Here is a 72089-nt window from a genome sequence, read left to right on the forward strand (position 1 = left end):
GCGAGCAAGAACGGGCCAGTTTCCAGAATGTGTCTCTACTTGTCACCCTCCACCTGGTGTTGCACTGGCAGCAATTTCTTCAGAGACTCCCCAGTTACCTCCCGAATACCTAGAATACCAAGATGTTTTCCGGAAGGATCAGGCTAACTCTCTACCTCCTCATAGGTCTTATGACTGCCAGATAGACCTGATACCTGGATCTACTCCTCCTTGTAGTAGAATTTATGCCCTCACCGAGCCTGAGAACCTTCACCTTCGACAATACCTGGATCAATACCTGGCAAATGGGTTTATTCGTCCTTCCAAGTCCCCTGCTTCTTCAGCTTTGTTCTTCGTTCCAAAAAAGGAAGGAGACCTTAGAACTTGTATAGATTATCGCTCCCTGAACCAGATCACCGTTAAGAATAGATATCCGTTACCTTTGATCCCTGAACTCCTGGACCAAGTCAGAAAAGCATGCACATATACAAAGCTGGATCTTAGAGGAGCTTACCACTTGGTACGAGTAAAAGAGGGCGATGAATGGAAGACGGCCTTCTGCACCAAGTATGGGCTATTTGAATATCAGGTCATGCCCTTCGGACTTTGCAATGCCCCGGCCGCCTTTCAATATTTTATGAACGATGTCCTCAGAGAGCTCATAGATGTGTGTGTTGTTGTTTACATTGACGACATCCTCGTTTATTCTTCATCGGAATCTGAACATCGGAAACACGTGAAAATGGTCCTCGAAAGATTGCGTCAACACAAACCTTTCGCTAAGTTGGAAAAATGTGTTTTCAACGTGACTGAAGTTGAATTCTTGGGATTCATATTATCACCTGGCGGAGTGCGTATGGATTCAAAGAAGGTCGATGCAGTTCTCAAATGGCCATCACCATCCTCCGTAAAAGGTGTGCAAAGCATGTTAGGCTTCATTAACTTTTACCGCAGGTTAATCCCCGAATTCTCTCGAATAGTCCAGCCCATCACTGCCTTGTTAAAGAAAAACAAACGTTTTGAATGGTCTACCGAGGCGGAACAAGCTTTCCAGGATTTGAAGACTAAATTTATCTCTGCACCAATCTTAAAACACCCTCGCCCCGAACTCCCCTACATCGTGGAAACTGATGCTTCAAGCCTTGCCATGGGGGCAGTTCTATCACAAAAGGACCCGGTAACCAATCAGTTGCATCCCGTGGCATTTTGGTCCCGCAAATTCTCGCCTCCTGAAATCAATTACACGATTACTGACAAGGAACTTCTGGCTATCAAGTCTGCCTTTAAGGCTTGGCGGCATTATCTGCTGGGGGCCCGACATACCGTTACTGTGATTACGGATCATCGAAACCTGCAATATTTGAAAACCGCAAAAGCCCAATCCTCTAGACAACTCCGTTGGGCATTATTCTTTGCCGAGTTTGACTTCATAATTACCTATCGACCTGGTACAAAAAACGGTAAAGCTGATGCCCTTTCTCGGATGGGAGTGGAAGAACACTTGATCAACCCTAAACCTGTACCAATCATTCCCGAACAAAGAATTCTGGGTGTAATCGCCACACAATCCATAGAGGAAGTTAAGGATAAAGCCAGGCAACTTGTAACTCCAGCAGACATACAGAATTGGCATCTGCAAGGAAAGGACTTTGCAGTAAAGGACAACTTATTGTATTTCCAAGAACGATTATACCTACCCAGCACAGATTTACAGAAAGAAGTAATCTCTTGTTATCACGATTCTTTAATGGAAGGACATCCCGGTATAGCCAAGACCTCGGAAAAGATCAAGCGCTACTTCTGGTGGCCGTCTTGGAAAAAAGATATCAGAGACTTTATAATGTCCTGAGGAGTATGCGCCCAAAACAAGAGTCAAAGGGAAAGACCAGCAGGCCTCTTACGCCCTATTGACATCCCACCTCGCCCTTGGCATACGCTTTCTATGGACTTCATCACCGATCTACCTCCATGCTCCGGATACAATACGATTCTAGTAATCGTGGACTTATTCTCCAAGATGGCGCATTTCATTCCGCTCAAAGGCTTGCCAACAGCAGCAACTCTGGCCCGAGAATTTCTCGAAAACTTCGTCCGACTGCACGGTTTTCCTTCGGTTCTAATTTCGGATCGAGGTAGTCAATTTATTTCTCATTTTTGGCGAAGTTGCTGTCGGTCGGCTCAAATTGATGTGAGACTATCGACCAGTCACCACCCTCAGACCAACGGACAAACCGAGAGGACCAATCAAACTCTGGAACAGTATTTACGCTGCATGCTGCAACAAACTGAAAAAACTTGGAAAGACATCCTTTGGATAGCCGAATATGCCTACAATAACTCTGTCCATTCGGGAACTGGGAAAACCCCGTTTTTTCTTTTGTACGGCAGTCACCCTCGAACCTCGGAGTTGGATCCCCTCCAAGATCTTGAAACACCAGCAGTAGACTACCTGCATTCTACAATCACCCAAGCCTTTAAGGAAGCTGTTTCTCACCTTCAAAGGGCTAAAGAACAATACAAGAAAGGAGCAGATCAACATCGGAAGGAAGCCCCTCAATATCAAGTAGGGGATCAAGTCTGGTTATCCACCAAATATCTACCTCTAAAAGGGCCACGCACATTCAACCCAAGATACCTTGGTCCCTATTCCATCACTACCATAGTAAACCCAGTAGCGGTCAAGTTGGACTTGCCCCCGCACATGAAGATACATCCGGTCTTCCACGTCTCTCTATTAAAACCCGTGGAACCTCAAACCCGACTAACTAAATCTCCAAAACCTATCCTAGTTGATGGGGAACTCGAGTTTGAAGTCAAAAGCATTCTGGACTCCAAGATCTCCAAATCTAAACTATTTTACCTAATTGACTGGAAAGGCTATGGCCCCCAAGAGAGATCCTGGGAACCTGCTGAATATGTCCACGCTCCTCGCCTAATCAAAAGATTTCACCGAACATTTCCTGACAAGCCAAAACCCCCGGAGAAGCCCGGTTTGGGAGGGGCCTTGAGGGGGGGTACTGTCATGATCTCTGCTTCCAAAAGGTCAGGGTTTTCCCAACTCCCTTGGAAGCAGATTCATAACCCAGGTTCCGAGTGCCAACCAGTCCCAATTGGGACCTTTTGGACCCAGTCCTGGCGCCAGTGGCACCAGGCTCATAAATATGCCCAGTCCCAGCGCTGGAAGCGCCGGGCTCATAATGCTTGGGTGGACTTACCTGCAGCAGACCATGCTGCTTACTTGCCTGTCAGTTGAGCCTCTGATCCTCTTCTGTTTGGAACTACTTTTCCTGTTGGGTGGGGCAGGAGCCACTCCCTAGGTTCAGAACACTGGAACTCTTCTGGAAAGCAGGAACTCTTTTCTTACCTAGGCGTGGCTGTGGAAGGAGACACCTAAGCACTACAGGAGGCTATTTAAACCACACCCGATGGATGAATCTTGCTTTGCGTTATTCTGCATCCTCTGCAGCGGAACGCTCATCGTGTCTTCTGCATCTGATCCTGGGCCTAAGGAAAAAGGCTTACCATCCTGAATCCAGTCTTCAGCAACATCTATAAAGACAAGAAAGAACAGGTCAGCATTACGGTCTTCAGTGACAGCTCTTCACTTACCTGGGCCATCAGCTGTCACCAACGCCTCGCGCTGCATTCTGAAAGACAAAGGCTTACCTACTCTTCGTGCGCTCCGGAGGTCTTCACACTGCATTCCGGCATCTGAAAGACAAAAGCTTACCAACTCTTTGCACGCTCCGGAGGCCTTCGGCGCTGCATCCCGCATCTGAAAGACAAAACAAGGTGCGTTTAAAGACATTGGGGAACTTTAATACTCACGTGCCATTACTCCTTTCCACATCTAACCCAGTGGGTATTCCGGCACCCTGCAGCCGCTCCGAACTTGTACCTGCAAAATAAAAAGACAGTTAGAGCGCATCGTGAAGCAGGCAACAAGCGCTTACTTACGTGCTTCCAGGCACTTCTATTCATCACACGGGCTCCATCTTCAACTCACTTCAGCCCGTCATCCACCATCGCCGGAACCCTGCAAAACAAGAGACATCATTACTAAAGACTTTAAAGACATTAGAATTACTCGAAACTTACCGTTCGTGCAGTAAACGACGGACAGCAGTCCTCTGAAGTCAAGAGGCCTGCTCCCCTTATCCAGTGAAGAAACTGGTTACAGCACCCTGCCCCGAGGCAGATGGAGAGCACGGCGTTCACTTACCTAAGGTGAGAGCGTTAACCTTCGGGGTTCTACAGGAGAAGAGAAAGGGAAGAAGAGAGAGACATTCAATAACCCAGTTCATTAATCCCATATTTTCTATCTGCAGACATCTTACCCTTCGAGTCAAACATACAGTGCACAGAGGTCCAGCCCAAAGAGCCAGCCGTGTGTTACACATCACCTTTGAAGATACGGTATACGCCCAGTCAAGACCTGCGCCTCTACGGGAATCAGGTGAGCGTTACATTCACCTCCTTATTATATTATCTTTAAAATACCTGAAATGGATCAGGTGCTTTCCCAGCAATTAAGTATTCTAAGTATCTAGTAATGCATAAAATTCCAAACATTTTTATAACATTACATGTAAAATTCAAACCATTTGTGTACTGTTACTTATTTTTTGAAAAGTACTACACATTAATTCTCCACACGTAATCATAAAATACGTGTGCATGACTGTTTTGTTTAATGTCATGTTGTGATTACTGTTAAGTGCAATACATTAAAACATGTATGAAAAGTAAGCAACAAAACAGTTCTAATTTATATAATCAGAAATAGCATATACGATGTAATTATTGATCTCATCAATGATGTGCATGATGTCATTATTGACACCATCAGTGATATCATTAGGGATGTCATCAGGGATGTTGTCAGTGATGCAATCTCTGATGTCAACATTGTGGTCATAACCTACTCGACAGGGGGAACAAAGTTAAAGTGGACTTGCTTCAAATGCGAGTACTGAAGTTCAAGCATTTTGTAGAATTAAACCTGACCACATTAACTCCATAAAAAGGGGTTTTTCATAACTACATGTTCTATTTTACCCTTGCACCTATAAAACACTCCAATTTACTTCACATCCAACCCATGTTTTTGTATTTTGTCCACTGAAAAGGTATATTATCCAGAGACATTCCTTCTGAGCATCAATTTACATTTACTAACTATATATTTTCAAATGATGAACACGATACTTGTTTCTAATGTATTGGGCATCTAAGTGGCTAATAATGTCAATACACGTTTTTTTTCATTACCACAGAAAATGGAGTTTGCAGGTGCAAGAGATTCAATATTTAATTGCACCGCAACATTGTGAACACAAAACATAGAAATTACACTTTTGTAGCCCTCAGAACATGTTTGTGATGTGAACGTTCACCATTTCCGTGGAAACAGAAGTGTACTCAAATACTCGTTATCTGGTTGGCAACGAGACCTGTTACACAATACTGCAAGATTTACTATGGCGAGAAATGTGTGGGCAATAGACAATTTCAATATAATATTTTTGACTGCATGCAAAATAACAATTCAGTCCTGGGGCAACAGAAGTGAATGTAATTAAGGTACAATAAATGAAAGGACACTATCTAGCCCAATAGCATTGTTCTGCTTCATAACTCTCCCCATTTCTGTGGGGACAGAAGCCAAACTACTCAGCGTATGATTGGCTATGAGTCCCATCACGCGATGCCTTGAGATTTCATATTCCCATTAAATTCCTGTGGCAATACACAATTCCACAACCACATGTAACATTACAATTTAGTGCTTGGACAACAGAAGCTAATGCAATGAAAGGCAACAGAACATTGTTCTGCTGTACAACTGTCCTAATTTCCACAGGAACAGAAGTGCTCACAAACACTTGACATGTGGTTGGCAACGAGTCCCATGAATTGGTACCGCACGATTGGTATGTGAGAGATATTCCCACAGCAATAGAAACATCTACAATCATGTTTTAACCCACATGTAAAATTACATTTCAACAGCAACAGAAGTGAATGTAATGACATCTGATTGGCTACAAGTCCCATCACGTGATCTCACAAGATTTTATATGCATGAGAAATGCAAAATTACACTTCACTCCTCGGCCTACCAAATCGAATGTAATGAAGACCAAATTAACAAAAAAACGTTTTTAAGGACTTGTGAACTTTTTTGGCTGTATAGGTGTCGCAGTTTCTGCAGGAAAATATTTTTTCCCAAATACTTCACATCTAAGTGGCCATGACTCCTGTCACGTGATACAATACAATTTGATATGTGTGAGAGATTCTCTTAGCAAAAGACAATTTCACAACAACATTTACGACCACATCAAAAATGACCAGTCAGTCCCGGAGGAACAGAAGCAACTGTAATCATGGTCAAATAACACAAAGGAAACTTTCTATAGGCTGCAGAACAATTTTCTACAGTATAACTCTCACAGTTTTCACAAGAACAATTGCAACCTGGTTACTTGATAACTTCCAGAAACATTCAACATCCCAATGGCTTGGACCCGTAGAAGCAAAAAATATTTCAGTCACATGAGGCAACCAAATCAAATATAAAAAAGGCAAATCAAATTATTTGTCACTTTTTCGGGGCCTCAGAGAAAATGTCTAGGTATTGCGAGATCAAACGCTGGAGCCTAATTTGCTTGCTCGTGTCATTGTGAGAATCCGGGGCTTTGAACATGCCTTTATCATTACTCCTCAAATTTCAGGAGATTGAGTAGCTTTTAGGTATTCATAGACCCAAAGTCCTTGAAAGCAGCGTTCATACCCTCATTACCCTTTGTCATTCCCCTACTATCCATTGTGTGGCGTATTGCTTGTGTAGTCTATTTTTATAATTTTGGTATGTTTTTTTTGCTAGCATTGTCTTTCTCTTTGTTCTTTTTGATTTACATTGTTCTCCCTACTTCCCTCATTGAACAACATGGTGGTACAGCAGAATAGGGTGTCATCCTCTGACAGCTCCAGAGATGACGAAGTGCAGCAGGCTACCATGAGATAGGAGCACTGGGTTATTTGGGTCCCCTCTGCCAGTCCTTTCAGAAAAATGCCAACATGTCAATGCAGCCTTTCGATAGCTGATTATAGTCTTTGGTGCCAGAGCACCAGTGCCTAAGGGAAAAGGAGGCAGTGAGATGCACCTTCTTCTGCAAGGTACTGTGGCTGGGCCCTTCACCTGCAGAATCCCAAAGCTTGGGTACCTCATCCCTAATCCAGCCCTCCATCTGGGAGCATTGGGATGTGGTTTATGAGCCTCATCTCCAGGCTCATCATGCCCAGAAGAAAAAGGCATATGGATATACTGTTCGGTCCACTTCATATTCAGCACCACATGCTGCCTCATCTTCTGCTTGCCATCCACATCGATACCAGCAGCGACTCCTGTATTGTCCCAACCAGGGCTAGCCAGTCCTGCAAGAGCAGTTTCTCGTTCATCAGTGTGGCCTTTTTAACCTACTGCACAGAGTCTTCCTATGGCTGTATGTAAATGAATGGGGCTCCGTCTCTTGTGCTACAGTCGTATCACCTTGAGTTGTGCCACCTTTGACAACTGGGCCATTGCAATGCACAACCATCAGCGAAAGTTCCATTGTTAATTTTTTAAGTGCCGATTTTCACCACCCTTTTATGTTTTTCGATGCTGTTCTTTATGTAAAAAAATGTAAACACAAACCACCATGTTATGCTACCTTTAAATGTTGCTTACTAAATGTTCTCTCCTCCAAGGTTTTCCTACCCTTACTTCATAATCCCATAAACGTTCCTTTAAGAACCACCCTAAACAGTTAAAAAATATAATAATCAACCAAACCTTAATTTACCCCCACAAATTGCACAAAATAAAACTATATTTGCTCTTATTTTCAAACAAAACTTCTGAGCAATTTGTGTCCTTTGCACTGCAAAGTGCAAAAGCCGGGTTACACAGACATCAAAAATATTGTTAATATTTCCCTTTTGTACTCAATGTGTAAAACAAGTAAAGACAACCTTTGTCAATGTTTCTCTTTCCCCACCCGCATCTCTGTGATAATTAACCTTGGAATTGTCCTGTTTTATTGGTTGACACTCTACATAGCGGGAAAAGTACCGGTTTTAAAATGTATCAACATTCTTACAAAATGTACATCAGTGGTGCATCCCCTCACTATGTACCTACACATCAGCTTCCACCTAATTGTCCTTTGCTGCCTTTCTTCCTACTGTCCCTCTCCTCTAATCCTATTCCACAATCCATTCTCCCGAAACAATTATTTTTCGAATTCCCACACACATCCCTCGATTTGTTCTTGATATTCCTGTGACAAGATGAAAATGCTCTGAGTTTAAGTTTTCTTTCAATCTACCCAAAATATCAAACTCACCTTTTTCTTCCCCCCCTTTAAATCCTCGCACCAAGACTAAAGAAAATGTTGGCTTTTCATTTTCGAAAACCCTCTATACTGTTATTCACCACGGGAGATATACGTTTTTTTGGACTTGACATCCCTTCTCACTTGAATTATAAAAACAAAAAACTACTAGCCGGATGTACACTAAACCACAAAAAGGAATATCTGATCGGCTTTTTTTCTGTTCAACAAGTTTTTTATTGTTTAGTGCAAATTCGTCATGTGGTTTTCATGCTAGAGGTGTTCAATAGGTAAATCTCATTCTATATGAGGAAATGAATAGGAGAAGGCCCTGATAAGCCTTTTTATTTTTTAACCTGTGCACACATTTTACCCCGTGAATGAGGGACAGGCAGCCAGGAGTGGAACTTAAGTAAAACCTTTATTCAGGATACAAGAATTCAAAAAAGGAACAAAAAGTTCAAGAATGCTTCTTCTTTTTCTTGGAATATAGATGTGGCTTCTCGACCTTGTAGCTAGTCCTCGTAAGCCCACAGCGTCTCAGGTACAGCTCTCTCTCTCTCGAAGTCCTAGAAGAGAATGGCAAAAAGACACCCCGTCCATCATTTGTTTTTACCTTATATAGGGGTTGAGGTCTAGGTAGCCAATCAGCACGGACATGGCTTGGTTCTCTATAAATATCCCCGTAAGCCCCGCCCCCTTTCTCTTGGTTTGAAGGAGGGTTGCCTGCCCAGCCCGCCAAGTCCGGGTCCCCGCGAGGAACCCCCGTCTTGAAGAGGTCTGGCACCCTCGAGGTCTCTGTGATGCTTTCTGAAGGTGAGTGTTGGCGGTGAACTCGGAAGCGGGTCTCTACCTTCCATGTCACTGGGTACGGCCTCGACCGTGTTGTGAAAGGAACCGCGTGGGAAGCCGGCTTCTGCCTGTGAAGGCGTTCGGCTTGCCACGGTCCATGCTGCACTCGGAGCGGAACCCTGCCCCGGTAAGCCAGCGGTTGTCCGGGAAGGACGGCCCAATCGCCTCCGTTCTGTTTTTTCTGTTCGCTGGAACAAACTCTTTCCACGTATCCTATACTCATGTAAGCAGTGTCAGCCGTAGTCCTTTCGTCCACGTCTCTCTTAATGCTGTCTTCCGGGGTTCCAAGACTGTTAATTATCTGGACTGTGCTCTCCCGACCTCGTAGCTTGGCTGGTTGGCACCTCCTCTCAGGTGGTCTTCCTTCGACCGGGAGCTCTCTCTCATGTGGTCCCTCCTCTCGCCTCTTCCCTTTCATGCCGTCCACATCCCTCCGATCACATACTCCCCCCTAGGAATCGAGCCACTCGGGCCGATCAAGGCTCCTGGAGAGGTAGTCCGGAACCACCTGGAAGGATGCGGGCTTGTGTAACGTTTTAAAGCAATATTCTTGTAGAGTGAGGAACCATTTTAGCACACGCTGATTCAAATCTTTCCGTAAGGCCAACCACTGTAAAGGCGCATGGTCAGTAAATACAGTAAATGTTCGACCCAGGAGATGGTATCTCAGAGATTCGATTGCCCACTTGATCGCTAAACACTCTTTTTCTACCGTTGAGTATGGCTCTTCGTGGGGAAGCAGTTTACGGCTGATAAAGGCGATGGGATACAGATCCTCCTCTGTTCCTTGTGAGAGCACCGCGCCTAAACCAGAACCAGACGCATCAGTCTGTAGGAAGAATTCTTTATTGAAGTCTGGACAACATAGGACACGTAAGGCTGAGATTGAATTCTTCAGATGGTTAAATGCCCTGACTGCGTCAGGATCGGAACAAACGTCCTTCTTATAGGTGCTTTTCAAGGACTCTATCAGGGGGGCTGCCACTGAGGAAACCATGGGTATAAATATTCTGTAGTAACCCACAAACCCCAAATAAGCCTGTATTTGTTTGTGATTGCTAGGCATGGGTAATTTCTGAATGGCTTCGACTTTGTCAAGTTGGGGCCGGATCTTTCCCATGCCTACTAAATGACCTAGGTAACGTGTCTGTTGGGCCCCGATGGTTGTTTTCCTTGGGTTGATTTTCAGTCCGGCCCTCTCCAGTTCTTTTATAACTCTTCCAAGATGTTCAAGGTGTTCTTCCCAGCTCTTGCGGAACACTATAATGTCGTCTAAGTAGGCTGAGGTGTATTCATTGTGTGACATCAGTACTTGATTCATCAATGCTTGGAACGTAGCAGGAGCCCCAGGGAGACCAAATGGTAAAACTGTGAACTGGTACAACCCTGACGGGGTAGAGAAAGCAGTTTTAATCTTATCTTCTTCCCGTAAGGGTATCTGCCAGTATCCCTTCATAAGGTCTATGGTGGTTAGGTACTGGGCGGCTCCAAGTCGTTCCAGTAACTCGTCTATCGGAGGCATGGGGTAAGCCTGATAGGTTGAGATCTCATTAAGTTTCCGATAGTCCATACAAAATCGAGTCGTGCCATCAGGTTTGGGCACCAGGACTATCGGGGAAGACCAATGACTTGTCGATCTTTTGATTATTCCCAGTTTCAGCATTTCTTCGACTTCAGCTTGCACCAGTGCTCTTTTAGCCTCAGGAAGTCGGTAGGGTCTTAACCGGACGAACTGGTTCGGTAGGGTCTCAATTCGGCGTTCTACTAGTGAAGTTCTGCCTGGAAAGAATGAGAAGACCTCTCTTAGAGGGTTAAGGACTTCTAGGAGTTCCGTTTTTTCTTTTTCCGACAGGTTCGGTCCCCATTGCACTGCCTGCAGGGCGGAGACCTCGGAACTACTGTCTGGTGTATCGGGACACATTACATTCATTCCGCTTGCAGCTGTGCTTGGTTCTTTCCAAGCTTTCAGTAGGTTGATGTGATAGTTCTTGGTTTTCTCTTTTCGGTCTGGTTGTTCTATCAAGTAGTTGACCGGCCCGAGTACATCCAGTACGGTATAGGGACCCCTCCATTGGGCCACCATCTTATTGTAAGACGTGGGCAATAGTACCAGTACTTTGTCGCCTTTCTGAAAGGACCTTACTCGGGTGTTGCAGTTGTAATATTTTTCTTGTGTCCGTTGTGACCGGCTCAGGTTCTCCCTAGCCAGCTCTCTCATGTGTGTTAGAGTATCCTGAAGATTAATCACATAATCTGTGAGTTGGGTTTTTTCCTCTTGGTTTTCCCATTCGCTGCGTGCTAGATCAAGTACTGTTCGTGGTTTGTGACCAAACAACAACTCAAAATGGGAGAACCCGGTGGACGATTGTGGGGTATCACGTAACACTATGAGTACACAGGGTAATACCGGGTCCCAGTTAGTGCCCATGGGCTCAGTTGCCTTTTTTAACATTTGTTTGATAGTCTTGTTATAACGTTCTACCAACCCATCCGTCTGTGGATGATAGACGGTGGTACGGATCTGTTTTATGTTCAGCTGTTGGCAGACTCTCCGCATTACCCCGGATATGAAATTCCGCCCCTGGTCGGTCAGTATCTCGTCTGGGAGTCCCACTCGACAAAAGAAAGGGACTAACAAATTACAGACCTGTGTGGCGCTTGTTCCCTTCATGGGGAAAGCCTCGGGGTATCGTGTTGCGTAGTCTACGATGACTAGGATGTACTGATATCCGTGGCTGTTGGGTGCTAATGGTCCCACTATGTCCATTCCTATCCGGCAAAATGGCTCTTTTATCAAAGGTAATGGTTGTAGCGGGGCCTTCGGTGGTAACCTGGGATTGGTTTTCTGGCAAACCTCACATTCCTCACAATACTTGGTCACGTCCCGGAACACCTCGGGCCAATAAAACCTTTTCAGCACCTTATACTGCGTTTTTTCCCTCGCCAAATGTCCTCCTGTGGTAGCGTCATGTGCTAGCTTCAGGACGGTGGGTCTGAAACTTTGGGGTACCAACAGTTGTTCCAGTTCCCGATCAGCCTTGTCCTTGGTTATCCGATATATCAATCCCTTCGATGATTGGAACCAAGGATATGCTGTTCCCTTCTCTGGGTATTCAATGGCATGGTTCCAAGCGGTTTTTAGGGTAGGATCTAAGGCCAGTTCAACTCGAAATGTAGGTTGTTTGTCATCGGGTAACCATTCTATGACCCCCGCAAACTTCTTTTCTTTTTCCCACTTTATCTTTTCCCTTCTTACTTCGCTTCGGCTTTTCTTGGGGGGTTTTGGGATGGGAGGCCTTATGTCCATCCAGGAAAAAGGGGCTGTTTGCAACCACTCTGTGTCCCTTACACATTCGGGAAAAGAGGGGAGATCAGTTCCTAGGAGAACCGGGGTTGGCAGGTGGGGCATGATGGCAACCTTCATTCTGGACTCCACCCCTTTTACTTCTATGTTAACTACCTTAGAAGGATAGGAAACAGTGTCGTCATGCACGCATTTTATAGGTATCGGAATATCCAGCCCGACCTTCTCCCCACTTACTTCTGGTCTGACTGCGGTCTGTTCGCTTCCGCTGTCCACCAGAGCCTTCTGGGTAGTTCTGTCCACCCGGATATCTAGCAAGTACGGTTCACGACTCCTCCGGTATTCCTTTCCTTGAACGAACCCGATTTCCATGGGCTTCGCTGGTTTAGGTTTCTTTGGACAAAACCTTGCTATATGGCCCCATCCACCACAATCAAAGCATTGGGGCTGTCTGGTTACGGTGGGCCATGTTATGTTTTTGGCTTCCCCTCGTGCCGGCCTTTGTTCAACCGTTCCTTGTGGTTTCATCGCTGCGGTTCTGGAAAAGGGGTCAACCATGGATGCTCGGACTGAACCTGCTTTCTGAAAGGCAGAAGCGATGTCGATGGCTTCGGTAAGTGTGGGCCGGTGGTGTTGCCTCACCCATCTCTGCATCGCTGAGGGAAGTGCCTCTGTGAACTGTTCCAGCTTAATCTTGTCCACCATCTCCTGAATGCTGCTGCTGGAAGGCTTCAGCCACTTTTCCGTCAAGTCGTGGATCCGATAATACAGCTGACGAGGTATCTCCCCCGTCTTTAGTTTAGCATCCCTCAGGCGGATCCGGTATGACTCATCATCCATTCCCATACATTCAAGTATGGCTCTCTTGATGTCTGAGTATGCAGTGTCCCCCGCTGGGTTGGCCGCTTGGTATGCTCCTTGCATGCTGCCGGTCAGCAAGGGTGCAATGAAGTGACCCCACTTCTCCATGGGCCATTGTGCATTGCGTGCCACTCTTTCGAAATTGGTGAAGAAGTAACTGGGGTCTTCACCGGTTTGGTATTTTTGTAACACAACTGTACGAGCCATCAGATTGCCTCTACTGGTTACCACAGCCTCCGTCATTTTCTTTAGTGCATCTTGGTTTGCTGCATGCAACTGAAGGGTTTGTTGGATGGTTTGGCGGTCAGTCTGCACCTGATGTGACTGGACCTGTATGATCTGCTGAAGTTGCTGCTGTCCTTCTGCCAGGGTTTTAATGATTCCTTCCATGGCGTACTGTGACATCCCACCACTGCCACCAGTTTTGTGAATGAGGGACAGGCAGCCAGGAGTGGAACTTAAGTAAAACCTTTATTCAGGATACAGGAATTCAAAAAAGGAACAAAAAGTTCAAGAATGCTTCTTCTTTTTCTTGGAATATGGATGTGGCTTCTTGACCTTGCAGCTAGTCCTCGTAAGCCCACAGCGTCTCAGGCACTGCTCTCTCACTCTCAAAGTCCTAGAAGAGAATGGCAAAAAGTCACCCCATCCATCATTTGTTTTTACCTTATATAGGGGTTGCGGTCTAGGTAGCAAATCAGCACGGACCTCGGCTTGGTTCTCTATAAATATCCCCGTAAGCCCCGCCCCCTTTCTCTTGGTTTGAAGGAGGGTTGCCTGCCTGGCCCGCCAAGTCCGGGTCCCCGCGAGGAACCCCCGTCTTGAAGAGGTCTGGCACCCTCGAGGTCTCTGTGATGCTTTCTGAAGGTGAGTGTTGGTGGTGAACTCGGAAGCGGGTCTCTGCCTTCCATGTCACTGGGTACAGCCTCGACCGTGTTGTGAAAGGAACCACGTGGGAAGCCGGCTTCTGCCTGTGAAGGCGTTCGGCTTGCCACGGTCCATGCTGCACTCGGAGCGGAACCCCGTCCCGGTAAGCCAGCGGTTGTCCGGGAAGGACGGCCCAATCGCCTCTGTTCTGGTTTTTCTGTTCGCTGGAACAAACTCTTTCCACGTATCCTATACTCATGTAAGCGGTGTTAGCCGTAGTCCTTTCGTCCACGTCTCTCTTAATGCTGTCTCCCGGGGTCCCAAGACTGTTAATTATCTGGACTGTGCTCTCCCGACCTCGTAGCTTGTCTGGTTGGTACCCCGTCTCAGGTGGTCTTCCTTCGACCGGGTGCTCTCTCTCATGTGGTCCCTCCTCCCGCCTCTTCCCTTTCATGCCGTCCACATCCCTCCGATCACATACACCAAATTTCAACTTGGGCATTGGCAAACTTTCAACCCATTCCGTCCAGTCAGTTTAATTTTTTTAACATTAGAAATTGGTTTTATCTTAACTATGATATATGTGTAAACCAAAAGATGCAAAAAAAAAGATAGGAGTGGGATCATATGGACATTTCTCTAACAAAGGTATATTTTATTGATAATACATAGTTTTAAAAAATCACAATGTTTCACCATTGCTTGTAGATTCCTTATTCTGATAGGCATCAAGGAAAGACTCATAATTAGAAATAGTATCTACTCAAATCTGAATCATGCACTACATATCCCATGATTCCCTATGTCAGTTTGCAGTTTTCTTCCATAATGAAAGACAGATTTACCTCTGTGGATTGGCAAGTTCGCTCTAATACATACAATGCGAATCTAATCAACATCCAAACGTGAACATCTAGACCATTTACATTAATTTAGTCAAATGGCAAAATAAAAATACCTTTTCCAAGAACTGATTTTAACTATGTAAAATATTAATTAATTCCAAACTGTTATTTCATCTGGGATAAAAAAAAATATAAATTTTTCAACATGAAATACTGTAATCTCAATTCATCTGCATGCTTATTTTAGATGGATCTTTTTTTAGTATACATACTAGAACCTCATATAAATAAGAGTCTGTAGAAAAATATTCTAAAAATATATATGAATATATTTCTCTACAGATATGTACACCCACACACTCATGAATGTGTGTGTGTGTATACCAATAACGTTAGAATTTCAGATCTATGTAGCTTGGGCACTCCATCTTGTATGTGCAGCTACATTTGATCGCTAAAGAATAAGAAAAAATGCACTAGTGCTATAGAAATAGGCAACCATAGGTGCTATACATTTTGTGACTTCATCAGGCAATGGATCATACAACAATCAACATAGAAAATCTGCTCCAATTTATAAAATAACAACCATTTTGTTTTCAGAAACTTCCCACAATTTCTCATAGACTGAAAAGTAGTAATTATACCATTAGCTATTATCTACACTATTGATAATTGTATACAATTGTGTTGAAAGTCAAGTGATGCTCCTTTACAAAAATGTGCCTGGGGCAGTCTCTCTTGCAAGTCAAGAAGAGCACACGGTGACATGGTGACTAACACCCTGATTCATGGAATTATTTGCCTGAAAAACGCAGATTTGCACGCCTTTCTGCCCGAAAATCCCCATACTTCAAACAGGGATTTTTGGGCAGATAGGTGTGCAAATCTACGTTTTTCACGCAAATAATTCCATGTATCAGGATGTAAATGGTTACCGATGTTCTGATTCCTAAAAAAAAAATAAAAAAAATAACGAAATCAATTTCATATGCTGTGGGGACAGTATTCATGTCACAAGTTCCAGTCCCAACAGCCAAAACTAAGCCCATCATCACTCAAATGTAGATATACTGACACCAGTAAATTAGGAAAAAATCACAACTATTATTATAGAGTTGAGAAGTGAGAGGGATCTGTCAATTTATGTTCTTAATCCTATCACATGCTTTCATCAAAAATAACATTTCCTTGGCAAATTTGAAGAAGGGGTTCCATGGGATTCATTAAAGATTGGCAGTACTTCCAGAAGAATTGCATTAAAAAACAAATAATCTTATCTCCACTTGTAATCGGGCATAATCTGGAATGGACCTGCTCGGACCAGATTAATTGCTGTAATCTGTAATTCCCTCTTCCTTCTCAGACGTTGAAAGGGAAGGGTGTCTTTTGCAAAACGTTAAATGAAATGACCCCAAAGCAGTTACCAACAAAGCAATCAGGGAAGAGCGCCTCACCATTTCCATTCCTGCAGTGTGAGACTCATTTGCAGCAGGTCAGGTGTGGGGAATTGCTAAAATGGTGCTAATATGTTCCAGATAACCAATCCCAAACTCTGAGGGCCCAATTCACTGAATACTTGCCTGGTTCAAAGTGAATTTGTACTGCTGAATGGTGGCTTTGCACTGCAGACACAAACCCTGATTCATGGAACCGGGTGAAGTGTATTTTGCCATGCAAAGTCTGGCCAAAGTTATTATGCTCTGCACAAATGACTACGTGCTGACTTTGCACGGACTTTGCATGGTTCCATGAATCAGGGTTTGTGTCGGTAGTGAAATGTAACTTTTCAGCAATTCACTTTGAACCAGGCAAATATTCCATGAATTTGAGCCATAGTCTCTACCTGGAATATGGGAGACCTATCGAGAGAGTGGATTTCATCAAAATATTAAGTAAAATATGCCCAAAGGTGCAGAGTTCCTCTCCCCATTTCTATCCATGCCAGGACGTCTGTCTCAAAAGAACAGAATTGTGTGAAAAATTGGAGAAATGGTGGATTATTACTGGGAGATTTTTCAACTTCCTCACATTTCTTTACTCAAAGATGTTTGATGTGGGGAGATAAAGTGAGGTAGTTTAACTTTCTTTTTACCGGGCACGATGTTAAAGCAAGGATGAAAGTTAGCTCTGCTGCCATGTAAATTATGTGCTACATTTACATAGCTTTTGAGAGCATTGGAGAAAGTGAGAATGTTCATCATTTTTCTTTAGCAATGCCAACTGCCGCCTGCGGATGACAAAGTGTCTCTGAATAAGATCGTCTCAGCTCGTTAGGTGTGCTCCAGGGTTAGTTTGTGGCAAACGTTCCAACAAATTATGGAAAGACCAAAATAATGTGTATGGGGCATTTGAAGGGAAGCGTTCATTAGCAAATTGAAAATCATAAGTCAGTAAAGATATAGTATTACATGTATTTAGGAACTGCATTTGATAGTAGAATAACCTGCTCGCTACACTATGTTGCAAACAATAGAAATCGAGTCAACTAGCATGTGGGAAGGCCTTCAAAGGAAAGAGCATTATATTGGACGTACCAGTTGGTTTTATTTAATTGTACATGCATTTTTAATTTTAGTCCTGTTTGTATGTATTTTTTATATAGTCTGCACTGTTAGGCATGAGAGTTAACTATATGATAAGTAGTCTATATAGTTTGTAAATGAATGATGCATTGTAGCTTAAAAACTGTTCCTAAGTGATAAATGACTTGCTTTCTTATCCTGAGAGGACTGGGAGGATAGCTCCGGGGCAATTTGTTTGTCATGGAAGCAAGACAACGCAGAGCAGCACAAGTCTGTACCCAAGTCCCAGTCCCATGCTTAGAGACTGGTCTCCGGTATGAAGCACGTTATCAAATATTAATTAATTTTTTAATCGTGCGATGATGAAGCAGAACCCAAGATTCCAGTTTTATACATGTTGGAAACAAATGCAGTTGGCATTTGCAAAATTCTTTAATCATGCAGTTGTTCAAATCCACTGTTTCTTGGTACTAAGCAAATTCTTCTCATGATATCGAATTACTCAAGACTTCTCAGTCACTGTACTTATAACAACACTTATATGGAGTCTATCCATGTGGTACTAATTTGGATTTCCGTGAGTGTTCTATGCACGTCTAAAGTCCATGGCTCCAGGTAATTATTCTGCTGGCCTACTTTAAAGACCCCATACATGGTCATTTCCAAATACTCCTAGAAGTATTATAATTTTGATTAAAATTGGAACAATCTCTGCATCTGCTCACTTTGCTTCCATGTGTGTTGGGCTCAAACAATAAGGGTGCATTGTTTCCCTGATCGCTAGTCTTAGATGCAGCATCAGAGAGGATGTGCTACTCCAGAATTGGAAGTAATCTTCAGTCTATCAGTGGCACAGTGAAGTGAGACAGTTGTTCTTGCCAGAAATGGAGAGGGTCCTAAAAAGATCCTATTGTTAAACGGGATATTATATTGTGCCTCTTTTATTGTATATTTTGGCCTAAGCCCAATAGCTCTGCCATGCAATCCGCATTGCAAAGTTCTGATCTTAGATCGATTTAGCCGCCATTTTAGGTTCATCTGCCATTTTGATTTTCACTCCAAAGTCACCCTGTGTTCTAAAATGGTGGACAATGTTCTTCTGTTTGTAACTTGGCCATCCTGACCTCTTCATGTAAGTTAATGTTTAAACTGCCCGCAGGCCAAATGTTAGGGTCATGTAATGAGACCTTGTCCTTCGTTGACCTGTAGATCGAGGATTACCTGTGGCAACGAAACTGACCCACGGGCATATATTAAGCATAATGTTGTTTAAATACTGAATGTGAACACTTGTTGAACTGCATTGTAAAAAACATGTACAAAGGCTTAATGTTAGATCCAACGGTACACCGTTGCCATTGTGACTTATTTGTCTATAAACTAGGAATAAGCCATATGCATATAATAAATTAGAAGTGAACGCGCTACGAACCCCTAGCCCGAGGAATGATTAACCTGTAGATGGGCTGGACATCATGTTAGACATTGTATAAAAAGAGTGTGCGTTCTGATGTACAGTCCCACTCACTTCTCACACTGAAAGGGCTGGTATTCGCTGTGATGTACTGAGGGCCAGATAGCTATCTGATACTTTGTTACTTTGAAAACTGTTCAGTTATAGAATAAAGATCTGTGTATCTTTGTAAGCCTGTGTTTGGTGTATTTCCTTTTGGGGTACTCAGCCTCGATATTCTATTTTTGCTTTTACACAATGAATGGATCCTCCCGAAGGAATTTGCCAAAGTGGTGGTAATTCAGCTTGCCACTACATTGAGAAATCCTGATATGTGAGTGGGACATTTCTTGACAACAATGGCTGTTCCTAATCATAGGGACATCCCACCTTTTCAACAGGGTGATGGCACTGATTGCAGTGCAGCTCTTCCACACAGGAAAGAAAAAAGGTCCACATCATATTACCACTTGTAGTCTTACGCCTGTAGAAATGGCATGCAATTAATATCCTTATAACACAGGTTGGCCAACTGTCTTTCCTGTCTTTGGGGGAATCATTGTCACTCTCTTTTACATGTACAGCACAAATACACATTTCATAGAGGGAGCTGCTGTACATTTGTATAATTGTACTTGGTTCACAACTTGGTTTTAATTGAGTGAAACAGAGCTAATTCAAAGCACAGTTGTCTGGGGTTAAGTCACCCCACAATATTCCTAATGTAGCAGGATTAATGGCCATGTTTGGTTAATGGCGTGTGAAGGTGTCACCCGCTGACCCCATGCTGCAAGCACACAGCATCAGATATATATTTGAATATAAAATATCACTCTTCCCGATTCTGTGGGGTGTCTTAACCCATTGGTCCAAGCCCTGCAACATCACTGTGCATTACTGGCAGCAGAAACCACAGAAATGGCCGCTGGAAAGCATGCTGCTCGCTAGAAATCACCAGAAAGTGTGCAGTGAAAATCAGAAAAATAGGCCACCATCCACTTTTGCCTATGTCTGTGGTAACACAAGAGACCACTGCCAAAACCCACCATTTGGCTTCCCACAGAGCAAAATCATTGCAAAAGAAACAGAGTTGTTTCAAAAATCTGTTTTTATTTGGTGTCAAATTTGCTAAAATCATGCCTCACAAACCACCCAAAAAGATCCAACCTCCTTGTTGGGTGGTCAACATCATCCCACCTCAAAAATCTACATAAATATAAGGTCCACAGAAGTATGTGTTATCTGAACAAAGTCCACTTTTGAGGATTGCTTGCTGGAAGAAAGCTGTCAAAAATGGGTGTAATACCATTACTCACCTCTATCAGAAGCCGCGATTTAAAACCATTTTGTGTAAAGTTGTACATTGAACACAAAATATGCCAAAGAAAGACTTGCCATCAGAAGCCTAAGAGGTGGAGACAATTCAAAACTATATTCTGAAAAGGCTTGAAGTAAGAAATTGTTTGATGTATGTGTTCAAAATGTGAATTATATTATAAGATAAGACAATTTTTAGACATTGGGTTTAGGAGTTAAACTTTCCCACACTGTGCTTCAAACAAATTCCACACCTCTCCCTGAACAAAGGAACCTTCCCCCTGCCCTTGGCTAAGAGATTGACAGGCAGTTGTTAAAAGGAACTAGGAGAGGCACCCTGGCCTGTTGCTCTGAGTAAAGACAAAGGGGTCCTTGGACTGAATAGAAATGCTAATTCGGGTGTGACTGACAACAAACTGCTGGCAGGAAGAAGGACATGTGACCTCTGAGTCAGCCCAGCTCTGGGGGCGGACCAGACTGAAATGTGTATTTCACATTGGAGTAAATATATGTTTTTGAAAAATGCTTATAACAAATTGCACTGAACTAACAAAAATGTGAAACTTTGAGATTGTTAAAATGAAAAATTTGCTCACAGTTGAAGACTAAGCTGGAATCTGTGCAATGTTCTGAGACTAAACCCCGGAATGTATTCATATTGTAGCCACTGTGTTTATGCTAGGAATATGAAAAATTACAGAAATATGCCCAGGTGGGGTGTACATGCATGTCTAAAAATTGGTGCAGAACAAATATTGAGAAACCCACCAAAAGAGCGAAAAAATTGTCATTTCTGAACCAAAGCGCTTAGGTAGATGAGTGTTGAACAGAAATGTACCCTGCGCAATCTGTCATGTAATTTATATAGTATTAACACGTTGTGCATATTGTAAAGATGTTTTTTATGAAAAATAAGATATACTGTACAGAAGCAAAGGGGAGGGGTTTTCCCCTAAGCCATAAACATGACACATGATGACACAGGACGACACGCTGCTCCTTTCTCCAGTCAGGGGACAGGGAATCCTCTCTCCTATCAGATCCATAGAGGGTTGGGCATAGAGAATCAGCCGCCCCACCCACTTTGCAAATACATAAATAGAGACTGCTGAGGACAGACAAGGGACACACATTTCCACTTCTCAACTGATTTCTTGGCGAAGCAACCTGCAGGAAGATCCAGACATAAATCCAGAAACCAGACTCCAGAACCAAGTTCTAGAACCAAACTCTAGAACCTTGAAGCAGAGAGGCCTAACCCACAAGCTGAACCTTTTTCAGCTGGCCTTCAGAACGTTTTGCAACCTGATCCTAACCCCTAAAATTTCAAGGGGCATCTCAAAATCCAACAGCCATGCTGAGCTGTTTTGCTGTTCTAGCTAAGAACCCTGTGCTAGAACCCAGATCCAGACCCAGAGAGCAGAGCTGTATCCAGAACCCGTCAGATCCAGTCCAAGAGGCCGCGCAGACCGCAGTGCCTTGCTGAGAGCAGAACCCAGTGCTGAGACCTGTCCGGTGGTGAGAGAACCCCAGCCAAACCCTTGACCAGATCTTTGACGGGGCCCACTCCATTCCAAAGCCATAGGAGTGAGTATCTAGTCTAGAGCTGTCCATAGTCATGCCTTAATTTAAAGTAACCTAATCCAACCACTCTAACCTATCCATAACTGCATTATTGAATCTCTTTTGTCTATCCTAAATTCTTCTCTCCTCCACATAATCCTTGATAATTGTAGCATTAATCATCTATGCGCTAATATTTTTCTGAAGAGGGACAAGCGTTTTGACGGACAGCGGTCCGAGCGGAGGTGCCGCTGTTCTGGTGGCTGCCCGTTGAGTGTCTTGCTTCTTCATAGCCCCTTAGTATAAGTCCATATTGATTATGAATCTTTAAAGCGCAATCTGTCATTTTGAAATCTTGATTCTGTTTCTGAAAAATCTACCTTCACAAAAACCTCTGTAACTTTTGAACCGCACGTCCTAGAACCGAAATGTAACTGTCATTTTGAAGGTAAGATCCTAAAACGACATTCCAGTTATAGTGTTTCTGTAATTGCATTTCACGCACGCGGAAAAGTTGCAGTGAATTGCAATTTAGCTCAATTTCACCACATGTCATAATAGCTGTTTCTTGTTTTCAACTGCTGAATTTCGTTTTCAATCTGATAATCATTCCTAATGATTGCTAGTGTTGACCTGAACCAATCCAAAGTAACTCTCACTAGTGCTGAATCCCATTTAGTGAATTATAGTCATTTTTAGCATTTTTCACATTCATTGCAATCACATTCATAAGCATATTGACATGTTTTAAAATGATACCTGTTCTCTCTAAGCTTGCCGGGAGGAACTGGGATTTAACTGTATTGTTGATTAATATTCCTGAAACCTGTGTGCCCTCATTTCCACCTCTTCATACTGCAAAATAGTGGGGGAGTGAGTAGTCACAGGGGAAAGAGTGATCATACTGCCTTTTGATTGAAATCATATCAAGTTTTATTTCTGTGTTGCATTCTTTCCTATCTTGCATTTCCTTGAACCCATATAAAGTATTCTCTTCTACATTATTCTCCTATTCCTACTCCTAACTGATTAAAGAGATTGTTGATATTGTAATAGAACCCTCAGATGAGCATACCGGTGCAGAATGCCCCAAACTCTGGACCTGGTGCTCCAGAACAATGACGGGGCAGCACCCTCGACAACTCACCGGTTCCCAAGGAGGAAGCTTCTTTCCCCAATTGTAAACAGCCCCTGGAAATCCAGGAACCGGAAACAAAATCTCCTGCCCCTGAAAGTCTGCCTCCCAAGGAGCAGAGGGGGGTAGGAGAAACAAAGGACCCAAACAGACCCATTTTGTGGAGGAGGTACAGATCTTCCAATTTGAAGAAGAGGGATCCTCAGAGGATCCTGGGAAAAGGATCTTCTCCTTCAGAGATGGGGGAACTCCTCCCAAAGAAAAATGGGTCCCAAGGGATTCAAATTCAGACTGGGTAGATGTGGGGACTGAGCTAGCGCCGCCCATCATCCAACCCCAAGAACCAACAGCATCAAAATCCCCTGGTTCAAACCCATCCTGGTGACTGCCTCCAAAAAGGGGATGGACGGCCCAAAACCAGAACCAGGGGAACTCAAAACATCTCCCATCTATAGTTGCCACCTTTTTCTTGCAGATTCCCAAGATTCTCCACAGAATTCTGCCCAAATCTCTTCTCTCTCAATGTCCAAAACCAGAAAACTAACCCACCAGTTGTCCAGAAATGTGCATTATCTGTGCCCCCTTGCGGAGAAGGAGGGAAGATACTATGCCCCGGTTCAAGTACAGGGGCTCGGTACAATTTTGGCACTGGTGGACACGGGATCCCAAGCTACCCTTCTGTCCTAAAAAGCCTTTGATTAACTAAATTCAGGAAGGGGGGAGAATTACCAAATTCACCTCACCTCTCTTCCTGGACAACTTCAGAACTTTGACAGGAAGGAAATTCCTGTCGAGGGGACTGCGGATTTGGACATTAAAATTGGGTGACACAAGATGAAACACCCGGTCATAGTAGTGACTCCAGAGGACACCCCTTGTTTACTAGGGAATGACCTCCTGAGAAGGCTGTAACCCCTAATAGATTGCGTAAACAAGGTCCTCTGGACCCAGACTAGCCGACCAATAAAATTGAAACAGAGAGTCAACCATTTTAGTTTAAACGGCACATGCCACATGGTTGAACAAAAACGTGACCAAGTAGAATTTCACTTCCAAAACAACCAAATTCCAGACGTGACAGTAATAGCAGTAGGACAACAGACTGGTGATGGGGGGTCCTCTCTATTTCTGAAAATCAACCTTCCTTCCAGTTTAAGGTGGTATTCCACACTCAAAGGAAACATTCTGAAATTCTTTACCAATCCACAATCAGACATTCCCACTCCTATAGTCCAGAAAGATGTGAAATCAGCTCAGAGCCTTGCTGATATTCAGCAAATTGGAGAGCAGTTGTTCATCCCTGTTCAGTTAAATGAAGGGAAGGTCTCTGTTCTCACCCGAGTGTGTGTGAACAACGGTAAGAGCTTCATCAGGGAAGCCATGTTCCGCCAACTCCCAAAAGATCCAGCCATTCCCACATTCTAACTGATAGACAAATGGGAAATGGATCTTGAGCACCAAATTCCAAACATCTCCTGCCAAGCAGGTGTATGCTCAAAATCTCCATAGGCAACAAGAGCATAGTTCATAATTGTTGGGTCGTGCGGGACGTCACTGCCACCTTTTACTTAGGCAGTGACATTCTCAATCGCTTTGCCATTAGTTTGGACCTAATAAACTTCAAAGCTTGGTCCCGATTAGCAGATAATCCCATGGGCTTTGAGGATCCAGAGAAAGCATTTAGGTCAGCTCAACTGCTGCCTTATGCAGTTGAAATTCAGATTGGAGAGGAAGTCACCATCCCAGAAAGGACCCGACAATTCTCCCTGGAAGTGAAAGTTAAAAGAGAACAGAAATTGAAAAACCCTGATGCCTATATTAATCCAACAGCAGGGGTTGGGGGTAAACCCCAAAACATTAGTCAACATAGAACATGACACCATTCCAATAGAGGTGGATAACAGCGATTTAAAGAGTATCACTCTAGCCGCAGGCACCATTATTTGAATGGCGGTTGATGACCGACATTTTTCCATTGATTTAGGCAATGAACTGTTAGGACCAATCCCCAAGGACTGTTTTGACAGTGACAGTGATGACAACACAACACCAGACAGGATCTTTACCTGGCATGGGGGGAACTTTCTGGTGTACACTTCCTGCCCTTATGGTAAGGAAGATGTGACTTGTGACTTCAGGAGGGATGAGGTGATTTTTCAGGTCCGTAAGGGCTGCCTTTCCCACCTGAAGCCACCGGTCCAAATCAGCACTCTGACCAGGGACTTCTCCACCCAGCTGGAGGAGGCTGCTGAGATAGCGAAACCAGAAGTATTTCCAGGCTTCAGGCAGATGGTTGAAGAGAGAGTCAACCTAGCTGATGCCTGTGAGACTCTGGAGCAGAAGTAAAAGTTGAAACAAGTTTTCTTGGATTTTCAAGATCTCTTTGCGGTGGACTCATATGACTGTGGTTGCACCGACATCCACACAACAACAATTCCCACAGGCCCTGGTATGACTCAAGTGTTTGTGAAGCAATATTGCTTGCCCCTCGCATCAAAAGAGTCCCTTACTGAAATAATTAAGAACCTTGAGTCCCGTGGGATAATCCGTCCAGTCCACAGCACCTTCAATAATCCTGTGCTGGGAATATTGAAGCCAAACAGCCAGTGGAGACTCTGCGCCGACCTTAGGGAGCTCAACAAATGGGTCCATACTTCCCGATGGCCTCTTCCCTACATTGACCAATGGCTGGTCCAGATCCAGGGGTCACAGGTATTCACTGCAATAGACCTGACCAATAGATACTGGACTGTACCTGTCAGTATGGAGGACCAATACAAGCTGGCTTTTTCCTTTGGGTGCCAGCAGTACACATGGACCCGGACTCCCTTCGGATACATCAACTCCGGCAATGAATTCAACATTTTCCTACATAAGGCCATGCCCGACCTGGGTGAGAGGGGTAACCTGGCTTATGTAGATGATGTACTCATTAAGAGCTCAACTGTTGAGGAACACATAGCGGAGATCTGTTATGTTCTGACACAGTTGAGAGCAGCCGGAGCAAAACTTTCCTTCCAAAAGGCACAGTGGTGTAGAACACGTGTCAATTTCTTGGGGCATGAGATTACTCCTCAGGGTCTCGGTCCCCAGGAAAAGAAAGTGGAAGCCCTCCAGAAACTGAAAGACCCACAACTCTGTGGGAACTAAGGAGCCTCCTTGGACTGACTAATTACAGCAGAAAGTTCATTGAGGGCTACGCAGATATCACCAGACCCCTGATTCATCTTTTGAAGGGTGGGTCAAGTGGGAATGGGGTCCAGAACAATCTGAGGCAGTGAGTCAACTCAAAATAAGCCTCTCACAAGCACCTTGCTTAGCTTACCCTGTCGGAAACAAGGAGTTCTTCTTGGAGACAGGGTTCTCTAATATATGCTTGACTTCAGTGTTATACCAAAAGCATGACAAGGTCAATAAAGTAATCTCCTATGCAAGCAAAACATTATCCTCTGTGGAGGAAAAATTCAACGATCGTGCAAAGGCACTCCAGGCAACGGTGTGGGCATTGAAGAATTACCGCCCGTTTATCCAGGGGGAGCACATCATAGTGGAGACTCCACACCAGCCTCTGCAATATATCCAACGTGACAGAATCCGGGCCAGAAATGTAAATAATTCCCAAATTACTTCCTGGATTCTGTCAATGCAAGGCTTTCCTGTGGAGGTCAACTATGGCCAAAACAAGAAGAGTCCCCTCGCGCAAGGTCTGGCTGAATTGCATGATTGTGCAAGAGAAAACTGTCTCGAGGACGAAAGTCTAAAAATCAAGGACAACATGGAGGCATACCTTAATTCCCCACATAAAGTCTTTGAAGAAGACAAGTGTGAGGGAATGCCCACTGTCAATGTGGATGGATGCTCTTACCATATTGACAACAACGGGGAAAAAGAACTTGTCACCGGCGTAGGGAATGCATGGGTGAAAGAGTCCCCAGAACCCTCCGCTGGGTACAAGTTTGGTCCCCGAAGTAGTCAAGTGGCAGAGTTGATGGCTGTGCATCAAGCCATCCTCGCTGCTGTCCAACATCAACTCCACAAACTGGTCATAATCACAGATTCAGATTATGTACGGAACGGGTTCGTGGAGCACCTGGTTCACTGGAAAACCAGAGGCATGCTATGTGCTAATAACAAACCCTTGAAACATGGGAAGTTAATTCAAAATATTGATGATCTGGTCACCTCGAATGGGATGACCATCTACTGGAAAAAGATCAAGGGTCATTCCAAAGTAGAGGGACCAGACAAAACTGGAAATGACTTAGCTGATCAGCTGGCCAAAACCGGGGCCATCCATAGGGATCTAATAGAGATCGAGTCCCTGTTGAGGGAAATCCAGGTCACTGCTATCACTAGGTTCCAGACAATTGCTCACAATGATCTGTCAACTGCGCAATGGATTAAGGAGACCCCAGATGCTGATTTGATTACGGCTCAAAAAGGGGCTCCAATAATTGGTACGTTTTATCAACACATTGAGGACCATGAGAACTTTCCCCTGACGGATACCGATTACATTGGGAAAGAGGACCTCAGAGTGTTGATGAAATGTCCAAAAATGTTCCGAATCCAAGACTGTTTGTTGGTGAGGAAATCCCTAGCTGGCCATGATCAGTGGGTGGTTCCTACCTCATTCCGAAGCCTGATGTTAAGTCAAACCCATGATACGGCCACAGCTAGTCATAGGGGGTTTCGTACAACAACTGGAAATCTTAAGAGAGGTTGCATACTGGCCACACATGGGGCAGGACCTCGACCAATACTTGAAGGGGTGTCTTGTGTGTGCACAATTTCAGCCAACATCCCTCACACACCGTGCGCCTCTCCAAAAGAGGGGGATGACACTGCCATGGTCAGATTTGCAAGTAGATTTCATTGGGCCCGTGATTCGCTCCTCTAGGGGGAACAAGTACATTTTGACCGTGGCATGCTTGTTTACTAAATGGGCAGAATGTCTCCTGGCCCCAAACTGCAAGGCAGAAACAGCAGCTGCCCTGATGATCAACCACATCTTTTCGCGTTTTGGACTACCCCAAAGGATAGAGTGAGACAGAGGTAGCCATTTCACCAGCGAAATAATTACAATGATGTGGGAGATACTTGGGGTTAAAAGGAAGCTACATATTGCTTACCGGCTAGCCTCTAGTGGTTCAGTAGGACGATACAACAAAACCATTGTGAGCATATTAAAAAAAATTGTGGCAGATTCTGGGCCAAGTTGGGATATTCGATTACCTCTTGTCCTGATGGCCATCAGATCTACCCCTTCATCTGCAACTAAAATGTCACTGTTTGAGCTGATGACTGGACGTAGGATGGTGTTTCCCCAGCATCTGCTTTACAGGACCCAAGAGCAGACATTAATCAATGCCTCCACAACTCATGAGTATGTTGAAAATTTAAGAAAACACCTTCAACATGCTTTTGCCTATGCTCAGCGAAATCTAGAAAGATCAGCTGATAGCATGAAGAGCCACTATGACTTAAAGACTACCAGGAAAGAATACAATGTAGGAGACCGGGTCTATCTATACAATTTCCAAAGGAACCAGGCCAATCAGCGAACATTTCTGCCTACCTGGAAGGGACCTTTTGAAATTATGGACAAAATCTCACCAGTCGCCTACAAGATCCGCTTCCCCAAAGGCAGTTTGGCAGAAGGGGAAGACAAGTGGGTCCATATTAATCAACTAAAGTGTTGCCATCCTAGGCACACTCTGCAGCAACTGGAGGAGTCTTCTGGAACCCCAGAGGGGGCCACTCCAGATCCATAAAATTCCAACCCTAAAATATTCTACATATAGTCTATCAAATACAATAATGCAAATGTCTCCTGATTTATAAAATGTATATGTCCACCTCACTACATTAATAGAGGTGGGGAAATTTCTACAAATATGTTTTTGCTTTGTCACCCTAGGAGAGAGAGAGATAAACCATGGAGTCTAACCAAGGAGGATTACCCGTGGACCTGGAGCAAAGATCCGAGGGGCCCGGAGTATCGCTCAATACTTCCATCAGGACTCGCGAGGAGAACCAATCGATCCACCCCTGATGGAGGAAAAGATGCTGAACTTTGCCATTTGTGGAATCCGGAGAGATGAGGCTGACATCCCAGTCTTGTGAATTTCCATTGATGGAAGATCAATGCCCATCTCAAGAGGGGGTCTTTTGGGATGTCTTAACCCACTGGTCCAAGCCTGCAACATCACTGTGCATTGCTGGCAGCAGAAACCTCAGAAATGGCCGCTGGAAAGCATGCTGCTCGCTAGAAATCACCAGAAAGTGCGCAGTGAAAATCGGAAAAATAGGCCGCCATCCACTTTTGCCTATGTCAGTGGTAACACAGGAGACCACTGCCAAAACCCATCATTTGGAGCAAAATCATTGCAAAAGAAACAGAGTTGTTTCAAAAATCCATTTTTATTTGGTGTCAAATTTGCTAAAATCATGGCTCACAAACCACCCAAAAAGATCCAACCTCCTTGGGTGGTCAACATCATCCCACTTCAAGAATCTACATAAAAATAAGGTCCACAGAAGTATGTGTTATCTGAACAAAGTCCACTTTTAAGGATTGTTTGCTGGAAGAAAGCTGTCAAAAATGGGTGTAATACCGTTACTCACCTCTATCAGAAGCCAGCGATTTAAAACCATTTTGTGTAAAGTTGTACATTGAACCCAAACTATGCCAAAGAAAGACTTGCTATCAGAAGCCTAAGAGGTGGAGACAATTCAAAACTATATTCTGAAAAGGCTTGAAGTAAGAAATTGTTTGATGTATGTGTTCAAAATGTGAGTTATATTATAAGATAAGACAATTTTTAGACATTGGGTTTAGGAGTTAAAGTTTCCCACACTGTGCTTCAAACAAATTCCACACCTCTCCCTGAACAAAGGAAACTTCCCCCTGCCCTTGGCTAAGAGATTGACAGGTTGTTGTTAAAAGGAACTAGGAGAGGCACCCTGGCCTGTTGCTCTGAGTAAACACAAAGGAGTCCTTGGGCTGAATGGAAATGCTGATTCGGGTGTGACTGACAACAAACTGCTGGCAGGAAGAAGGACATGTGACCCTCTGAGTCAGCCCAGCTCTGGAGGCGGACCAGACTGAAATGTGGATTTAACATTGGAGTAAATATATGTTTTAGAAAAATGCGCATAACAAATTGCACTGAACTGACAAAAATGTGAAACTTTGAGATTGTTAAATGAAAAATGTGCTCACAGTTGAAGACTAAGCTGAGACTAAACCCCAGAATTTATTCATATTGTAGCCACTGAGTTTATGCTAGGAACATGAGAAATTATAGAAATATGCCCAGGTGGGGTGTGCATGCATGTCTAAAAATTGGTGCAGAACTTATATTGAGAAACCCACCAAAAGCGCGAAAAAGTTGTCATTTCTGAACCAAAGCTCTTAGGAAGATGAGAGTTGAACAGAAATGTACTTAGGCAATCTGTCATGTAATTTATGTAGTATTAACAAGTTGTGCATATTGTAAAGATGTTTTTTTATGAAAAATATGATATACTGTACAGAGGCAAAGGGGAGGGGTTTTCCCCTAAGCCATAAACATGACACATGATGACACTGGATGACATGATGCTCCTTTCTCCAGTCAGGGGACAGGGAATCCTCTGTCCTATCAGATCCATAGAGGGTTGGGCATAAAGAATCATCCTCCCCACCCACTTTAGAAATACATAAATAGGGACTGCTGAGGACAGACAAGGGACACACACTTCCACTTCTCAACTGATTTCTTGGCGAAGCACCCTACAGGAAGATCCAGACATAGATCCAGAAACCAGACTCCAGAACCAAGCTCTAGAACCAAACTCTAGAACCTTGAAGCAGAGAGGCCTAACCCACAAGCCAAACCTTTTTCAGCTGCTGGCCTTCAGAACCTTTTGCAACCTGATCCTAACCCCTAAACTTCCAAGGGGCATCTCAAAATCCAACAGCCTGGCTGAGCTGTTTTGCTGTTCTAGCTAAGAACCCTGTGCTAGAACCCAGATCCAGACCCAGAGATCAGAGCTGTATCCAGAACCCGTCAGATCCAGTCCAAGAGGCTGTGCAGACCGCAGTGCCTTGCTGAGAGCAGAACCCAGTGCTGAGACCTGTCCGGTGACGAGAGAACCCCAGCCAAACCCTTGACCAGATCTTTGACGGGGCCCACTCCATTCCAAAGGAGTGAGTATCTAGATTAGAACTGTCCATAGTCATCTCTTAATTTAAAGTATCCTAATCCAACCACTCTAACCTATCCATAACTGCATTATTGAATCTATTTTGTCTATCCTAAATTCTTCTCTCCTCCACATAACCCTTGATAATTGTAGCATCATTCATCTATGCGCTGATATTTTTCTGAAGAGGGACAAATGTTTTGACAGACAGCGGTCAGAGCGGAGGCACTGCTGTTCTGGTGGCTGCCGGTTGACTGTCTTGCTTCTTCATAGCCCCTTAGTATAAGTCCATATTGATTCCAAATCTTTAAAGCGCAATCTGTCATTTTGAAATCTTGATTCTGTTTCTGAAAAATCTACCTACACAAAAACCTATGTAACTTTTGAACCGCACGTCCTAGAACCAAAGTTTAATTGTCATTTTGAAGTTAAGATCCTAAACTTTCTAACTAACCTAACAAGATATTCCAGTTATAGTTTTTCCATAATCACATTTCACGCATGCGGAAAAGCTGCCGCGAATTGCAATTTATCTCAATTTCACCACATGTCATAATAGCTGTTTCTTGTTTTCAACTGCTGAATTTCGTTTTCAATCTGATAATCATTCCTAATCATTGCTAGTGTTGACCTGAACCAATCCAAAGTAACTCTCACTAGTGCTGAATCCCATTTAGTGAATTATAGTAATTTTTAGCATTTTTTACATTCATTGCAATCACATTCATAAGCATATTGACCTGTTTTAAAATGATACCTGTTCTCTCTAAGCTTGCCGGGAGGAACTGGGATTTAACTGTATTGTTGATTAATATTCCTGAAACCTGTGTGCCCTTCTTTCCACCTCTTCATACTGCAAAATAGTGGGGGGAGTTAGTAGTCACAGGGGAAAGAGTGATCATACTGCCTTTTGATTGAAATCATATCAAGTTTTATTTCTGTGTTGCATTCTTTGATATCTTGCATTTCCTTGAACCCATACAAAGTATTCTCTTCTACATTATTCTCCTATTCCTACTCCTAACTGATTAAAGAGATTGTTGATATTGTAATATTACCCATTGCTGATCCCTGTTCATATTCATAAGTGTGCTATTCAGATATTATTCCTATTCATAAAAGTGTGATATATATATTGTGCAATTCTTCAAATAAACCTTTTCATTTGCAAAACAAACCTACTTCTTGGCTCAGTGAGGTCGGGGAGATTCAAAGAGAGGGGCATTATATAAGTGTTCATCATCCAGATTTAAAGAACTATGACATAAAAATATATAAATAAGGGCTTCCATTGGGCATCCCATACTAGGCATTGACTTTGGAGTTGGAGTGTTGGATTGAAGTCACTTACAATTCCATTGCAGGATTACTTTCATTACACTTTAGAACTCGCAAGTGCTTGTCACAGACACTGCAAATCTTAAATACAATAACTATTTGTGCCTTTTTATTAGAAACAGCCAGTCTAGGATCATTTTTACACAAAACAGGTAAGTCCTGAATCAGGCATTATTATTCATTATATTGCTGAAAAGGTTAAGCGGGCATGACGACAAATAGGCTCAATCCCTCAGCTGGCATTGAGAAGTGGTGCATGTAAAAGGGTGCACTCCGGCAAAGAATTTGGGGATCAGAATAATGCAATAGGATGCTCTACACATTCGCTAGTTTAAGGGTTTTTATATTTCTAACGAGGCCTATGGCCATCACTCTTTCTTTAGTCTTGCAATGACTCTCCTCCCTAGCCGAGGCTTCTGTATCTCCAAGTTAGTACTGCTCAGCATTGATCCCTACTGTCTAAGCTCTGTCTTCTTCTAATGCTGGGGCCCTAAATTAGAAGTTAGATGGTGTCCGTCCAAACTTGAACCATATATCCCTATGCCCGCCAAGTATGCCCTGGTGAAGTCTTGGCAGGGGACCAGGACATGCTCCATCTACCATTGAAATTAAATTTGGCTGCGGCTCAGTGGAGAGCCCATCCAGGATGGAGAAAGCTGTCTTGGGCTTGGCTACATCATCTAGGGGCACCACCAGTATCCTTTGGTGAGATCCAGTGTTGAAATGTATTTAATTAGTTCCAATCGCTCCACCAGTTTATCAGTCTGGGGAATTGGGTGTGCATCAAATTGGGAAATTTCGTTCAGTCAATACACAATATCCAGCCTTGATCTGGTGTGGAGCATGAGTACTACTGGGGATGACCATTCACTGTGGGACTTCTCTTTCACCCCTAGGTCAAGCGACTCCTTCAGCTCTTCACATGTAATTGGTTTTCTTGCTTCTGGTAGCTGATAGAGGTTCAGGTAGATTACTCTTCCTGGTGGTTTGATGATTCTATGGATGATAACTTGCACCCGTCTGGGCGTTCAGAAGAACATGTCTGCATACCCATTGCTTCATTGTGCCATATCTTCATGCTCATGAATACTGAGCCCTGATGGGATGACAACCCCTCATACCTCAAGAGGTAGCAGGATCCTGCCGGTATTATTAGATTATAACCCCAGGAGCTGTGGTTTGCTATTTTCCTTCCAGTCCTTGAGATTATTGATATGCTATAGCTGAGAAGGTTTGTTCAATCTGACGGTTGTACTTTGAAACACCTGTGGGGAGACAATAATAGGGGTATGGGCGTGGGCACGCATCCCTTCGGGCCGGCAATACAGCGATGCCGCTAACAGGAGGAGATCACAAGTCAGGCCTACATGCAAATACCGGCATCATGAAGGCGCTAATGTGGGATACCAGCATGCCGGCAATGCCGGCATCGCGAACCACCCATAAACAGCTATGTGCAGTGTACCCAACTGCCACAGGTGCACACAATCAGCACAAGTGGAGGCAATGGAGCCTGGCCCAGCACAAAAGGAGCACACCCAAACACCACACCATTTCCACACCAAAATGATTCCACTAGTAGTAGCAATACTGGGGCAGGAGGAAATGCTTGCATTACTACACCAGCAACAACAACAACAACAGCAGGCACCACAGAGGAGACACAGGAGGAGAAGCAGGGTGAGACAGGCCCAGCAAGCCCCACCAGTGCAGTCAATGGTAGCACGCAGGCAGCCTCCAATCCCTTGCATCAGAGCCAGTCCATTCAACCTAACCCCTGAGCATAGCCACACCCTTTACCGTCTGGGCCGGGACACCACCATCACCACCATTGTGGACATGATACACAACGAAATTGTCAACCTTACTGAAATACGCACCCCCATGCCCCCTCTACTGAAGGTAGTGTCGGTGCTCTACTTCCTGGGCACAGGCACCTACCAGCACACAGTGGGGCACATGCATGGCATATCCCAACCCTGATTTTCTCGTATGCTGAACCAAGTGCTGAATGCCCTCTTGAAGCACACAAGGGACTACATTTCCCTACCATGGACTCCCCAGGAGATCTTTGACACAAAGGTAAGTTGGCTTCCATGCACTGGCAGGCATACCAACTTGTATTGGTGCACTTGACGGCTTGACGGCACCCATGTGGAATGGTGGTCCTGTATGCAACAGAGCCGGCGTACCACAATCGTAAGCAATATCACTCAATCAATGTACCGATGGTATGTGACTCCAGCAAGATCATCACACATTGTTGTGCCCAATTTCCTGGATCAACTCATGACTCAATGGTCTTGCGCAACTCCATGCTACCACGCTACATGGAGTGACATACAGGACAACGTGCCTGCCTGCTTGGTAAGTTGCATGACAGGCACATGGCAGTGAAATGGGGGGATAGATGCACACACCACCATGGTGTCATTGTTGTGGTGACAGCATGATGTGCACATCCTAAAACACTGTGCCACAAAGCATCCCAAACTGAACATGACAACCGTAGCAATGAAATAAGCTGCACATCTATCACAACATGCCAAGCTAAAAATCACCCCACATCCCACAACACATGCACCACCCATCATCGGACCTCACCCTCCGTAACACAATCCAGCAACATGCTGTGAGTATTCAATATGTAAATGTCTGCAGCAAATCACCACACAGGAGAAGCATCCATGAGTGTGCACTGAACAAAACCACCAAGGGAATCCATTGCTTGTCACAGGGCCACCACCACAGAAGTGCAGCATGTCACCATGGGAATAATCAGCACCGAATGGCAAATAATGCAGAGACTACTGCCAACACTGCCTGTTAGAAAATCATACAAAACACTACACATCACATATTTAACACAAACACAGTGGTATGTGTTCACAATGCATGAGCAACATCAAGGCAGTGTACGCCGTGTATAATCTTGAAGATGAAATCCACACCATAAATCTATGGTACAGAACACATTGAGGGAATGAAAAATGTGTGCATACAATCAGGGACATGTGCATGTGACCAACAAATATCTGCAAGCATGTGTGACAAGTAAAGCTGTCCACCATGAATCGACTAACACATACCTTTTTTTTTCCTCACATGCAAGTGATAGTGACTATCCCTTGAAGCCATGGCTCCTCACCCCTGTCCGAAACCTGCAGAACAGGCACGAGGAGGACTACAATCGTTCCCATAGCTGTACCCATGTGGCCATCCAGCAGACCTTTGGCCTGTTGAAGGCACGGTTTTGCTGCCTTAGCCGGTCGGGTGGGGCACTCCTCTACAGGCATGAGAAGGTGGCCAAGATCATCATGGCATGTGTCATGCTGCACAACATGTGTATCCAACGGAACATGCTCCTGCCCCCTGACATTGAACTGCAACCACCGGGTGATGATGAAGGGGATGAAGAAGATGTGGGCGCACATCATCGCGGTGCAGATGCACAGGAGGGACGTGATGTGCGTCAGTCAGTGATTGCACAATATTTCTAACACACATGGGTGCAGAGGGTGACATGAAAGTGGGACAGAGGGCACTGGGTGTGGAAGTGCATGAACACTATGCACTGTATAGCAATAAATGACACGTATGCAATAAAGAATGTCCACTCAAGTATTATTTCTGCTACACAATGGGTGTATTTAACTGTTCAATAGTACAAAGCGCTCAAACCCTTCACCTCACACACACCCTCTCCCCACAACTCCCCCACACACCCTCTCCCACTACCCCTCCCCCCACAACTCCCCCACACACACACTCCCCCCACAACTCCCCCACACACCCTCTCCCCCTCCCGCTCCCCCTCACAACTCCCCCACACACACTCTCCCCACTCCCGCTCCCTCCACAACTCCCCCACACACCCTCTCCCCCTCCCCCTCTCCCCACAACTCCCTCACACACCCTCTCCCCCTCCCCCCACAACTCCCCCACACACCCTCTCCCCCCTCCCCCCACAACTCCCACACACATGGTGTCCAAGGAAATGCAAAAGGTGTCTGTGTCTATTGTCTTAATAAGGCTGCCCCATCTACATTCGTCCACTTCCCGCACCAGGCGGTGGCATGTTAGATCTCCGCAAGGCGCGCGCTGACCTGCGAAGGGGGCTGGTTTGAGTGGTACTGGATGATGATGGGGTGCCAGCTTGCACCAGTCTGGGGGCCAGATGCTCAGCCTCCACAGAATCCGCTATGCGGAAGAGGACCTGCCTCAGAGCAGACACCTCCTCGCATATGTGCATAGTGCTCTCCTCAATGGCCTTTCTCAGGGACGCAGTGTTGTCACGCTCCTCCTGCCTTGCATGGGCACTGTCTGACACAAACTGCCTGACTAGGGCAGTCAGCTCCTCCTGGCGCTGCACTGTATGTTGTATTTGCTGCACCCCTGCCCGGACACCGGTGGATGTGGAAGGTGCATGTGTCACATCCCCAAATCCATGTGGCTCCCCTGTGGGGCTCATGCTCCCTTGAACTGTCTCCCCTCCACACGGCTCGGGTGTGGTGTCATGGTAGGAGTACATAGGTGTGACCTGAGGTGATGGTGTTTGACTGGGTGTGGCAGGTAAGTCCAAAGAGTAATCCTCCACGGGGACACACAACTGGCCCTGGCTCTGGGCGTCCTCGTCTGTCTGGGGTGCCATAGCTGCCACCTCCCCAACAGAGCTGGTCACAGCTGAAAGGGCCCCATTGGCCACTATCTCCTGTGCAGGGGACACAGGTGTTGTGGGGACTGTAGCAGTGGCCCTTAGCGGCATGAGTGCCATGGCATCCGGTGGTGTTTGCCCCTTCTGTGCCTGTCGTGGCTTCGCTGGCCCTTTCAAATTTGAAGGACTGTTGCTTTCTCCCCTGGCCCTCTTTCGGGGAGTTGTTGCTTGTGGGGCTGAGTCCCGGGCCTCGCTGTCAGGATCTGAGCCTGTGGGGGACCGAGAGAGGGTTTGTGGTTGATGGTTCGACATGCATCATGCATACATTGGTATTATTGCTGTTCTACACATTAGAGGGGATTAGGAATTGGAGTTCTGACAATCATGTTGCCTGATATATGGGTGGATCATGCAGACATTCGTCAGGGTCACTCATGTAGGAGCTGGTGTATGCTGTGTGACATGTGTTTCTGTTGTGGACTGCGTGCAGAGTGATTTATGCCATTTTCAAAATTGTGTGGTGTGTGTCAGGAATGGCATTGCCATGCTGCATGCATGTGGATGTGTCTGTGCTGAGGACGGCATCTAGACAGGGATGTGTCAATGTGTATGTAATGGGCCATACATTGCCTCTTTGGATGGACAAATTGGTGGACTATCATCATACTTTGCATTACAGTGTTTTCTTAGGACACTCACCTCCATCCGCCGATGGGGTGGCACCACGTCGCTGATGAGGTGGCGCCACGTTCCATCTCAGCCACACCTTCTATTGCCTCGATGCCAATAGTGCTGGCGCAGATTTCCTTCCACCGGCTTAGCTTGATGGGTGAGCTAGGACCACCGCCAGTAGCCATGGCCTGGCTCCGGTTTGTCGACATTATGTTCCTGACTCTCTGGTGTAGGTAGCCCCATCACTTGCACACGTCCTTGATTGTTTAGGAGGTGTTCCCTACAACAATGACTTTTTGGGCAACAAGTTGCCAGATCTCCTTCTTCTTAATGTGTGCCTCTCTCTTGAGGTTGTTAGCAAAGACAACCTCTGCATTATCTGCCAGTATTTCTGCCAGCATAGTCAGCTTGTCCTCACTAAAGCGCTCTTTGCGCTGCCGTGATGCACCTTTTTTGACAGCCTTAGGCATGATGCTGGTGGTGAAGATTGATTTCTGCAGTCGGAAATAGGCTCCAGGTCCTGTGTGGTGAGGATGGCAATGGATTGTGTTTTTCAAGATAGCCGCTGTGCTCTTTCCCGTTCCTGTGCGATGATGCTTCTTCTGGTTCCGCTTATTAGCGGGCACCGCTATTAGCGGTCACCACTAATAGCGGTGCCCGGTAATGCCGTATCCATTGATGCCGGTCATGTTATTTGGAGGAGGACCATGGCGGTAGTGCTGTCTGCGCTTTACAGGATGCCGCTAAGGGGCATTTTTGGGACTTTAGCGGCATGCTTTTACTGTCATTACCGGCATGCCGCTAAGCTCGTGCACGCAAACTCGTAATTGCCCACTGTAGCTTATTTTGGGTGATAATCAACATCACCATTACCTGTTCTCCCACTTGAAAAGTTGGTAGTTGAGTAATTCTATTATAGGTCTTTTCTTTATGGTTCTTGGCCTCTTCTATATGTTTTTCTTACTGGTCATCTCACTTTCTCCATATACTCTCTTGAGTACTGAATTCTGCAGTGGTCACTGGTTTGATGACTGTTAGGGTGCCCACACTCGTCTGGCAAATTATCCAGGACATTGCTCAGATTTTGCCCATACACCAGCTCGAAGGGAGAAAAGCCAGTTGATGATTGTGGAGTCTTCCTGATGGCAAACCTTGCATTTGGAATCAAGTCATCCCAGTTCTTCCTATCATCTGTGACTAGTTTTCTGAGAATGTGTTTTAGGGTCATAGTGAAGCTCTCCAGCAGGCCATCCATCTGTGGATGATGAATGGAAGTATGCAGGGTGCAGATCTTCATCAATTCCTTCATCTCGCCGATTTGTGAGGACATAAGACCATTTCCCACTCTTTCAATATCTCCACCAGGAATTCCACTCTGGTCAGATGGACTTTGTGGTGTTACTTTGCATTGGAAAAGTCTCCAGATATTGGACATGTATTCGGGAATAACCAGTATATATGTGATAGCTGATTTTGAAGCTTCATGCAGCCTGACTACCTCCATGCAGATCTGGAGAAAGGGAACGTTAATGATAGGTATGGGTTGCAGCGAAGCCCTAGGTACATCATCCATTGAAGTCTCGAGACAGACAGGACAACATGCACAACACTGTTTCCAGTTGGCTTGCACGATTGCGCAGTATAACTAAATAGGTCTTTTTGGTAGTCTTTTCTAGGCCTAAGCGGCCAGTGGTTTGATTTGAATGTGCTAGTTCCATCACTGCTTTCATGTTCTGCTTGAGCACCAACAGTTGGTGATGACTGATGTCGTCATCCTTTGGGTTTAGAGACATGATGTGTTCAATCCTATCCATTACCTCTAACCCGAACAAGGAACCACATATAAGGGTGACAATAAGTGACAAGACATTTTTTGATATCGTGGATACATAGGCAACTAGATCCAATATCAGGTAACATACAAACACCACAAAGACTCCACTATGTGCTCCAAATTGTAAATGGTATTCAAGAAATAAACTTTTCAGAGTTACTCCATTCTTAATGAAATTTATTCAATTTTTGTTTTTTCGATTTCTTTGGAAATCACGGGCTCATTTTCATTCACATTTCTTATTTCGATTTGTTTGAAAATTATAAATTCATTTTCATGTTCATTCACATTTTTTGCTGTGATTGGTTTGAACATTTTAACTTCATTTTCATTAACCTTTTCAATTACATTTCTTATGTTCAATTAAGAAAAATTGTGACCTCATTTGCTTGTATTTCTTGTAATGTGTGCACTAGTTCCTTCTAGCATCATCTTATACCTTCTGGCACCCTCTACACGTGTTTCCCCATGCTTACATTAGGCATGGTTCTTCAGGAGGAGATTGTGATAAGGCGCTATCTCTATTGTAAATCGAGCTGTTGGGCTGTGAGAAAAAAAAGGGGGGGACAAGAAAAATTGCCTTTATAATCGTAAGCCCTTGGATGTCAATTAACAGTTACTAGATTGCATTTTCAATATCACTTATTCGTTTACTATATTCCAATGGGTATTATGTTATTTGTGTTCATTCGGTTAAGGATCGCCTGGTCTGGATGTTACTTAGCGGTCTGCCATGCGGTCTCTATAAGAGAAGGACCGCTTTTAATTGTAACAACAATAATTGCTCCAATTTTTATTTAAATTGAATCTAAAGTGTAATGGCATTCAGGGGCTTACCTGCGGTTCGTGTTGTTTCCAATTCATTCGATTGCGGCTCTATTTTGCAGAGATGCATCAGATTCGAGTGTCCGATGCATCTCTCAAAATGGCCACCATAAGTAGTGCGTCCAGAGCGTTGCGATGCAACGTGATGGCGTCACTGCGCTCTCGATGCAAAACGATCACCATTTTGGATCGGGAATGGTTTATTTCTGTGTTCGTTCGGGGAATTGTTACTTGCCTATAGATTGTTATAGACTGTGTTAGAAATGATGAGAGGGGCTTGGATCAGTCCTGATTGTATTGTGATGTAAGTATTGGAGACATTCAGATTATATACAAGATAGTAGGTAATTTGTTAATCTGACGATGAGTGATGCCACTTAATGCTGTTAGTTGCACATAACATGTTGTCACACTGTTAATTCTTGCCTTTTTGAGCCTCACTAAACAAATACTTGTTATACTTGATAATGAGTAGTTTTCAAAATTCTTGATGAACGGAGGGGCAACACATGTTGCTGTCGGTAATACAGTTCCATAATTCTCACGATACTAGATCATTTCTTTTGTGCATCATTACATTGTTTCATATCGGATTTCGAAAGTACATGCCAATTATTTGGTTTCTTCTAGTCTACTAGATATGGCCCATTTCTGTATCCGTGTTCAGGCCATGATTGCAACATTCAAGGATACATATCCATTTAGCTTCCCGTTGACGAAGTTTTATCTCCTGTAGGTAGTCACAAATCTTATTTTGTTTTCTTGTTTGTCTGTTTGATCTTTTGTCTTTTTGTTCTGCAAGAGATCTATGCGGTTGCATTGTTTAGCTTTGGCTTGTGCTTCTTTCAATTGTTTTTTGTCGTATCCTCTTTTAAGAAATTTTGCAGTTGCTGTCTCCATGTGATCCTATATTAGGGAGGGGAGATTCCCGATGTCAGGCATTACCATGAATACACAGGGATTCTCTGAGGCTACAGATTTGGTTCCTTTTACTGAGGAACCTCCAATCTCCATGACTACTGTTAACAGCCTCTATTTAAATCTGCCTTCCTCTACTCTCCGTCATCTCCAACTCACCCAGAACAGGGCTGCAAGATTTGTCCTTGGCCATAAAGCCCAGGGATCATATCTCTCCAGCACTGAAATCTCTCCATTGGCTCCCAGTGGCTGCAAGGATCAAATTCAAGACCCTTTGCATTGTCCAGAAGGCCTTCTGGGGCCTGGGACCAAAATATTGCCAGCTTTCTCTTCTGAAGTATCTCCCTACTCGAGCTCTTCGCTCTTCCACCTCCAACTCCTTGAGGGTAAATCGCTTTTCCAAGCAAAGAGCCGGAGGCACATATCTCTCTTTGGCTGACGCTTTCCTCTGGAACAGATTCCCTGTCTCTCTGAAACTTGAGCAGAACCATCGGCAGTTCTTGAAGCTGCTCAAGACTTCCCTCTTTGCTTCTGACTTCTCTCTTCCTCTTCCCTGCTGATTTCCTGTCTGTTACTGTACTGATTACTTGGCTACCCTCTGAACCTCGGGCCCAGGTCCCTGCCCGCCAGTTGCACACCTGCACCACCACCTGGAAACCCTGCACTTGGGGCCGTATCTGTTACCCTAAAGTCCCCTTACCTGCACTTCCCAATCCCTGGCTGCTTGCACTTAACCCTTGCACTGCCACCTGCGGGCCGCACATCCTTTTTCGTATTTTGTCTGTGCTTATTGATCCTATGTCCTGCACTTCTCCCCCTCCCCTTCCCCTGGTACTTCTTCCCCTTTTCCCTCCCTGCACTTGCGCGAACTCAATGTCACTGGGCCTAGTAAGATTGTTTCTTGTTACACCTGTTGCGTTCCCGTGCCTCATCGCGCCTTGAAAAACTTGCGTGTAGGTGCGCTATAAATAAAATATATCATATCATAGGAGAAGATGACTAGACAATGCCATTATTACATTCCCGAGAGACACCAGTAAACATAATGGGAAGGGACACGATGAGCGGACTTAATATGAACACCTCATTTACCAATCAGGGGTTAGTGTGCTCGACTCCAGGAATTCACTACATGACTGTGAGGGACATCAATCAGGCATTTTGCGGACGGACTGTACAGAGGGGTGTGCCAGCGAACCCTGTGGTTGTTTGTTTGTTTGTTTGTTTATTTGTATGGTGCACCAAACCCGTAGGTAACTGTGTGCAAGCAGTACAAGTAGGCTTTAGTCTTAGGTTACAGACTTTGACAGTCACAATATTGTACAGGTACAGTGTTAAACATATTTACAGTTACAGAGTTTGCAGTATGTGATCAGCGTTGGCAGTAAATATTTATAAGGTGCCGTGTTACATATATTTACAGTTACAAATCTGCAGGAAAAGTAGGTAAAATGAGATGTGGGGGGAGCACGCAGTTAGATAGGTAAATGGTGTCCTCAATATAAGAGGATGTTAAAGGTAAGTACTATAGCATGTGCTTAGCTTAGCACATTATTATTATAGTTAGGTCCTAGGGTGAGCGTTGTTAGTTCTGATCCATTTCTGGATGCTACGTCTGAAGATGAAGTAAGTTTGATAGGCACGGATTGAAAGCGGGAGTGAGTTCCACGTTTGGGCTGCCATAACTGGGAAACTTCTACCACCAGATTTAGCTAAGTTGTATCATGGTACACTGAGGCAGAATGAATTGGCAGTCCGGGTCGGGCGATTAGTTGTTTTCCTGACTATCCCGTTGGTGATGTAATGTGGGGCAGCGTTATTCAGGCATTTATGGGTCAAGGAAGTAGTTTTAAGGAGGATTCTGTCTTTGATTGTCAGACAGTGGTTTTGTCTTCTAAGTTTAGAGATGTGATCTTTGTTTGGGATATTTAGTGCCATTGTTAAGGCATTATTGTGTAGCATTTGGATCTTATTTAGGATGTACTTGTTGGCTTCCAGGTAGAGGGCATTACAGTAGTCCAGTCTTGAGAGTATGAGAGTGTTTGCTAGGGTTATACAGCAGGATGAGGATAGGTAAGGCCTGCAGGCCCTGATTAATTTGCAAGTGTAAGCTGATGAGAAGGCCGGGAGTTTACTTGTTTGCTCATGGTTAGTAGTCAAGGTAAAATCCTAATGTTTTTACTTCCTTTACAGCCTTGATGGTATTGCCATCAATGTTAAAGGAGGAGTAATCGTAGTTGAGTTTTTTAAGGTTGGCTGTGGTTCCTAATATCAATAGTTCAGTCTTGTCATCATTCAGGCAGAGGTCAAGGGTGGCCATCCATGCCTGAATGAGGAGGTAAATTATGTTCACGAGAGCCGTGTCGCTGAGATAATTGCCCAAAAGGGGTATGAGGATTTGGGTGTCGTCCGCATAGTTAGTGTAGGTGACACCCATATTATCCAATTTGTCAAACAGCGGCTTCATGGAGATGTTGTACATGGTGGGAGATACACATAAACCTTGTGGAACGCCGCACGATATGGGGATTGGATCTACTGAATCTGACAGGGAGAAGAATCGCATAGTTCTGTTGTTGAGGAATGATTGGACCCATGCTATTATGTCCTCAGAGAAGTGAGCTGCCAGGGCAAGGTGTTTTCATAGAACTTCATGGTCCACCAAGTCAAAGACAGCTAACAGGTCAAGGAGTAGCATAGCAGTTTTCTCTTTGTAAATTCCTCAATGTGTGTCTTTAGATCAATAAGTGCGGTTTCAGTACCATGTTGTGGCCTGAAACCTGATTGGCGGGTGCCTAGAAGGTGATTTGTTTCAAGGTATTGTTGTATGTGAAGGTACGCTACTCTATCAAGTATCTTCAGAAGGAATGGCACCGTCGTGATAGGCCTATAGTTAGTTGGAATGGCTGGGTCTAGGGTTTGTTTTTTAAGCAGGGGTGGGAACCAGGATTCTTTCATGTTGCTTGGGCCGATGTTAGTTGAGAATGACACGTTAATGAGTTTGGCGATAAATGGTGCCAGGTCTCTGGCTGCATCTTTAATTAGTTGTGCTGGACAATTATCGCCCTGGCATCTTGATGTTTTCAGTGAGGAGATGATTTTCTCCACTTCGAGGATGGAAACTTTAGAAAATGTAAATTGATATGGTTTGTCAGTCCGTGTCTTAGGGATGGGAATATAAGTATCCTGTTTAGGTAGTGAATATTTCTTGTTGGCTATCTTCTCTTGGAGGAGTGCTATTTTATTAGGTAGGGTGGTCTGTATGTTAGTACACCAGGTTTTATTTTTGGCAATGTTGTTTGCTGGAGGGATGGGGGCCTCCATTTCTCGTAGTATGGTGAATAGCTCATTTGTGTTGGAGATAGCTTTGGCGATCCTGTCATTATATAAGTCTTTCTTTGTGCTTATTCCTTTTTTATATGCATCTGAAAATGTGGTCAAATTAGTTTTGTTTTCTTCTGAGGGGGTATGTTGTCATATGGCTTCTAATTGTCTTTTTATTTGCCTGAGTACTTTTAAATGTGGGCTGAACCATGTGTTAATATGTGCACGCTGTTTACTTTTGCGTAGTTTGAAGGGTGTGATAGAGTCCAAAGCTTTGGACATAGCGCTATTGTAAGAGTCGACTAATATGTTGGGGTCCGAGGAAGATGAGAGCAAATTCAGGGAGGGGTGGATATATGGCAGTAGTCTGTCGACTGTGATATCTTTTTTGTTTCTGGTAAGTCGAGGAGGGGCTATGACCAAATTGGTTTGTGGCTGTTTATTTATTGCTATAGTAATGGCGATCAGATGGTAGTGGAGTTGATGAATTAATGGATAGTTTGCAATCTAGGTCAGCCACCCAGTCACGGGTTCTGCCTTTAATATGACTAGGCTGGGTCACTTTTTGGGTGAGTCCTTGTTCTAGAAGCATGTTGGCGATGGCCTTAGCTCCTTTGTCTGTTGGGTCATTAAAACCAAGGTTGAAGTCCCCCAGTAAGAGTACCTGTGAAGTTTCTTTTGTGTTATTGGTGAGGATAATTAAGATGTCTTCCTCGAAGGATCTCATGGGTCCTGGTGGTCTATATACTAAGTAGATTATTAGTGTGCTAGAGTTAGATATTGGTACTTTGGCTGTGAGAATTTCACAGGAGGAGATTGAAGGTGATGTACTAGTCTAATTGCTAGTTGTGTTTTGGCGATGACATAGGGACATATTTGCTGCAAACATTGGAGAAGAGTGCTTCTGTCCAAATATGGCAGAGGACATACCCGCATTCATGGAGAATTGTACTGTATGTAAAAAATACAATGCGGGTCATATGTTGGGAGTAGTGCAAGGAGCAATACCCCGCCCCATTGGGCCTTTTCAAAACCTCCATGTAGAATACATAGCCATGATTCAGGTCAGCCAAGGGTACCGCTATATTATAGTGGTTGTATGGTCTTTTCCCCGTAGATAGAAGCTGGTCCCTGTTCACATCCTGATGCCCTCAGAGTGGCAACATTCCTCATTATAGAGGTGTTCCCATGATGGAGGGTGTGTGAGGTCCTGTGTTCAGACAATGTGCCTCATTTTGTAAACAAGACTTTTGAACACGTATCAACTCTGCTGGGAATTACGCATAAGCTTTCCTGTGTTTATCACCTGCAAGCAAATTGAATATGCGAGCAACCCAATGGCCTGGTAAAAGAGAAAATAGATCAAATTAAGGCCACATTGAAAAAGGGATGGCTTCATTGCCTGCCTCTAGTCTTGTTCGCTTTGCGTAATCAGCCTGAATCCGACCACCATTTAACTCCTCATGAGGTAGTGACAGTATGACGCATATGACACTCACTTGCTCCTCCCACTAGAGCGCTGACAAATGCCCATAGTTCTGCTGTTGTCTTAGGTGATGAAATGCAAAATTACATTCCTTCAATGATAGCTAGTGCCTCTTTTATCTCTCGACAGCTGCAGTGGGTGTGCTTTGTCGCTAACATTCTTGTATACAGATTACATTGGCCGTTAGGAGATGTTGGTCACTTTTTTTAAAGAGATGTGGGTATCCATGGGAGTTCCAGGAAGCGATCCGAAAGAGTCTTTGTCTAGATGGGCAGCCGATCTATCAGTTGGTCTCTTTAGCCAAAACTGTCGGCAGCCACTCTCAGGAGGACAGGTCGCAATTGGCTGATTCTTTTCTATTTGTACTTCTTTGTTACTGTCATGGTGTCCTCTTGCAATGATGCGTAAGGCTTTTGGGCCTCGCAATATTTTGGTGAGAACCTTATCGGTTTCAAGTTGATATCATCATCATTTATATCAATAGATGAATGTTCAATTCTGTTCTTTTCTCTGGGTTGTTCTTTACGTTGATCTGTTTGAATGGATTCGGATGGTTTAAGATCGATGCCTAATATCCTTAGAGCTTCTGTCACTGAAATGATCTGATTAATGATGGCTTTGGTTGTGAGGTGCATGCAAATAAGATCCTCCTGAGATTCAATGGGAAAAGCAACTATTTTGATGTCTTTGGGTTCAACCGCCCAAAGTTGCAGAACAGAATGCAGCAATCTCATCAGATTGGCACGGTTCAGGATCAATACATCTTTAGCTTTCAATATGCATTCAAGTGACAGTTTAACTAGGCCGTCTGTTTGGTTATCTGAATTGTAATTTGAATAATCATTTGTTTCAAAATCTTTTCCTGTTCGATTTAATCATTTCTTAGTTGCTACACTGATAGGCTTTGAGTTATCGATCATCAAGTCTAGAACTTGACATTGTTTAACTATTGCTTTCTGGTTCTTTGCCAATAAATCTCTTTCATTTTGTAGTGTTACGAATTGCACAATGTTTCATTCAGGAGAGTTTGACTTTGTTGTTTTAGCCATCAACAGTTTTCCTTCATTTTTGGATGTCTCTCTTTCTTCTTCAACAGAATCTTCATCCTCATTTACCAATAGATCTAGTAGTAGGTCTTGTTCTCTTTCACTTGTGGATCTCATGTCTTTCTTATCTTCTATCGGTTCATTGACAAATTGTCTCGTGATCGAACTATGATTTTGTACTTGGACTGCGTTTTCTGTTGCCTGGGTCTTTGCTGTATTTGCTATGGCTCCAAGCAAAGTTTCCATTGGTTTCAGGTTTCGGATGAAATTACGTGCTCCGTTGTTCGAATATGATTTGACTGCCGGTGCGTTTTTAGTTTTTTTAAGTTGCAGCTCAGGTATTTTTTTCCTGGCACCTAGGTCTTTACCATTTGTCTCACCATTTTGTTTCATAGCATCGAAGAGAGGAAACATCTTTTGTCCTGGTCTATTTTGGAAGCTATGTTCTTCTCTGTTTGATTTTGGGTTGTCTTTTGTTCATGTGATCTCCCCCTGGCAAGTGGATGATCTGCACTACTTTCTACTTTAGATGGCTGTATCAATTCTCATGTCGATTGCATGTAGCATGATAAATTCAATTCAGATGCAGACTGAACTTCAGTCTGTGGCTGTGGTACCAATTCTGTGTATATTGTTTTTTTTACTTGTGGATCTGTTTTTTTTGCTTGTGAATTTGCTATCACAACCTCATTTGATCTTTCATTTGTTTTTACAAGCATCTCATCCAATGTGTGAGGACCCTTAGTGATTAGTGAGTTTGTTTCCTTAGTTATGCACTCTGATGTTACCAGATTCACTATATCGCTAAAATCTCTCAAAAAGGCTTGTTTGTCCTCACAGGCTTCTTCCATTACATCGATCAATGTCTTAAACATGATGTTTTCAGACTCCCTTTCTCTGGCTCTGCTTTCTTTTGTCGCCTCTATATATGACTCGATGTATGTTAGTTTGGATTGCATAAGTGCTAGTAGGGTGGTCTGGTCCTAGTAGTTTTCATGCAGTGTCTCAAACAATTTGAGAAAGGGGGCCAGTGTTATTGTTAATGTGGCTCCAATGGCTGATTGCAAATGTCTTATTTGTTCCATGATTGCCTGTGTATCCTCAGTTTGCATTTTATGTTTAGCCTGCCATTTTGGCGAGTGACTTCGATTTTTCATGGATCTTTTCTGTTTTCCATTTTCTCGATCAGACATTCTTTCTGATTCTGAACTTTCTAAGTCGTCACTATTGGAAGAAGAAGTAGTTTCTAGGTCATTTTGTTTGGACCGAATCTGAGACGTCATTTCCGGGGGATGGGGGGGAGATTGTTTATGTTGGACCTCATGTCCCCGTTCCATTTGTATTGGGTTTTGCGCCTGCCGATTTAGGGGGACATCAAGTCTCACTTTTTTTGTGAAGCCACTTGTATTGCAGATGTATTTGCCTCTACTTCTGTAATTGCACGCTTCACTCTTCGTATATGAGTTGTGGAAGTTTTAACTGATTCAGTTTCGAGGCCAAGTCACAATGCTCAGATCGTAGAGTATCATTTGAGTCAGAAAGTTCATAATGTGCTGGCACTTCGTTTGACATGACTTGGGCAGGCTGGTCTTGTGCTCCATTTCGAGAGTCTTGTATGGGTGTCTCTAAATGGGGTTCAAGAATTTTATCAGTGATCCATTATTGGGACACTCAACTAATATGCTCTTCATGGTGGTTTTGAGCTCACAGTGACCTGACACCTGTAAAGGTTTGGTGTCAGTTACCTCTTGCCATATGTTATTTTCTGCCCGTACCATACTTGTAACCCTGTGGTTTAACATAAGGTCATCCACTGTTGGTAGAGGGAGCTCTTTTGATCTAAAATGCCATCTTTTGGATTTTAGGTCAGATAATGACTTTGTCAGTTGCTTTTGCCTAAGTCCCTGTATTTTTATTGGGGACACTGTCAGGTCCTTTAAGACAACATAGCTTTCTCTGTTGGTACGACTAATGTCTTCCTTCTCCCCCAGCTTCCAGTGCTGTGCTGACAATACACAACTTTAATTCAACTTCCCTCAGATGCCCTTGCACCATCCTTCATCCTTGACTGCTGAAGGCACCCACATAACACGTGGCTCAGTAAGATGCAAAAAATAACATAACACACCCCGTCAGGGTCAGAGATGAGTTGCGAGGATAACAAAGTTTATATAATAATAAAATTGCCAGAAAAGAACTCTGCTGCCCGAGAGCGCCCTGCAGAAACATTACATGGGCAGCACATTAAAAGGGCACACAGCATCACTGATGACGACATACATATGGTAGAAATTGTTACAGCGGATTGGTGCAAGACCTATAGAGCAGTTGGCACTATAAGGGATGCCATGAGCTAATTGGCCGCCGCCTCTCAGACACTCTTGACACCCGTGGGTCAGCTGGGCTCATCTCCGCAGTGTGAAGGTCAGCTCGGCGATGATACATAGCTGCCTAACTAAGCTAAACAACAGGAACTGATAATGCACAAATAATGGCACACCTAAAAACCTTGCATGAATAGGTGTACTTAGGGCAAATGGGCTAATATATTGACATTCTAGCCTCTACATTCCGGGTTCTCTTTGATACCACAATCCACGCACCCTGGTATACACCCCAGGGGTTTGATCTGCCATCTGCTTTGCTTGGATCTTCATAATATAGGTAGACGTGTGTTGTTTTTGGGAGGATATACTGCTGTCTAGGATTAGGCCTGTGGTGGGTGTTCTGGAATGGTCCACGTGAGGGGGTCAGATGTGTATCAGCATGAAAGGAACTAGGAGGTTGGGGCTGTTGGACACTGGCCTGGCAGGATGGGGGTTGAGAGGGCACAGGTAGTTTAGTGGAGATGACTGGGCACTTGGGCTTATGTCTTTTCACGGTCTCACGCTCTCCGGCAGAGCTAATTCTTTCAGGAATGATACTACAAAATTGTATCAAGACAGGGCTCGCATGGAGCTGGCAGAGGGAGGCAATAATGTTAGCTTGCTGTGCACAGCGCTGGGGATGGGAGAGCTGCATTTTCTTCAGAGAGATGGATTTTTAGGCCTAGTAAAAAGATGGCGTCAGGCCTAGTCCAAAATGGTGTCTTGCTACTGGGATGGGAGCTATGTTATATGTGCTATTTGCTATGAGGTGTTGTGCGAATAAGTGCCATGGGGGTAGCCATGCCTCCCCCCTTGGATAATACATCAATTATTCACCTGCAGTGATGTCAGGGGTGATAGGGGAGGTTCATTTCCTTCCCAAAACTGCCTCTCTGCCATCCAGGCCTGGTGCACTGCCAATGACCTTTGCCTCAATGCCAGCAAAACTGAGATTCTACCTATTGGGTCCCCTGCACCCTACTTCTTCCCAGCACTCTGGCCTTCCTCCATGCCCCCCCTCAGCCGCCTGCACTGTAGCTAGGAATCTTGGAGTCATCTTTGACTCCTCCCTTTCCTTCATCCCTCATATTCAAGACATTAGGCCTCATTACGAGGCAGGCGCTCCCGTAATGAAGGGGGCTGGTACAGGACCGGCACCGTTCATTATGGGATGCCTGATTACGAGGTAATCAAGTACATCAAAGAGCGGTTTAGTGAAGATGTTGTAAAGTGTAGGTGACATGGAAGAACCTTGAGGGACGCCGCAGTGAATCGGGCGGGATCTGCCACTGCAGAGGGTGAGAAGACCCTCATGGATCTGTTACTCGAAAAGGATTTGATCCACGCCGTGGCTGAGTCAGAGAAGTAGGCAGCGGAATGAAGTTGCTGGCATAGGATTTGGTGATTGACCAAATCAAACGCCGTGGAAAGGTCTAGGAGTAGTAGCAAGGCTAATTTCTCGTTATCTTTCAAGACCTCAATTTGGGTTTTCAAATCTATTAGAGCCGTTTTGGTCCCATGTCTGGAACGAAATCCAGATTGACGTAGGCCCAGGAGATTGTTAGATTCCAAGTAGTCTTGGATCTGCAGGTATGCTGCACGGTCTAAAATTTTAAGCAGGAACGGGACCGTGGTTATGGGTCTGAGGTTGGTAGGTATGCTTGGGTCTAGTGATGTTTTTATAAGCAGTGGGATCAACCATGCATCCTTGAGGTTGTCAGGGACAGTGCCTGTTTTAAAAGAGGAGTTAATAAAGGCAGTGATGAATGGGGCCAGATCGTGGGCAGAGTCCTTAATGATAGGCGCAGTAACTCGAAAAACATAAAAAATGTAAGAATTTGCATACATTGGCTTGCTTCAAAAAGCTTAGAAACACTCATGTTTTCATCATGAACTGTGTGAACTGTGTAAGTCAGAAAACAAAGTTTCCCAGACAAAAAACCAACAAACTTACTTAGTGGCACACAAAGCAGAGCATGCATAGAAGAAAATCCAAGTCATTATGGAAGCTGGTGATACCTCATTAAGCCATTGACACTATTCATTTGGGAAATTCCATGCCTGCATGTATGCCGTTACATCATGAATGCAGTGGGGATTGTCCTTCAGTGGAAATCCCTTGTCATTCAATTTATCCTGTCAGAATACATGTATGTGGTTGGATTCTTACCTCTGTGATGTGCTTGCCTTTCAATGTAAAAAGCTCTTCTCCTGGTATTAAACTTGTCAGATGCTGAATATATCTGTTATAGACCTTGGAGGAGAATTGGCTGCTCACATGCCCTTGAGGTGCCATACTTAGGAAACCAATTCAAGATTGTAGAGCCTGCGAATTCTCTACAGTGCAGATGCCTAACCTGTGGATTACCTACCCTTAACTCCTGCTTTGGTTCTGGTATCTCTTTGTAGAATCTATGGAGAGATTCTCTCATCCTGGCTTTTGCCCAGATCATGATCGTATTAGAGTTGGCTATATTGTACTCTGTCATTGGTAAGAAGCACGTCTTTTTGTCTAAATCATGTTATGCAGATGAAGATTTGATAGTGCACAGCGCCACTTCACTTGTAAATAGCCCCTTCAACCAGAGAAGGTGGCGATGGAACACACACCATCTAACTTGAAATATTCTGTTGCACAGGTTGGGAACTTCTCAGTGAGATTTTGTTCAGCCATGTAGACAGGTTGTGTGATGTCATATTTGTGAACAATGTTTTGACCCACCGATTAAGGTGTTGTTGAGTATCCCCACACCCCAGCCCCTGCAAAGGTCCTGGGAGTGCCCATGTGAAGACTTGGCTCTTCCATTGACTGTCAACCTTATAATCTGTAACGTGAGCACAACATCTTTGCAAAAGACCAAGCTGGCTCACAACAGTAACCCAGCTGCTTTAAGGATGCTGTATATCGAATTTTGGCTCAGAACTCTGCTTGCACATTGTCATATGGACTGTTGCACCCCTATGCTATCTTCAAAATCAAGGATGAATGGGTTGGCATCACAAAATACATTATCAATCCTAAAACAAGGCTTACAATTAAAAAAACATCCAATTAAAAAGTATTAAACAACCGCAATATAGACGATATATTAGTTCAGATTTAATTTACATAAAATTGCACACCACAATTGCCTAGCGAAAATTCATGCTGCCTCATGTAGATGGACATCTTAGTACAGCATAGCCAAAACTGGAGCATTAGCGGTCGAAATTCCAGGTTAATGTCTGTTTTAATGGAAAGAGAGAGTTTGATCAACCAGGATCTCCTAATCCAAGCACAGTGTATGTACTTGGATACTAAGTGAACAATATTAAGATCACCGGTGAATTTACAGCAAGCAATAGCTTCCTCCATAAGTGTTATGTTTAAAGCTCTACATAATGGCAGAAGATATCTTCCCCTCAGCACTCTAAAGGTGTTGCATTGCAATATAAAGTGTATAAAGGACTTTTCACCCTTGCCACATGTCAGGCAAAGGAGGCAACTGGCACCTTGCCAAGTTCTCGTGATTCTGGCCACCCTCAGCATGTTCGTCCTGAACTCAATACAAAGTGCTTGTGCATAGGAGGCGAGATTAAGTCAAGATATTCCTTAAACCCAAACTCTTGCTTGTTTCTCAAGTACAACATACCCGTGCTCAATTGGAGGCAAGCGTCCTCCATATGTTTTCTTGATGGAAGTACAGCATCTTTTTTACTTTGCTTTTACTCTCACTGTTAATCTCAGTCCCGTTTTGGCAGGGGCCTCTTAAATTCAAAGAAGTTAGCCGTTGCTTTATATGCGTAAACCAGGGTAAAGCTTGGCCTCCCTCTAATGACAGGATATGCAAACATACTCCCCTGTAATTAAATAACCCCGGAGTTCCCCAGATCATGACCCAATACAACAATAGTTTTATAAGCACAACCTCCGTTATTGTCCACAGGTCACACTCCATGTGGATCAGTGCGCATGGGGAACCCATAGGATGCATACGTAAGGACTTTAGAAACATAGTTTTTGTTCCAGCTGATGACTGCGTGATGGCATGTTCCAGCTGATGACTGCGTGATGGCAGATCCTAGATCTCGGCTCCGTAAAGCGCACAAGACATGGCTTGCAGCTTATAAATCTGGATAGCTGGGGCTGTGGCCCCCACCCCACCCCCCATGTCGCAATTCCTTATGCTACCACTGTTATTTTCCAATATAACACATGCTTTAGCCACTTTGGCTGTCCATAGGCCATTTTCAGTAAATCTAAAACATAAGTAATCATAGAAGGTAACCTGTTCCAATCTATAACCATTGATCTCGATACAACTTTTATTTTGTTGAAAATTCTTGCCCATTGTGCAGAGGGACCATCACTTGGGTTCCGGTGGTCAGTCAGACGCTAATGAGGTGGAGTCCTCAGAAATAGAAAATCTGTCCTTGATCCATTAAAGCAAGTGCCACACCATCCACATCTGGACTTTGTTCAGGGAGTCCACAACTTGTTGCTGTCTCCTCTTTACAGTTTTGATTCTAGGTGAATCTTGACATCATCCATGAGCATGTGTACACCCAGACCATGGCTGCTTACTAAGCCACATGCTGATATTGAAAAGAATCATGATAGAGATTATTTTGGCGACATGCTGCACGGGTTATTGGGGATAATGGCTACATAGGAGCCTAATTTTATTTCAATGGTGCTATTTTTGATGAAAGGCAAGAACTACTGCAACACTGGTTCTGTCATCTATTAAATCAACTCCAATTAGTCAAGTATTTTGTGTTCGCAGTATAGAAGCTTCCAGGCAGATCAAGCGGTGTCAGGTCACTGGAGTGACTCTGGTATCCAAAAATTAGCAGTTCTTTTCTTATGTGTTTTGTCTCTCAGAGAGGATGGAAGCTGAACTGGAATTCACTAAAGAGGCTTTGTTCCGCAAAGGACTAGAGGGCCCCTTACACTACACTTGTGGGGGCTTTACTCTGCAAGACAGATCTATCTATTGTTTACCAAGACGTCCAGAAGAGCATTGGGATCCTTCCACAGGCACCAAGTTATATTGGCCCATGGGGCCCAAAGCCCACCAGTAATACGATTGCAGGGACTCAGGGGTTCGGTCAGACACCCAGTGCTTTATGTAGGGTGCTAATTCAAGGGGGGACTCTCGCTAGTGGGTGTGGTGTGAGTACAATTTAACTTAGGCCACACCCCTAACAAGAGCCCCCGCTCATCTGTTTGATTCAAGGAGCTGCATATTTAAAGGGTTGCCTGCGGCAGTTCCTGGCCGCCGCAGACAGCCCTTTAACCACGTGACTCCTTGAGTGAAGGGGCTGCCTGCTGTGTGATTTCTCTTTATTCAGAAACAGGAAAAGGGCTGGGTTACCCAGCCTCTCCTTTTGTTTCTAAGTAAATAGCCATCTCAGCACAGAGCCCTTTAACCGTGCGGTGCTGCTTGGCTTAGGGGCTTCCTGATGTGTGCTGGCACTTTACTCAGAAAGAAAAGGAGAGGCTGGCCAACCCAGCCTTCCCCCTGTGTCTTAGTATAGAAACATCACACAGCAGGCAACCCATTTAGCCAAAGCACTACACGGTTAAAGGGCTGCCTGCCAGCATTTAAGATTAGAAAAACCAAGAGGTGATGCCTTTTCTTTTTATAATCTGAAGAGCTGACATCTGCAAGCAGCCCTTCAACTGTGCAGCACTTCAGCTAAATGAACTGCCTGATGTGTCGACGAGGATGGGGACAGTTAGGGGTGAGCTCCGGCAGGGCCCCAGCTGGGAGCCCCTGTCAGAGACTGTTGGGGCTCGGCCCCAGATAGCCCCAGTCCACCTAAAGCCCTGCAGACACCCTAGACCGTGCAGACTGCAGTCTGCAGTGCTTAGTCGAATTGCCTGGAGCCAGGGAACCAGAGAATGAGTAAGATGCTGGGCCTTTCCGGGAGCATTATTAAAGTTAAATATTTAGACACACACATGTGCAGTCACAGTAACTTCCATTGTGTTATTTTCAAAACTGGCAATTTGATCAGTACCCCGCCAATTATGCTTAGGGCCCGACCCCATCAATAATTTCATAAACTTAACACACATTTTTTTTTTCAGTGGGTCGGGATGTTTTGTTCCTTGCATTTAAGATCTGTTTTAGGAGTAGAGCTGTTCAGAATGTTACATTCTATATCACTCTGGGTTTAACAACCAAGATGTGATTAACAGCTTTGCCATCCCTTTTTGCCTTCCACTGTGCAGAGTCTTACATCACTGTGGCTGTTTTCATCCCATTCCACCTGCCTCCACTAAGTGGTTAATGAATGTATATTTTAGGGTAATATTTTGCATTGCCCCAGGTTTGTGTGTTTCACCACTCTCAGTCGTCTTCTCTAGCAGAAATGTATCAGCATAACTGTACATGCATTTCTCCAGCTGTCCCAGGACAGGCTATGGGTCTTTGCCAACAGATGTAGTGCCTGTCTGGTACTGCTTCTGTTGCTATTAAGGTACATGAGCAAACATGGCCTATAGTTACTTGTAAAGTAGGCCCAAAACCCAAAATGAGCTGAATCAATCCAAGGAGCAAAAATGAGTGAACGAAATGCAAGAAAATATGTTTTATTACATTCAATCTCTGCTGGGAAAAAAAGACAAGCCTCATTCAATGCATAATCATGAAATTTCGGTATATGTAGGAGAGTGTCATGAAAAAAGAGTTGACATGGTTTCAAGGGATATGAAAAAACATTGCAATCTTATAGGTTGATTCTAATAGTCCCTTACAGAAAACCATACATGTGTTAGCCCTGTTGATTCAAACCTTCCCACGTGACCAGACCAGTACCATCCCCCTAATGGTGACCTAATGTATGGATCAACTGGAGTTCTTCATCCCCATTGACCAGTGGCTTTAGGTTCACTTTGTTGCTTGATGACTCCTCTCCCATTGGTCAACCCACCCTTGAATGACTCATGGTTGTCTTGACCCCTCAGATTTAACAAATCCCCTTGTCAGGTGTAGACAGTGTGGTAACGAAATCAAATACCTCATTCTATTCCCATATGACCAAAACACTTGGCATCCCCTGGCAGTTCTCACCTATGTAGCTGTACACCTGACAGCTTATATTGCGACTTCTGTTTGGGAACATGCTGCAAAAACACTACTGGGACACCACTTAGATGAGAATATTTTCTTGATTTTATGAGCTCTGTATTGAGTGACCATTACTTCAGTGGCGGAAGTAGAGTAACACCCTATAAAGCTTGCCATGGGTGCACTTCAACATTACCACATTCTCATCAACCTGTGTCCTTCACCTTCTGAATGCTGGCTATGAGTTTAAAACATAACTTTTTATATCAGCCATTGCTCATTGCCTGGGATCCTAATTTGCCCTGATTCCTGAAGCAATCACTGTGCACCATTTCACACCAACTCCAAGTATGCTAGCTCTGTCTATGCATCAGCAAAAACAAACATGAATGAAGCCTAATTCACTGCACAGACCTCTGGGTACTTTCTGTGACCTATTTACCTGCAATCTCCATCATGACCTATTCCATGTTAGCAAGACCCTCAGTTTGCTGTTAATACACATCTCTATAGGTTTCCTTATGCATTTGTTAAGCAATCTATCCCTGCTTGTGTGTGAACCTACTTAAACGCCTTCCAACTACCTTGTGTGTCTCTTGCACTTCTCTCTACGTGTGAAAACTACATTAGTTCAAATGAGCTACTATTTTGCTGCAAACCTGTCCCATGATCCCACCTGACCTGCCCTCTACATATGGTTCATACTGCATGTCACTACCCTACATTTCTTCATAGAATTGTTCTAAAAAATGCATGTGGCACTGTCATAGCTAATTCTTAGCAGAGTAGCCACGCACAAAGACTCTCCTTACTACAGGAGCTTCCTTAACTGGTACTTTCTTTCACATTTAGGGCATTGGACTTGCATCCCAACATTCCCCCCTTTTGTTACCCCTATAACAAACATTTTGGCTGTCTCTTGTTTGTCCCTCTCCCTTTCTCTCAGCCAGTCATATTCATCTTTAGACACCCACCTTTTGCTGACATTATGCAGGTTCCCTGCCACTCTGACATATTCCCATGGAGTGCAACTTAGGAAAATGCAATTTCCATCTGCTCTAGGGGATATAAAGCACTTAGGATAATTCTCTGGGTCTGGGGGAAGGGTCCAACATGTACCTCGGGGACCAATTGGATGTTCTATCCTCACCATCCAAGGCGCATTCTTCCCATTTCCTTTATCTGTCTGTATTTGCACATGTTTGAAAAGAGAAGTGGCATTACCTGTTCTTACTGCAAGTCCTCCTACTCCTCCTCCACATGGCACACACCAGGCAGTTACTATTTTGTAGGCGCTGAAAAGTAATATTAGGAAGACAGCTATAGGAAACATTACTCTGCAGGCGGTTCCAACCAATTGGCCATCCATGCAAATGTTGATGTTAACCAGTCTTGCCCATCAGCGACCACTCCCTCTTGTTCAATGTCAGTTCATGAATTATGGAGGGTTTTTATTGCAACACTTAGTGAGCCATTGTTGAAGTCATTGGCTGGTGTGTAGGTGCAACTGGTGGGACCGATCTTATTACAAACGCAACCTTCCGTTGCCATTAGGAGGTCCAACACAAATCTATTCTGGAGTGTCATTACTCCGAGTGCTCTCAGCTCCTCTCGCACAGAATTGAGTCTATTTTGGTAGAATTTGCCATTTGGACCAAGTACCAGGGCACAATTTGGATCCACTTTGCATTTGTGGCACTCTGAATTCCAGGGGCTAACAATGAGATGAAGAAACTCTCTGTTTTTGTGAATAGCCGGTACTTCATGAGTATTTTGTTAAGCACGTCTGTAGATTCTTGAGAATAATTATTACTTCTTGGCCTGCATGTCAGAATTTCTGATCTTTGTGTCTGTTCATTAGTACAAGGCTGTGGTCAGGACTGGGCCTTTTTGGTGGACACTGAAATGTGCTTTTCAGGGCTGATCAGGACAGGTTCATGTAATGTAACCAGTGAACACAGACCATTCCATGAAGGTGGTAGGTGGAAGTAGGTCATCTCTCCAAAAAGCCAAAAACAGTCCATAATTGTAGCAGTGCATTGTATAATGCTAAAATGAACAAAGTTTGTGTGGAGTCCAAGTTCGATCCCATTGGCATTTTTCCTTTGCCTCTGAAACAAAAGGAAGATCCTGTGAGTCTCTGTGTCTTAACAGGTTTCTCATGATGTTGCACGCTTGTTAATCCTTTAACAGCGTTATTCCATATTATTTTTCAGTTATGATTTGTAGCCTCTACTACATGTTCTGTAAAGCCCACCAGACCCTCAGTTTTGGACATGGCTCAACCCTTTATCTATTTGTTACACCTGAAATGTGCTCCTTCTATGTGGATCTGTGGTCTCACTGTATGCTGTATTTACTTTGCCCCCTTCATTTCCACACACTGAGTTATGTCCACTTCATCCATTAGTACCTTTGCTGTGTGCCCCTGAAACTGCCCTTGTACCTTGCAGAGAACCAGGTGTGACAAACACTGTGCCTCTGAGAGTGACATGTCCTTGGGTAAGAACAATTGCTGGTTTCCATCTCCATGTTGTAAGAGTGCACATATATATCATGAATCATTATATTGAATCCTTACCACCTCCTTCATGCTGTTGTACCAGGTATTGTTAGCTTCTGATTGATGCTCCTCTATGATGATACTGAATATGCCTCACTGATTTCCAACATCCCTTTTTTGTCTGGTCATGAGGTCTCTATTAGCTGTAATACATGTAGTTTCAAAGGGGTTTGGAGTTTGTTGTCAGGACAAACGGTCCCCTGCACACCATTGTTTAGTGGTTGGGGTTTAGCCTGCAGCCTAGCACATGGCTTTTCTGGAAACCAACTCCAAAGGTTCCTGAGTGATTAGATGTTTGTGAGGGTGACAAGACCTTGTTTGATGTGGGCGCTGGCAGGATTAATAATCCCTAATTGCAATTATTTGCTACTTCTGACAAACTAGCGAATATCCAGTCTTGAGTTGTAATACAATCTAGTGATAGTCCAGTCTTGAGTTAGGTTGCATGGTGTTTAATTAGTATTCAGATACAACATGATTCATGTGGCATCTGGTGCCAGAAAATGGGTGAAACACAAAGCCGACGCGTGTTTCGACCAAAGTCTTTTTCAAAGGCAAAATGGAAGTGGGCTCGTAAAAGAGCTGGTGGGCTCGTAGTGGAGCTTGTGGATAATAAGTCCAGTTGATGGTGCCTGGGGGAGGCTTGTTGGCCTCATCTGTTGCCTGGAGCGATCTTGCTTCTGCTGGGTTCAGCCTGGGAGTGGAGCGTATGGTCGTGGTACGCCGCATACTCCCAGGCTGAACCCAGCAGAAGCAACATTGCTCCAGGCATCAGATGAGGCCAACAAGCCTCCCCCGGGCACCAGCAACTGGACCTATTATCCACAAGCTTCACTAGGAGCCCACCAGCTTTTTTACAAGCCTACTACCACTTCCACTTTGCATTTGAAAAAGAATTTGGTCGAAACGCGCGTCGGCTTGGTGTTTCACCCGTTTCCTGGCACAAGATGCCACATGAATCATATTGTATCTAAACACTAATTAAACACCATGCAACCTAACTCAAGACTGGACTATCACTAGATTGTATCACAACTCAAGACTGGATATTCACTAGTTTGTCAGAATTAGCAAATAATTGCAATTATGGATTACTAATCCTGCCAGCGCCCACATCAAACAAGGACTTGTCACCCTCCCTAGCTGTAATACAAGTGTTGCTTCTGTTTCATTTCCCCCCTTTTTCTACTGCTATTCTCATAATTTCCATCAAAAGGAAAGAGAGAGAGGGAAATGCCTAAGAGCAGTTTCTAATTTCTTTTGTGGTACTGATTTGCTGTTACTTCCAGTTGTAAGGACCCATTAATTCTCCTGCGCCCAAAGGGGCACACAGATTTTGCGAGAGTTCTCTTGTCTTGGGCTGTATTCAACTTAAGGGTCTGTGCTTTCCTCTGAGTTCTCCTGCTGCTGGTGGGTGGCGCTGTTGCTGGTGTTCCATTGGACGTCAGTAAGGTGAACCCATGTGCAGCGTCTGAGTACCTTGATTGCAGTGGTGGTGCTGTATATCACTTTATGGGGTCCAGAGAACTTAGGTTCACTGGACTTCTTCTTGAATTACCTTATTAAAATAATATCTCCAGAGTAGAGTGGTGGCTTTGATAGTGATGCAGGGTCGCTTGAGTTCAGTGTGCCCTGTTGGTACGCTTGTAGTGTGACATGATGAGATATAATTCTTTCACATGTTGTTACATCTCTCAGGTACTCCCCAAACTCCTCCCCAACACATCTGCACTCATATGGGTGTTGTTATTGTTCGAGCATGGACAACTGGCATGTGTATGTACCGACCTGCAACCACCTCATGTAGTGTCAGCTGGTGATCTTTGCCTGGCTGGTTGCACAAACTGAACAGTGCCAGAGGCAAACAGTGAAGCCAACTCTTGTTGATAGTGTGGCAGATTTTGGCCACTTTGCCTTTCAATAAACCATTTAGTCTCTCCACAAATTCCATTGGCTTGAGGGAGGTACGATGAGCAGAGCTTTTATTTTATGTCCAGTAACTTGGTGATTTCCCTAAACAGTGCATTCACAAAATGAGGCCCATTGTCGGACCTTAGTACATCGCAGATGCCCCACCTTAGGAATACCTCACTAACCAGACATTTCACAGATTTTGCATCATTGCAGACACATGAGCTAGACTCAAGCCATCGGGAGATTGGACAGACAACAACACTCATGTAACAGAAAGTACTAGAGTTGTTAACCATATCAATGAAATTGATATGGAGCTCTGTGAAAGGCCCCAGGGGTCGAAGCAATGTTGCTTTCAAGGTCTTCAGTGTGTGTCCTGTAACAAACAAATGACATGTGGAGTAACATTTGCTTACCTGTTCTGATAAATTGGGGACATCAGCGGCAAAGTGCTGTTTGAATGCATGATTGGGGTAGAGCAGTTGGTCCAGGGTCATGAATAGCAATTTCAAAGGCATAGCTACTTTACCTGTGTCTCCATATCAGGTCTGTGGGTGATTGTGCACATCCCCATTTGACCCATAGATCCCTTTCCTGCTGCTGGGCTTTCTTTGTTATTCTATAATGTGTTCCCTCTGGAGTGGGGTATAAGCAATTGAGGTTTCCTCCTGTTGCACTGCTATGATAGAGGTGCTATCTATTTCTTCAAAAGGCAGGTAAGCTTATTGTTTTGCAGCTGATTCTGCAGCTGCATTGCCCTGTAAGATTAGGTCTGTCCCTTTGGTGGGGCAGTGCACTTCAGAATAGCTACTCTGGGGGAGGCACTTTAATGCATCTAACATTCTGGATAATAGGGCTGCATGTTGTACCGGTGCTCCATCCAACTTCCTGAACCCTCTTCTGCTTGATCTGGACAACCCAAAATGTACTGTGGAGGTGATATACGCTGAGTCGGAGCAGATGGTAACTTCATCTTACGCTAAAATCTCTAGAGCTTCAATGGGTGCTATGAGTTCTTTTGCCTGTGCAGAATAGCATGAGGGTCATCTTTTTTGTACCATTATTTGATATTCTTCATCTTGTCCCTTTGCATATCTCGCTACTGTTGACCCTGTTTGCCTCTGCCCATTTATGTCCCATGGTTGTGCATTGAGTGAGTACTGCTTTCATTACCTGGCCATCTGAGTGTGAGAACACATATAATGGTTTTCTGTAATTTCATGTTGCCAATACAGTGGCTTTGGTAATTGCTTGTTTGAGGTCAATAAAGCAGTCTGTCATTTCCTCTATCCACTCAAGGGGTTTTCTGTGCCTCTTTCAGTGCCTGGAGTAGGGGCTTGATGTAGGTTGTGCAACCAAAGATCCATTATCTTAAATAATTACACAACCCCAGAAAATGTTGCATCTCTCTCACTGTATTTGGCTGGGGTGTATTGTGGACTGCAGCTTCTCTATCCAGGGTAACATTTCTCCATTTATAAGATATTATTTGTCCCAAGTATACTACCTCCTTCTGGAAGTACTGCAGTTTTTCCTTGTCGACCTTCTACACCTTATCTGCCAGTCATTTCAAAAGTTTTATTGAATCCTTTCTGCACTGTTTGTCTGTTTTGCTACACACCAAGAGATTGTCTACATAGTGGATTACTATGCTGTGTACCTGCATGTTGCCTAAATCCATTTGGAACACTCTGTTGAATATGCCTGAGGCAGGTGAGTGTGTTGGAGTGTTGGAATCTCTGACCAAAATGGGTGAATACAGAGAGGTACTGGGAGTCTGGGTGCAGTGGGAGTGAGAAAAATTCATTCTTGAGATCAATCGGAGTTAAGTGGGGTCGCTTCTTTGTGTATGTTACACAGGATGGTGGCTGGATTGGTTACTACTGGGAACTCTGCTGCAACAATGTTATTTAAAGAGCAGATATCTTGTATCATCCTCCAAGAGGATCCTTTTGCTTTTTTCACAGGGTAAATAGTCGTGTTACATGGGGATGTGGATGGCACTATAATGCCTTGTTCAAATAATGCAGCAATGGTATCATATATTCCTTGTCAACCTCCCTGTACAGTGGGTTTTGATTCATTCGAGTCAGTATTGCACCTGATTGGAACCTGGTCCGTACCTCTCCTATGCTCAATAGTAGTCTACATCATGGGTGTTGCTACTCCATAGGCAGCTGGGCACCATTGCTATGTCTCCATACAAAAGTGATGGTGGTGACTTGGCAAACTAATACAGTGTACTGCACTTCTCAATGTTGTATCATTATGTGACAGGATATGCACATTTCAGACACCATTTCTCCTTCCTCTTCTGTGTCCTCAAACAACCTTTCATCAGAAACTTCACTTAGTGGTACTGTGGGATGTATGCAAAGGGCAGTGTGCCACTCCAACCACCCCACCCGTTCCTGCTAAGATCACTGCATTGTTTTTTGTAATCCTTGTTTCTATGTCTAAGGTAAAAATGGTGCCTGGAGCTATTTCCTGTGGGACAACTAGCGTCAACAGTAATTCCTGAGAAATACGGCATATCATATTCAGGAGTCCAGGTAGCTATCCTATCTAGACAGTTATTCGATACATAAACAACTGCTCATGTATGGGCACTCCTCGCACAGTGATTGTGCTACAGTATTATTAGAGAACTGCAGCTACTCTCCTGCAATGCATGCCTGGTGTTGAACACACTATCCCTTTGTCTGAGAATGAGATGGTCATGTTTAACTTGACTAACAGATCTCTACCCAAATGATTGACTGTATTTTCTTTGCAATAAAGGAAGGATGATAATATTTCACATGCACCTAGAGTGATGTGTAACTCTTCAGTGAATGTAACCTTAATGGAACTGTGACAGCCCCAGTAAATCCCTGTGAGTCCATACTTTTCTTGGTCAATGGAAACCTCTCTTCCCTCATACAGGATTTGCTGGCCCCTGTGTCCACCATAAAGGTAAACATTCTGTCTCCTATCTTGACTCGCACCCAGGTTTTGTCTTCCTGGTCCAGGGTGAAACAGAGGACTGGACACATCAGAGCTTGCTGTGGGCAGTCCTACTGCAGATATGTGTTTGTCCCTGGCAGCGAGAAAGGGTTAGCCCCACCAGACACTTACTCCCATATAGTGGGTTATTATACCACGCAATAATACATTTTGTTCCCATGGGGGCATGTTATCTTGAGCAGGTGCCTGCTGCATAGGGTTCTGTACTGCATTCAGTGTTTCGCATTGCATGGGCTGTTGCTGTGTGGGCACTGGGGTCTGTAGTTGTGCAGGGCCATGAGCATATGTAGGAGTGACTGATCGCACCAGGCCGATGGCATAGGAGACTCCTGGAGTTGGCATTTGTTACCTGTACTGTGGCTTACATGTGTGATGTTGCACCGGCGGTGTGCCAGGGTGATACCGCATGGGAGGCCTATTTTGACAATCTTGTGCAAAATGCCCCATTCTTTCACACACCCAACAGGGTCCTCCAACCCTGGGCCTTAACCCTCCGAAGCCACCTCCCATTCTCGTTGGGAACCACTACTCCCTCCTTGTCAACCTCCGGCATCCAATATTCCATCTACTTGCCCCTCTCCCCATCCCTGCATTTGTTCCCACTCCTGTTGCCCATCAGCTGTATTAGTGACCGCTGATCCTTCCATGCTTACCTTTGCTATTTTTTCCTGTATCAATTTTGCTTACACTATCTGCAGTTGTGCCTCTGTCTCTTTTTCCTTCTCACTTTTTCTTTTACAGAAATGCACTAGGTGTGCTTATATCTCAGCCCACCCCGTAGCCGCTATGCCTACTACTTTATCCGAATCTGTTCGTACTTGTGTGGAGAGCCCCCTGCGGAACATGTGGTAAAATACTGGTATGCATTTCTCACATGAAACTCATCTGCTCACGGCACATCTCCTGAATCAAATGAATGGAAAGCATTGGTTCCTGGTCTGCTTTCATTGTATGTGCTAGGATTGATCCTGTATCTGGTTTGTCTGGGTAGGCATCCCTCAGCACCCTCCACACATGGGCTTAACAGTTATTGAATGGAACACCATTGTGTGTGTCACTTTCTAGCCTGGGTACCCTTCCTTTTACCAAATCGGATTGATCTGCTCTCCTAATATTGAGGCAAGTCAGCTCTTCATATCGCTCACTGCTAACGTAACTCCTGCAGTTTGCTTATCCGCGGCATATATCCATTTCCCTGCTCCCAATGTAAGTTGGGGCAATGCCTTCATTAAGTTGTTCATATTGGTATGAGCCGTGGCAAATAATATACCCTCCCTATTCACTTCCGTAACAGGGAAAAACTGCCTGCCTGTCTTCCTCTTGTGCAGTGGCCTTCCTCTATTCTTGCCCTTCGATACTGAAATCGGCCTGGGTCATGGTCTACGCAAGCACCCCATGGCATCCTTTCTCTCTGTTCCTCATCTGGCTCCCACTCCTCCTCCTCTGGCTCCTCCTCTCCTTCGGAGAAGACAGTATCATAGTCTATGCTTTGGTGCCCTCCTTCCCTGTGCGGCCTGCTTACCTAATTTTCCCTCACAACAGGGACTCCCTCATGTGTATCGATCTTACCATCCATAATGACTGTGCTGTCCTTTTTGAGGAGTATAAGTCCCGCCTTCCATATATCTGTGTCTAGCTATGGACACTTCCCTCCCCATGTGTTTCCCTGTGTTACTCTTGCTAGTTCCTCCTCTGTCTTCTGTAATGCTGCTTCTAGGGCCCTGCCCACTCTGTTCTCTATCCCCATTATGAGTGGGTCTCCTGGTTTGTTCTTGTTATCCCCTGATGTATTTGGTTTGGGGTCTCTTGTGGGCTCATGCCGGGGATTTGTGTACCCTGCTGCAAGTTGTAGCGGGTATGTTCTGGGTATGGGTGGGGTAGTCGATAGAGTAAACTTCTGTGCCTTTTCCTGGCTGGGGCTTTCCTCTGAGAGGAGCTTTGGACTGCACAGGTGTCTTAACCCCTTCCTTATCACTGTCATCATGTGCTTCATCAACCTCCTCATGTATTTTCCAAAACTCTAATATGCTTTGACTATTCTTTAACTGCTCGCCTTTGTAAGTTGACAACAAATGCATGTACATATGTTCATTCATTTGCTTATTGTATGTACCGTCCACAGGCCATGAAGCAAGCATCTTGCCTTCTGTTCCGTGTAACCATTCATTGTTGTACTTAAAAAGCCTCTTCCTGTACTGCAGGAGCACCTTGCACATGAAATTAATCGGTGTGCTAATTTTTTACTGACACTTACAATAACACAATGACCAAAACAAACATGTCACTACAAAGATTACCACTAACAACAACCTCCAGGGGCTGCCGTTCTGACGCTACAATAAACCTCAGTGCATCTTTGCACAATAACCCCAGACCAGTCCCTCTTTCAAAAACTGTTTTCCCCAACACAAATGTTTCCCTACCACAATTCCTTTCCCCACTCTCCACACACACACTTGGCTACCCTCACCCCATTCCACATATTTCTATTTATAATGTATTCAATAAAGCCAAAAGAACACTTCTTTAACTCTCACTTCCCTAAGAAGCTCACTGTCTCCAGAGCCCTGGTTCTCTCTAGGCTGGACTATTACTACAGTGTCTTTCTCAATATGCCTTCCTCTACTCTCCGCCCTCTGCAACAAATCCAGAACAGGACTGTAGAATGTATCCATGGCCTCAAGTCCAGGGACTGTGTATCTCCAGTCCTGAAATCTCTCCACTGGCTCCCGGTGGCTGCAAGGATCAAGTTCAAGAACCTTTGCATTGTCCACAAGGCTTTCTGGGCCAGGGTAGACACTACATCCAACACTCTCTTCCAAGATACCTTCCTTCTGGAGCCTTTCGCTCAGCTACCTCCAACTCTCTAAGGGTTAAACACTTCTCCAGGCAGAGAGGGGGTGGTAGATCTATCTCCTCTGCAGGTACCTCCATCTGAAATGGTCTCCCTGCCTCACCCAAACTTGACCCGGACCACCTGAGGTTCCAGACACAGCTCAAAACATTCCTCTTCTCTTCTGCTTTATCTCTCTCCCTCCCCTCCTGACCTAAATGACCTACCTGGCTGCTGTACTGACTGGTTGCTTGGCTACCATCACACTAGGTACCAAGCGCTTTCTTGATCAGTCACCCTTGCACTGCCTCTGGGCCTACCGTGCACTTAGCGGCTGTAACTGTAACACTACAGTCCCTTGTTCTCCTTGCACTACCCAGAGCTGCACTGCCATGGCTGCACTTACCCAGAGCATTGCTGCCATGTTTTCCCCTTCCGTTGCACTTCCCCCCTTTCCCCTTGAACCTCTCGTTCTTGCACTTGCATGATCTGAATGACACAAGACCTAGTAAGATTGTTTATCTTGTTCTCCCTCTGTCTTCCCTCCCTTCTCTTGTTGCGCCTAGAAACACTTGCGCGTTATAAATGACTTATCATATCATATCATATCATATCATACAAAATGGTTTCTTCTTCCTCCTCTTGCCTCTCCCCTTTGGACACAGGGATTTCAGTCCTCTCCACTACAGGACTCTCACCTTTTTCGCTATGCAGTGCTTCCTTCCCTCTTCTAAAAGGGGTTCTCCTCTTCACTTTGCCTCTGTATTACTACTATTTTGATGTTAATACTCCCCTATGCGGGTGCCCTTCTTTCCCTAGTCTACTCAAAAAGAGAAAATATACACCATGTGGTTTACTTCACCACACTCCTTTCACTCATACACCAGCAAACAGACCCCCATTTGCTGTTCCCACAAAGGTGCAATCATGTGCTGGTTGTTCTTCTGTGGTCCTCCGTTGCGGTGTCCCCCCTCAAAGGCCAGCACAACTTGGCGCAGCACTCAACCCCAATGATCAGGAAGGCTTTTGGTTAACCATGGTACCTGCTTCCCTCTTCATTGCAGGCATGGGTACTGGTCTTTGAAGGTAGGAGCCACAGCCAGGCTATGCAGCAGAGGAGCTAACTGCTCCTCGGGGGACGGGGGGGCTGGAATCATGCCAGGATTACCACAATGTGAAGTAGGCCAAAAAGCTGAAAAAGCAAAATCTCCAAGGAGCAAAAATTAGTGCACAATTTGCAAGAAAACCAAGTTTTATAACATGCAATCTCAGCTGGGAAAAAAAACAAGCTTCATTCAATGCATCATCATTAAATGGCGGTATTTATAGGAGTCATGAGGAAAGAGTTGACATTGTTTCCAGACATATGAAAAAATATTACAATCTTATTGGTTGATGCTAATAGTCCCCTACAGAAAATCATACATTTGTTAATCCTATAGGCTCAAACCTCCCCTCGTGACCAGACCGGTACCATCCCTATAATGGTGACCAAATGTCCAGGTCACGTGGAGTTCTTCATCCCCATTGTAAACACCCAAAAAATGACCAAGAGCTAGAGGATTATTTCTCACCTGTTGCTGAGCAAGACACACCAGTATAAATATGGAGTGTTAATACATTTTTTGGAAATAATTTGTTAGAAGGTCGTGCATGGCACATGACCGATACATGACCTGCATAGTTAAGGAGTGTTATGAATGTGTGAGAAAGAGTGGGTATGATGGAGTAGAGTGATGACCTGCATAGTTAAGGAGTGTTATGAATGTGTGAGAAAGAGTGGGTATGATGGAGTAGAGTGATTGTTGGAAAAGTTAGTACTGATCAGCCTTTGATTGATTTTCATAAAATATCTTGTTTTATTGTTGAAACCACAAAATATGTATATTATATGAGATTAAAGATATATTTTGTCTAAATTGGGTTTAGATATACTTTCCATTTTTATGTGTTTACATAATGCTTCCCTGGGAGGGCCAAGAGCATACCAGGTACCCTTTATATGTTTTGTGTGTTCATCCCCATTGGCCAGTGGACTTAGGTTCACTTTATTGCTTTCTGACAGCTCTCCCATTGGTCAACCCATCCTTAAATATCTTGTGGTGTACTTTACCACTCAGATTTAACCAATCCCCGTGTGAGGTGTAGACACTGTGGCAACAAAATCAAATATCTCATTCAGACAGCTTATATTTCGACTACTGTTTGAAAACATGTTGCATTTCAAGAGCTCTCTTACCATGGGAACAAGCACCTTTATGAAAATAAACTACAGGGACACCACGTAGATAAGAATATTTTCCTCAATGTATGAGCTCTGTTTCCCTTACTTTCTGCAGTGCCAATTCAGTGGCCATTCTTTCAGTGGGGGCAGTAGATTAACACCCTATAAAGCTTCCCCTACCTATACTTCAACATTACCACGTTCTCATCAACCTGTGTCTTTTGCCTTCTGGAATGCTGGCTATGAGTTTGAAACATTACTTGTTATATCAGCCATTGTTCGATGCCTGGGATCCTACTTTGCCCTGCAACCATGTGGGGTTAAATATAGCCCCTGAATGCTAGTAATCCAGAGGCCAGAATCATTTGTAAATGGCCACTGAAGAATAAGGCCAGCACAGAAATGGTGATGTCAGACATGATGCCTATAGAACCAAAAACAGGCCCAAAATCTAAAGGAAAGGAAGTGGGCCTGAATCAAAAGTTTGAAGGTATGCACAATGCATTTCAGCAAGGAAAAGAAAGATGTGGCTGATAATGCCATTTTACTCAATCCATGGAGAGCTGCACTTATACTTAAAGGGACAGCAGCGCATACATTTTCTTCAATGTAATACCAGATGGTGCTCCAGGCAGCTAAAGTGAAACTGAGCTCATTTCAATTTACAAGAAATAAAATAATTTCCTTTTTATTTCTCCTCATTCAAATGACAACATGCAGAGAGAAGTGCTTGCTAGACTTTCAAAGTTTGAATGTGGTTTTCTCATATGACTACCCTATACATATGGACAGTCCAGAAGTGGTACTAATGTATTTTGAAAATGTGAAATTAAAATATTACATATGGATAAGGCCCAGGTGCCTTATAAAATGCTGTGTAAAATGCAACTGTGTGTGAGTTTAAAAACTATTTGCTTGCAGGGTACATGAGCTGGTCATTTCTTAACCTCCAAGACCTTTCATCTGCTGCCCTGAAGACAGGGGCCTGGTTGTCAACTATCAATCGAAGCTATTACTTAAATGTATAGAAAGAAATGCATTGCTTGGATCGAAACCAAGGTGAAAAACAGATAAGGCCATGTCTATTCTTGTAGCAGCAGAAGTGACCTTGAGGTCACAATTCCCATAAAAGGTCCATTGGTGTTGCTATCAGAGCCTCACAGGTCTTGGAGAGGGATAGGCTAAGATAAACATGAGCCAGCATCTACCTATTCACATGTTTAAGAATAAATGAAACTTAGAGGGACACGGGTGGGGGCTAGAGTGAGGCCTGTGAAGCTGGGGTTTGATTAATAGAAAAAACATTGTTTTGCATAAAAAGGACAGCATAGATGCCACAACGGTTATTCCATACTTTTAAAGGTTACAGTCACCCCCTTTGAGCCATGCTAAAACATTTTTTGTGTGATAAACATAACTAAAGTTATTCATGAAAATTTGATTTGGGCCTTCCCTTGCTTCCGAGAGATTTGAAAGTTGGTGTAGGGGTGAAGGAAATAAGTAACATGAAAATTATCACAGGGCATATTTCTCACTGATACGGCCCCTGAGTAAAGGAAAAAAATACTGTATCTCGGCATTGAAAGTGCATGCCGACTTCAGACTATCCTCATCTGATTAGCCTTAAAATGGAGGCCTTAAAAATATGTTCATACATGTAAATATTTGAAAATGTAGGGTACTTGCTATATTGACAGATTTGTGCGAGTTTTAAAACATGCCGAGCCCACTGTCAAATCAGGATGACAAAGCTTTCTCCTTCCACAGCTGTCCCGACTCACTCCCCGATCGCCTTGTCCTGTTAGCACACAGGTGGGAGGTGCGTAGAGGAAATCAACCAATCCCTTTAGCAGGAATCATGACAACTTCATGATGTCGTTTGCCCTATAAGTAAACCAGTGTGCCTTAGAACTGGGCTTTTTATCACTTATTCCGGGAGGCAACCTGCTGCTGAACTCTTGTGAGAAACATTCCAACAGAGAGGCCCAAATCTTGCAGTGGAGACAAGAACAAGGAGACATAGAAGCTGACTCTGACCCCTTGGAGGATTTAGAGGAGACTCTCCTTAACTGACACCATAGCTGCCCCAGTGGTGCCCTGAGGTTCCCTGATGCCCATTCCAACGCCTCTCCTGTAAGCAAAACTATCCCCAAAGCAATATATTGTGTAGGCCCTGCATTTTCAAGCATTGTTTTAGTTATTTCCCCATAGCAAAATATCCTGTTTGTCCGTTTCGATTCTTAGCATATTTAATTAAAGTGAATCAATTAATTCCCCTATAGGAATCAAGGGATGGGTCTTGTTGGCATTCAAAACCATCAAGCTCTCCCCAGTGTGTTTTGAGTCGGTACAGACATAAAAAATTGCCAAAACAATTAACCCCAAAACCCTGTTCCCACGTGAGTGTGCAGGGTGCTAAATGAAATTCCCCATTGATCCCCTTCATTTCTTCATTTTAAATCAGAAGTGTGAAGCCTGGTAGTGCCTTTGAATGTGCAGGGTGCAAAACGAAATTGCCTGCTTGTTCCCATTGTGCTCTGACCAAAACCACAAAGCCCTGCCTATTCTTTTTAGGTGTGCCAAACCAAATTTCCCATTTCTTTTCTTTCCTTCATATTGCATCTGTGATTAGAATCCCCAAAAACGGTTTTCCCATTGTGTTCCCACTCTCTGCCACTGGCCTTCAATTCAGAGGGGTCAAGCATAATTGATGTTTGGACAGTGGCGTTTGCTGGGAGAAAAGTATTATCACCAAA

The sequence above is a fragment of the Ambystoma mexicanum genome, chromosome 5p, assembly GCF_040938575.1.
Source record: "Ambystoma mexicanum isolate Mex_15411 chromosome 5p, UKY_AmexF1_1, whole genome shotgun sequence".
NCBI lineage: Eukaryota > Metazoa > Chordata > Amphibia > Caudata > Ambystomatidae > Ambystoma > Ambystoma mexicanum.